Source organism: Diceros bicornis, chromosome 18 (assembly GCF_020826845.1).
Source record: "Diceros bicornis minor isolate mBicDic1 chromosome 18, mDicBic1.mat.cur, whole genome shotgun sequence".
NCBI lineage: Eukaryota > Metazoa > Chordata > Mammalia > Perissodactyla > Rhinocerotidae > Diceros > Diceros bicornis.
Genome location: NC_080757.1, coordinates 64,450,660 through 64,522,748, shown reverse-complemented (window position 1 = coordinate 64,522,748; position 72,089 = coordinate 64,450,660).

Sequence of the window (72,089 nt, the reverse complement as noted above, 5' to 3'; positions counted from 1 at the left end):
CAACGTGCTATATGTTCTGAATGCCCGAATTGGGAATCTGTGTCAAAACTTTGTTAGGAATTATGCGATCCTTACTAGCTGGAAGTAAGGGAGATGGGGCATGAAGTTATTTCTAGGAGTTGGACACATACCAAGTTTAGCTCAGTTCTGGGCATCTTTGAAATACCTATACAAACTTGTTCCTACATCGTAACTTGCAACTTTGAATGAAAATGTGCTTGCCTACAACAACGTGCTATATGTTCTGAATGCCCGAATTGGGAATCTGTGTCAAAACTTTGTTAGGAATTATGCGATCCTTACTAGCTGGAAGTAAGGGAGATGGGGCAAGAAGTTATTTCTAGGAGTTGGACACATACCAAGTTTAGCTCAGTTCTGGGCATCTTTGAAATACCTATACAAACTTGTTCCTACATAGTAACTTGCATCTTTGAATGAGAATGTGCTTGCTTACAGCAACGTGCTATATGTTCTGAATGCCCGAATTGGGAATCTGTGTCAAAACTTTGTTAGGAATTATGCGATCCTTACTAGCTGGAAGTAAGGGAGATGGGGCATGAAGTTATTTCTAGGAGTTGGACACATACCAAGTTTAGCTCAGTTCTGGGCATCTTTGAAATACCTATACAAACTTGTTCCTACATAGTAACTTGCAACTTTGAATGAGAATGTGCTTGCTTACAGCAACGTGCTATATGTTCTGAATGCCCGAATTGGGAATCTGTGTCAAAACTTTGTTAGGAATTATGCGATCCTTACTAGCTGGAAGTAAGGGAGATGGGGCATGAAGTTATTTCTAGGAGTTGGACACATACCAAGTTTAGCTCAGTTCTGGGCATCTTTGAAATACCTATACAAACTTGTTCCTACATAGTAACTTGCAACTATGAATGAGAATGTGCTTGCTTACAGCAACGTGCTATATGTTCTGAATGCCCGAATTGGGAATCTGTGTCAAAACTTTTTTAGGAATTATGCGATCCTTACTAGCTGGAAGTAAGGGAGATGGGGCATGAAGTTATTTCTAGGAGTTGGACACATACCAAGTTTAGCTCAGTTCTGGGCATCTTGAAATACCTATACAAACTTGTTCCTACATAGTAACTTGCATCTTTGAATGAGAATCTGCTTGCTTACAGCAACGTGCTATATGTTCTGAATGCCCGAATTGGGAATCTGTGTCAAAACTTTGTTAGGAATTATGTGATCCTTACTATCTGGAAGTAAGGGAGATGGGGCATGAAGTTATTTCTAGGAGTTGGACACATACCAAGTTTAGCTCAGTTCTGGGCATCTTTGAAATACCTATACAAACTTGTTCCTACATAGTAACTTGCAACTTTGAATGAGAATGTGCTTGCTTACAGCAACGTGCTATATGTTCTGAATGCCCGAATTGGGAATCTGTGTCAAAACTTTGTTAGGAATTATGCGATCCTTACTAGCTGGAAGTAAGGGAGATGGGGCATGAAGTTATTTCTAGGAGTTGGACACATACCAAGTTTAGCTCAGTTCTGGGCATCTTTGAAATACCTATACAAACTTGTTCCTACATAGTAACTTGCATCTTTGAATGAGAATCTGCTTGCTTACAGCAACGTGCTATATGTTCTGAATGCCCGAATTGGGAATCTGTGTCAAAACTTTGTTAGGAATTATGCGATCCTTACTAGCTGGAAGTAAGGGAGATGGGGCATGAAGTTATTTCTAGGAGTTGGACACATACCAAGTTTAGCTCAGTTCTGGGCATCTTTGAAATACCTATACAAACTTGTTCCTACATAGTAACTTGCATCTTTAATGAGAATGTGCTTGCTTACAGCAACGTGCTATATGTTCTGAATGCCCGAATAGGGAATCTGTGTCAAAACTTTGTTAGGAATTATGTGATCCTTACTAGCTGGAAGTAAGGGAGATGGGGCATGAAGTTATTTCTAGGAGTTGGACACATACCAAGTTTAGCTCAGTTCTGGGCATCTTTGAAATACCTATACAAACTTGTTCCTACATAGTAACTTGCATCTTTGAATGAGAAGGTGCTTGCTTACAGCAACGTGCTATATGTTCTGAATGCCCGAATTGGCAATCTGTGTCAAAACTTTGTTAGGAATTATGCGATCCTTACTAGCTGGAAGTAAGGGAGATGGGGCATGAAGTTATTTCTAGGAGTTGGACACATACCAAGTTTAGCTCAGTTCTGGGCATCTTTGAAATACCTATACAAACTTGTTCCTACATAGTAACTTGCATCTTTGAATGAGAAGGTGCTTGCTTACAGCAACGTGCTATATGTTCTGAATGCCCGAATTGGGAATCTGTGTCAAAACTTTGTTAGGAATTATGCGATCCTTACTAGCTGGAAGTAAGGGAGATGGGGCATGAATTTATTTCTAGGAGTTGGACACATACCAAGTTTAGCTCAGTTCTGGGCATCTTTGAAATACCTATACAAACTTGTTCCTACATAGTAACTTGCAACTTTGAATGAGAATGTGCTTGCTTACAGCAACGTGCTATAGTTTCTGTATGCCCGAATTGGGAATCTGTGTCAAAACTTTGTTAGGAATTATGCGATCCTTACTAGCTGGAAGTAAGGGAGATGGGGCATGAAGTTATTTCTAGGAGTTGGACACATACCAAGTTTAGCTCAGTTCTGGGCATCTTTGAAATACCTATACAAACTTGTTCCTACATAGTAACTTGCAACTTTGAATGAGAATGTGCTTGCTTACAGCAACGTGCTATGTGTTCTGAATGCCCGAATTGGGAATCTGTGTCAAAACTTTGTTAGGAATTATGCGATCCTTACTAGCTGGAAGTAAGGGAGATGGGGCATGAAGTTATTTCTAGGAGTTGGACACATACCAAGTTTAGCTCAGTTCTGGGCATCTTTGAAATACCTATACAAACTTGTTCCTACATAGTAACTTGCATCTTTAATGAGAATGTGCTTGCTTACAGCAACGTGCTATATGTTCTGAATGCCCGAATTGGGAATCTGTGTCAAAACTTTGTTAGGAATTATGTGATCCTTACTAGCTGGAAGTAAGGGAGATGGGGCATGAAGTTATTTCTAGGAGTTGGACACATACCAAGTTTAGCTCAGTTCTGGGCATCTTTGAAATACCTATACAAACTTGTTCCTACATAGTAACTTGCATCTTTGAATGAGAAGGTGCTTGCTTACAGCAACGTGCTATATGTTCTGAATGCCCGAATTGGCAATCTGTGTCAAAACTTTGTTAGGAATTATGCGATCCTTACTAGCTGGAAGTAAGGGAGATGGGGCATGAAGTTATTTCTAGGAGTTGGACACATACCAAGTTTAGCTCAGTTCTGGGCATCTTTGAAATACCTATACAAACTTGTTCCTACATAGTAACTTGCATCTTTGAATGAGAAGGTGCTTGCTTACAGCAACGTGCTATATGTTCTGAATGCCCGAATTGGGAATCTGTGTCAAAACTTTGTTAGGAATTATGCGATCCTTACTAGCTGGAAGTAAGGGAGATGGGGCATGAATTTATTTCTAGGAGTTGGACACATACCAAGTTTGGCTCAGTTCTGGGCATCTTTGAAATACCTATACAAACTTGTTCCTACATAGTCACTTGCAACTTTGAATGAGAATGTGCTTGCTTACAGCAACGTGCTATAGTTTCTGTATGCCCGAATTGGGAATCTGTGTCAAAACTTTGTTAGGAATTATGCGATCCTTACTAGCTGGAAGTAAGGGAGATGGGGCATGAAGTTATTTCTAGGAGTTGGACACATACCAAGTTTAGCTCAGTTCTGGGCATCTTTGAAATACCTATACAAACTTGTTCCTACATAGTAACTTGCAACTTTGAATGAGAATGTGCTTGCTTACAGCAACGTGCTATGTGTTCTGAATGCCCGAATTGGGAATCTGTGTCAAAACTTTGTTAGGAATTATGCGATCCTTACTAGCTGGAAGTAAGGGAGATGGGGCATGAAGTTATTTCTAGGAGTTGGACACATACCAAGTTTAGCTCAGTTCTGGGCATCTTTGAAATACCTATACAAACTTGTTCCTACATAGTAACTTGCAACTTTGAATGAGAATGTGCTTGCTTACAGCAACGTGCTATGTGTTCTGAATGCCCGAATTGGGAATCTGTGTCAAAACTTTGTTAGGAATTATGCGATCCTTACTAGCTGGAAGTAAGGGAGATGGGGCATGAAGTTATTTCTAGGAGTTGAACACATACCAAGTTTAGCTCAGTTCTGGGCATCCTTGAAATACCTATACAAACTTGTTCCTACATAGTAACTTGCATCTTTGAATGAGAATGTGCTTGCTTACAGCAACGTGCTATATGTTCTGAATGCCCGAATTGGGAATCTGTGTCAAAACTTTGTTAGGAATTATGTGATCCTTACTAGCTGGAAGTAAGGGAGATGGGGCATGAAGTTATTTCTAGGAGTTGGACACATACCAAGTTTAGCTCAGTTCTGGGCATCTTTGAAATACCTATACAAACTTGTTCCTACATAGTACCTTGCAACTTTGAAAGAAAATGTGCTTGCTTACAGCAACGTGCTATATGTTCTGAATGCCCGAATTGGGAATCTGTGTCAAAACTTTGTTAGGAATTATGCGATCCTTACTACCTGGAAGTAAGGGAGATGGGGCATGAAGTTATTTCTAGGAGTTGGACACATACCAAGTTTAGCTCAGTTCTGGGCATCTTTGAAATACCTATACAAACTTGTTCCTACATAGTAACTTGCATCTTTGAATGAGAATCTGCTTGCTTTCAGCAACGTGCTATATGTTCTGAATGCCCGAATTGGGAATCTGTGTCAAAACTTTGTTAGGAATTATGTGATCCTAACTAGCTGGAAGTAAGGGAGATGGGGCATGAAGTTATTTCTAGGAGTTGGACACATACCAAGTTTAGCTCAGTTCTGGGCATCTTTGAAATACCTATACAAACTTGTTCCTACATAGTAACTTGCAACTTTGAATGAGAATGTGCTTGCTTACAGCAACGTGCTATAGGTTCTGAATGCCCGAATTGGGAATCTGTGTCAAAACTTTGTTAGGAATTATGTGATCCTCACTAGCTGGAAGTAAGGGAGATGGGGCATGAAGTTATTTCTAGGAGTTGGACACATACCAAGTTTAGCTCAGTTCTGGGCATCTTTGAAATACCTATACAAACTTGTTCCTAAATAGTAACTTGCATCTTTGAATGAGAATGTGCTTGCTTACAGCAACGTGCTATATGTTCTGAATGCCCGAATTGGCAATCTGTGTCAAAACTTTGTTAGGAATTATGTGATCCTCACTAGCTGGAAGTAAGGGAGATGGGGCATGAAGTTATTTCTAGGAGTTGGACACATACCAAGTTTAGCTCAGTTCTGGGCATCTTTGAAATACCTATACAAACTTGTTCCTACATAGTAACTTGCAACTTTGAATGAGAATGTGCTTGCTTACAGCAACGTGCTATATGTTCTGAATGCCCGAATTGGCAATCTGTGTCAAAACTTTGTTAGGAATTATGCGATCCTCACTAGCTGGAAGTAAGGGAGATGGGGCATGAAGTTATTTCTAGGAGTTGGACACATACCAAGTTTAGCTCAGTTCTGGGCATCTTTGAAATACCTATACAAACTTGTTCCTACATAGTAACTTGCAACTTTGAATGAGAATGTGCTTGCTGACAGCAACGTGCTATATGTTCTGAATGCCCGAATTGGGAATCTGTGTCAAAACTTTGTTAGGAATTATGCGATCCTCACTAGCTGGAAGTAAGGGAGATGGGGCATGAAGTTATTTCTAGGAGTTGGACACATACCAAGTTTAGCTCAGTTCTGGGCATCTTTGAAATACCTATACAAACTTGTTCCTACATAGTAACTTGCAACTTTGAATGAGAATGTGCTTGCTTACAGCAACGTGCTATAGGTTCTGAATGCCCGAATTGGGAATCTGTGTCAAAACTTTGTTAGGAATTATGCGATCCTCACTAGCTGGAAGTAAGGGAGATGGGGCATGAAGTTATTTCTAGGAGTTGGACACATACCAAGTGTGGCTCAGTTCTGGGCATCTTTGAAATACCTATACAAACTTGTTCCTACATAGTAACTTGCAACTTTGAATGAGAATGTGCTTGCTTACAGCAACGTGCTATAGGTTCTGAATGCCCGAATTGGGAATCTGTGTCAAAACTTTGTTAGGAATTATGCGATCCTCACTAGCTGGAAGTAAGGGAGATGGGGCATGAAGTTATTTCTAGGAGTTGGACACATACCAAGTTTAGCTCAGTTCTGGGCATCTTTGAAATACCTATACAAACTTGTTCCTACATAGTAACTTGCAACTTTGAATGAGAATGTGCTTGCTTACAGCAACGTGCTATATGTTCTGAATGCCCGAATTGGGAATCTGTGTCAAAACTTTGTTAGGAATTATGTGATCCTTACTAGCTGGAAGTAAGGGAGATGGGGCATGAAGTTATTTCTAGGAGTTGGACACATACCAAGTTTAGCTCAGTTCTGGGCATCTTTGAAATACCTATACAAACTTGTTCCTACATAGTAACTTGCAACTTTGAATGAGAATGTGCTTGCTTACAGCAACGTGCTATAGGTTCTGAATGCCCGAATTGGGAATCTGTGTCAAAACTTTGTTAGGAATTATGTGATCCTTACTAGCTGGAAGTAAGGGAGATGGGGCATGAAGTTATTTCTAGGAGTTGGACACATACCAAGTTTAGCTCAGTTCTGGGCATCTTTGAAATACCTATACAAACTTGTTCCTACATAGTAACTTGCAACTTTGAATGAGAATGTGCTTGCTTACAGCAACGTGCTCTATGTTCTGAATGCCCGAATTGGGAATCTGTGTCAAAACTTTGTTAGGAATTATGTGATCCTTACTAGCTGGAAGTAAGGGAGATGGGGCATGAAGTTATTTCTAGGAGTTGGACACATACCAAGTTTAGCTCAGTTCTGGGCATCTTTGAAATACCTATACAAACTTGTTCCTACATAGTAACTTGCATCTTTGAATGAGAATGTGCTTGCTTACAGCAACGTGCTATATGTTCTGAATGCCCGAATTGGGAATCTGTGTCAAAACTTTGTTAGGAATTATGTGATCCTTACTAGCTGGAAGTAAGGGAGATGGGGCATGAAGTTATTTCTAGGAGTTGGACACATACCAAGATTAGCTCAGTTCTGGGCATCTTTGAAATACCTATACAAACTTGTTCCTACATAGTAACTTGCATCTTTGAATGAGAATCTGCTTGCTTACAGCAACGTGCTATATGTTCTGAATGCCCGAATTGGGAATCTGTGTCAAAACTTTGTTAGGAATTATGCGATCCTTACTAGCTGGAAGTAAGGGAGATGGGGCATGAAGTTATTTCTAGGAGTTGGACACATACCAAGTTTAGCTCAGTTCTGGGCATCTTTGAAATACCTATACAAACTTGTTCCTACATAGTAACTTGCATCTTTGAATGAGAATCTGCTTGCTTACAGCAACGTGCTATATGTTCTGAATGCCCGAATTGGGAATCTGTGTCAAAACTTTGTTAGGAATTATGCGATCCTTACTAGCTGGAAGTAAGGGAGATGGGGCATGAAGTTATTTCTAGGAGTTGGACACATACCAAGTTTAGCTCAGTTCTGGGCATCTTTGAAATACCTATACAAACTTGTTCCTACATCGTAACTTGCAACTTTGAATGAAAATGTGCTTGCCTACAACAACGTGCTATATGTTCTGAATGCCCGAATTGGGAATCTGTGTCAAAACTTTGTTAGGAATTATGCGATCCTTACTAGCTGGAAGTAAGGGAGATGGGGCAAGAAGTTATTTCTAGGAGTTGGACACATACCAAGTTTAGCTCAGTTCTGGGCATCTTTGAAATACCTATACAAACTTGTTCCTACATAGTAACTTGCATCTTTGAATGAGAATGTGCTTGCTTACAGCAACGTGCTATATGTTCTGAATGCCCGAATTGGGAATCTGTGTCAAAACTTTGTTAGGAATTATGCGATCCTTACTAGCTGGAAGTAAGGGAGATGGGGCATGAAGTTATTTCTAGGAGTTGGACACATACCAAGTTTAGCTCAGTTCTGGGCATCTTTGAAATACCTATACAAACTTGTTCCTACATAGTAACTTGCAACTTTGAATGAGAATGTGCTTGCTTACAGCAACGTGCTATATGTTCTGAATGCCCGAATTGGCAATCTGTGTCAAAACTTTGTTAGGAATTATGCGATCCTTACTAGCTGGAAGTAAGGGAGATGGGGCATGAAGTTATTTCTAGGAGTTGGACACATACCAAGTTTAGCTCAGTTCTGGGCATCTTTGAAATACCTATACAAACTTGTTCCTACATAGTAACTTGCAACTTTGAATGAGAATGTGCTTGCTTACAGCAACGTGCTATATGTTCTGAATGCCCGAATTGGCAATCTGTGTCAAAACTTTGTTAGGAATTATGCGATCCTTACTAGCTGGAAGTAAGGGAGATGGGGCATGAAGTTATTTCTAGGAGTTGGACACATACCAAGTTTAGCTCAGTTCTGGGCATCTTTGAAATACCTATACAAACTTGTTCCTACATAGTAACTTGCATCTTTGAATGAGAATCTGCTTGCTTACAGCAACGTGCTATATGTTCTGAATGCCCGAATTGGGAATCTGTGTCAAAACTTTGTTAGAAATTATGCGATCCTTACTAGCTGGAAGTAAGGGAGATGGGGCATGAAGTTATTTCTAGGAGTTGGACACATACCAAGTTTAGCTCAGTTCTGGGCATCTTTGAAATACCTATACAAACTTGTTCCTACATAGTAACTTGCAACTTTGAATGAGAATGTGCTTGCTTACAGCAACGTGCTATATGTTCTGAATGCCCGAATTGGGAATCTGTGTCAAAACTTTGTTAGGAATTATGCGATCCTTACTAGCTGGAAGTAAGGGAGATGGGGCATGAAGTTATTTCTAGGAGTTGGACACATACCAAGTTTAGCTCAGTTCTGGGCATCTTTGAAATACCTATACAAACTTGTTCCTACATAGTAACTTGCATCTTTGAATGAGAATGTGCTTGCTTACAGCAACGTGCTATATGTTCTGAATGCCCGAATTGGCAATCTGTGTCAAAACTTTGTTAGGAATTATGTGATCCTTACTAGCTGGAAGTAAGGGAGATGGGGCATGAAGTTATTTCTAGGAGTTGGACACATACCAAGTTTAGCTCAGTTCTGGGCATCTTTGAAATACCTATACAAACTTGTTCCTACATAGTAACTTGCAACTTTGAATGAGAATGTGCTTGCTTGCAGCAACGTGCTATATGTTCTGAATGCCCGAATTGGGAATCTGTGTCAAAACTTTGTTAGGAATTATGTGATCCTTACTAGCTGGAAGTAAGGGAGATGGGGCATGAAGTTATTTCTAGGAGTTGGACACATACCAAGTTTAGCTCAGTTCTGGGCATCTTTGAAATACCTATACAAACTTGTTCCTACATAGTAACTTGCATCTTTGAATGAGAATGTGCTTGCTTACAGCAACGTGCTATATGTTCTGAATGCCCGAATTGGCAATCTGTGTCAAAACTTTGTTAGGAATTATGTGATCCTTACTAGCTGGAAGTAAGGGAGATGGGGCATGAAGTTATTTCTTGGAGTTGGAGACATACCAAGTTTAGCTCAGTTCTGGGCATCTTTGAAATACCTATACAAACTTGTTCCTACATAGTAACTTGCAACTTTGAATGAGAATGTGCTTGCTTGCAGCAACGTGCTATATGTTCTGAATGCCCGATTTGGCAATCTGTGTCAAAACATTGTTAGGAATTATGTGATCCTTACTAGCTGGAAGTAAGGGAGGTGGGGCATGAAGTTATTTCTTGGAGTTGGACACATATCAAGTTTAGCTCAGTTCTGGGCATTTTTGAAATACCTATACAAACTTGTTCCTACATAGTAACTTTTATCTTTGAATGAGAATGTGCTTGCTTACAGCAACGTGCTATATGTTCTGAATGCCCGAATTGGCAATCTGTGTCAAAACTTTGTTAGGAATTATGTGATCCTTACTAGCTGGAAGTAAGGGAGATGGGGCATGAAGTTATTTCTAGGAGTTGGACACCTACCAAGTTTAGCTCAGTTCTGGGCATCTTTGAAATACCTATACAAACTTGTTCCTACATAGTAACTTGCATCTTTGAATGAGAATGTGCTTGCTTGCAGCAACGTGCTATATGTTCTGAATGCCCGAATTGGCAATCTGTGTCAAAACTTTGTTAGGAATTATGTGATCCTTACTAGCTGGAAGTAAGGGAGATGGGGCATGAAGTTATTTGTAGGAGTTGGACACCTACCAAGTTTAGCTCAGTTCTGGGCATCTTTGAAATACCTATACAAACTTGTTGCTACATAGTAACTTGCATCTTTGAATGAGAATGTGCTTGCTTACAGCAACGTGCTATATGTTCTGAATGCCCGAATTGGGAATCTGTGTCAAAACTTTGTTAGGAATTATGTGATCCTTACTAGCTGGAAGTAAGGGAGATGGGGCATGAAGTTATTTCTAGGAGTTGGACACATACCAAGTTTAGCTCAGTTCTGGGCATCTTTGAAATACCTATACAAACTTGTTCCTACATAGTAACTTGCAACTTTGAATGAGAATGTGCTTGCTTACAGCAACGTGCTATATGTTCTGAATGCCCGAATTGGGAATCTGTGTCAAAACTTTGTTAGGAATTATGTGATCCTTACTAGCTGGAAGTAAGGGAGATGGGGCATGAAGTTATTTCTAGGAGTTGGACACATACCAAGTTTAGCTCAGTTCTGGGCATCTTTGAAATACCTATACAAACTTGTTCCTACATAGTAACTTGCAACTTTGAATGAGAATGTGCTTGCTTACAGCAACGTGCTTTATGTTCTGAATGCCCGAATTGGGAATCTGTGTCAAAATTTGTTAGGAATTATGTGATCCTTACTAGCTGGAAGTAAGGGAGATGGGGCATGAAGTTATTTCTAGGAGTTGGACACATACCAAGTTTAGCTCAGTTCTGGGCATCTTTGAAATACCTATACAAACTTGTTCCTACATAGTAACTTGCATCTTTGAATGAGAATGTGCTTGCTTACAGCAACGTGCTATATGTTCTGAATGCCCGAATTGGCAATCTGTGTCAAAACTTTGTTAGGAATTATGTGATCCTTACTAGCTGGAAGTAAGGGAGATGGGGCATGAAGTTATTTCTTGGAGTTGGAGACATACCAAGTTTAGCTCAGTTCTGGGCATCTTTGAAATACCTATACAAACTTGTTCCTACATAGTAACTTGCAACTTTGAATGAGAATGTGCTTGCTTGCAGCAACGTGCTATATGTTCTGAATGCCCGAATAGGGAATCTGTGTCAAAACTTTGTTAGGAATTATGTGATCCTTGCTAGCTGGAAGTAAGGGAGATGGAGCATGAAGTTATTTCTAGGAGTTGGACACATACCAAGTTTAGCTCAGTTCTGGGCATCTTTGAAATACCTATACAAACTTGTTCCTACCTAGTAACTTGCATCTTTGAATGAGAATGTGCTTGCTTACAGCAACGTGCTATATGTTCTGAATGCCCGAATAGGGAATCTGTGTCAAAACTTTGTTAGGAATTATGTGATCCTTACTAGCTGGAAGTAAGTGAGATGGGGCATGAAGTTATTTCTAGGAGTTGGACACATACCAAGTTTAGCTCAGTTCTGGGCATCTTTGAAATACCTATACAAACTTGTTCCTACCTAGTAACTTGCATCTTTGAATGAGAATCTGCTTGCTTACAGCAACGAGCTATATGTTCTGAATGCCCGAATTGGGAATCTGTGTCAAAACTTTGTTAGGAATTATGTGATCCTTACTAGCTGGAAGTAAGGGAGATGGGGCATGAAGTTATTTCTAGGAGTTGGACACATATCAAGTTTAGCTCAGTTCTGGGCATCTTTGAAATACCTATACAAACTTGTTCCTACATAGTAACTTGCATCTTTGAATGAGAATGTGCTTGCTTGTAGCAACGTGCTATATGTTCTGAATGCCCGAATTGGGAATCTGTGTCAAAACTTTGTTAGGAATTATGTGATCCTTACTAGCTGGAAGTAAGGGAGATGGGGCATGAAGTTATTTCTAGGAGTTGGACACATACCAAGTTTAGCTCAGTTCTGGGCATCTTTGAAATACCTATACAAACTTGTTCCTACATAGTAACTTGCAACTTTGAATGAAAATGTGCTTGCTTACAGCAACGTGCTATATGTTCTGAATGCCCGAATTGGGAATCTGTGTCAAAACTTTGTTAGGAATTATGTGATCCTTACTAGCTGGAAGTAAGGGAGATGGGGCATGAAGTTATTTCTTGGAGTTGGACACATACCAAGTTTAGCTCAGTTCTGGGCATCTTTGAAATACCTATACAAACTTGTTCCTACATAGTAACTTGCATCTTTGAATGAGAATGTGCTTGCTTACAGCAACGTGCTTTATGTTCTGAATGCCCGAATTGGGAATCTGTGTCAAAATTTGTTAGGAATTATGTGATCCTTACTAGCTGGAAGTAAGGGAGATGGGGCTTGAAGTTATTTCTAGGAGTTGGACACATACCAAGTTTAGCTCAGTTCTGGGCATCTTTGAAATACCTATACAAACTTGTTCCTACATAGTAACTTGCATCTTTGAATGAGAATGTGCTTGCTTACAGCAACGTGCTATATGTTCTGAATGCCCGAATTGGCAATCTGTGTCAAAACTTTGTTAGGAATTATGTGATCCTTACTAGCTGGAAGTAAGGGAGATGGGGCATGAAGTTATTTCTTGGAGTTGGAGACATACCAAGTTTAGCTCAGTTCTGGGCATCTTTGAAATACCTATACAAACTTGTTCCTACATAGTAACTTGCAACTTTGAATGAGAATGTGCTTGCTTGCAGCAACGTGCTATATGTTCTGAATGCCCGAATAGGGAATCTGTGTCAAAACTTTGTTAGGAATTATGTGATCCTTACTAGCTGGATGTAAGGGAGATGGGGCATGAAGTTATTTCTAGGAGTTGGACACATACCAAGTTTAGCTCAGTTCTGGGCATCTTTGAAATACCTATACAGACTTGTTCCTACATAGTAACTTGCAACTTTGAATGAGAATGTGCTTGCTTACAGCAACGTGCTATATGTTGTGAATGCCCGAATTGGGAATCTGTGTCAAAACTTTGTTAGGAATTATGTGATCCTTACTAGCTGGAAGTAAGGGAGTTGGGTCATGAAGTTATTTCTAGGAGTTGGACACATACCACGTTTAGCTCAGTTCTGGGCATCTTTGAAATACCTATACAAACTTGTTCCTACATAGTAACTTGCAACTTTGAATGAGTTGTGCTTGCTTACAGCAACTTGCTATATGTTCTGAATGCCCGAATTGGGAATCTGTGTCAAAACTTTTTTAGGAATTATGCGATCCTTACTAGCTGGAAGTAAGGGAGATGGGGCATGAAGTTATTTCTAGGAGTTGGACACATACCAAGTTTAGGTCAGTTCTGGGCATCTTTGAAATACCTATACAGACTTGTTCCTACATAGTAACTTGCATCTTTGAATGAGAATGTGCTTGCTTACAGCAACGTGCTATATGTTCTGAATGCCCGAATTGGGAATCTGTGTCAAAACTTTGTTAGGAATTATGCGATCCTTACTAGCTGGAAGTAAGGGAGATGGGGCATGAAGTTATTTCTAGGAGTTGGACACATACCAAGTTTAGCTCAGTTCTGGGCATCTTTGAAATACCTATACAAACTTGTTCCTACATAGTAACTTGCAACTTTGAATGAGAATGTGCTTGCTTACAGCAACGTGCTATAGGTTCTGAATGTCCGAATTGGGAATCTGTGTCAAAACTTTGTTAGGAATTATGCGATCCTTACTAGCTGGAAGTAAGGGAGATGGGGCATGAAGTTATTTCTAGGAGTTGGACACATACCAAGTTTAGCTCAGTTCTGGGCATCTTTGAAATACCTATACAAACTTGTTCCTACATAGTAACTTGCAACTTTGAATGAGAATGTGCTTGCTTACAGCAACGTGCTATATGTTCTGAATGCCCGAATTGGGAATCTGTGTCAAAACTTTGTTAGGAATTATGCGATCCTTACTAGCTGGAAGTAAGGGAGATGGGGCATGAAGTTATTTCTAGGAGTTGGACACATACCAAGTTTAGCTCAGTTCTGGGCATCTTTGAAATACCTATACAAACTTGTTCCTACATAGTAACTTGCAACTTCGAATGAGAATGTGCTTGCTTGCAGCAACGTGCTATATGTTCTGAATGCCCGAATTGGGAATCTGTGTCAAAACTTTGTTAGGAATTATGCGATCCTTACTAGCTGGAAGTAAGGGAGATGGGGCATGAAGTTATTTCTAGGAGTTGGACACATACCAAGTTTAGCTCAGTTCTGGGCATCTTTGAAATACCTATACAAACTTGTTCCTACATAGTAACTTGCAACTTTGAATGAGTTGTGCTTGCTTACAGCAACTTGCTATATGTTCTGAATGCCCGAATTGGGAATCTGTGTCAAAACTTTGTTAGGAATTATGTGATCCTTACTAGCTGGAAGTAAGGGAGATGGGGCATGAAGTTATTTCTAGGAGTTGGACACATACCAAGTTTAGCTCAGTTCTGGGCATCTTTGAAATACCTATACAGACTTGTTCCTACATAGTAACTTGCAACTTTGAATGAGAATGTGCTTGCTTACAGCAACGTGCTATATGTTCTGAATGCCCGAATTGGGAATCTGTGTCAAAACTTTGTTAGGAATTATGTGATCCTTACTAGCTGGAAGTAAGGGAGATGGGGCATGAAGTTATTTCTAGGAGTTGGACACATACCAAGTTTAGCTCAGTTCTGGGCATCTTTGAAATACCTATACAGACTTGTTCCTACATAGTAACTTGCATCTTTGAATGAGAATGTGCTTGCTTACAGCAACGTGCTATATGTTCTGAATGTCCGAATTGGGAATCTGTGTCAAAACTTTGTTAGGAATTATGCGATCCTTACTAGGTGGAAGTAAGGGAGATGGGGCATGAAGTTATTTCTAGGAGTTGGACACATACCAAGTTTAGCTCAGTTCTGGGCATCTTTGAAATACCTATACAAACTTGTTCCTACATAGTATCTTGCAACTTTGAATGAGAATGTGCTTGCTTGCAGCAACGTGCTATATGTTCTGAATGCCCGATTTGGCAATCTGTGTCAAAACTTTGCTAGGAATTATGTGATCCTTACTAGCTGGAAGTAAGGGAGGTGGAGCGTGAAGTTATTTCTTGGAGTTGGACACATACCAAGTTTAGCTCAGTTCTGGGCATCTTTGAAATACCTATACAAACTTGTTCCTACATAGTAACTTGCATCTTTGAATGAGAATGTGCTTGCTTACAGCAACGTGCTATATGTTCTGAATGCCCGAATTGGCAATCTGTGTCAAAACTTTGTTAGGAATTACGTGATCCTTACTAGCTGGAAGTAAGGGAGATGGGGCGTGAAGTTATTTCTAGGAGTTGGACACATACCAAGTTTAGCTCAGTTCTGGGCATCTTTGAAATACCTATACAAACTTGTTCCTACATAGTAACTTGCAACTTTGAATGAGAATGTGCTTGCTTACAGCAACGTGCTATATGTTCTGAATGCCCGAATTGGGAATCTGTGTCAAAACTTTGTTAGGAATTATGTGATCCTTACTAGCTGGAAGTAAGGGAGATGGGGCATGAAGTTATTTCTAGGAGTTGGACACATACCAAGTTTAGCTCAGTTCTGGGCATCTTTGAAATACGTATACAAACTTGTTGCTACATAGTAACTTGCATCATTAATGAGAATCTGCTTGCTTACAGCAACGTGCTATATGTTCTGAATGCCCGAATTGGGAATCTGTGTCAAAACTTTGTTAGGAATTATGTGATCCTTAATGGCTGGAAGTAAGGGAGATGGGGCATGAAGTTATTTCTAGGAGTTGGACACATACCAAGTTTAGCTCAGTTCTGGGCATCTTTGAAATACCTATACAAACTTGTTCCTACATAGTAACTTGCAACTTTGAATGAGAATGTGCTTGCTTACAGCAACGTGCTATATGTTCTGAATGCCCGAATTGGGAATCTGTGTCAAAACTTTGTTAGGAATTATGTGATCCTTACTAGCTGGAAGTAAGGGAGATGGGGCATGAAGTTATTTCTAGGAGTTGGACACATACCAAGTTTAGCTCAGTTCTGGGCATCTTTGAAATACCTATACAAACTTGTTCCTACATAGTAACTTGCATCTTTGAATGAGAATCTGCTTGCTTACAGCAACGTGCTATATGTTCTGAATGCCCGAATTGGCAATCTGTGTCAAAACTTTGTTAGGAATTATGTGATCCTTACTAGCTGGAAGTAAGGGAGATGGGGCATGAAGTTATTTCTAGGAGTTGGACACATACCAAGTTTAGCTCAGTTCTGGGCATCTTTGAAATACCTATACAAACTTGTTCCTACATAGTAACTTGCATCTTTGAATGAGAATGTGCTTGCTTACAGCAACGTGCTATATGTTCTGTATGCCCGAATTGGGAATCTGTGTCAAAACTTTGTTAGGAATTATGTGATCCTTACTAGCTGGAAGTAAGGGAGATGGGGCATGAAGTTATTTCTAGGAGTTGGACACATACCAAGTTTAGCTCAGTTCTGGGCATCTTTGAAATACCTATACAAACTTGTTCCTACATAGTAACTTGCATCTTTGAATGAGAATGTGCTTGCTTACAGCAACGTGCTATATGTTCTGTATGCCCGAATTGGGAATCTGTGTCAAAACTTTGTTAGGAATTATGTGATCCTTACTAGCTGGAAGTAAGGGAGATGGGGCATGAAGTTATTTCTAGGAGTTGGACACATACCAAGCTTAGCTCAGTTCTGGGCATCTTTGAAATACCTATACAAACTTGTTCCTACATAGTAACTTGCATCTTTGAATGAGAATGTGCTTGCTTACAGCAACGTGCTATATGTTCTGAATGCCCGAATTGGCAATCTGTGTCAAAACTTTGTTAGGAATTATGTGATCCTTACTAGCTGGAAGTAAGGGAGATGGGGCATGAAGTTATTTCTAGGAGTTGGACACATACCAAGTTTAGCTCAGTTCTGGGCATCTTTGAAATACCTATACAAACTTGTTCCTACATAGTAACTTGCATCATTAATGAGAATCTGCTTGCTTACAGCAACGTGCTATATGTTCTGAATGCCCGAATTGGCAATCTGTGTCAAAACTTTGTTAGGAATTATGTGATCCTTACTAGCTGGAAGTAAGGGAGATGGGGCATGAAGTTATTTCTAGGAGTTGGACACATACCAAGTTTAGCTCAGTTCTGGGCATCTTTGAAATACCTATACAAACTTGTTGCTACATAGTAACTTGCAACTTTGAATGAGAATGTGCTTGCTTACAGCAACGTGCTATATGTTCTGAATGCCCGAATTGCGAATCTGTGTCAAAACTTTGTTAGGAATTATGTGATCCTTACTAGCTGGAAGTAAGGGAGATGGGGCATGAAGTTATTTCTAGGACTTGGACACATACCAAGTTTAGCTCAGTTCTGGGCATCTTTGAAATACCTATACAAACTTGTTCCTACATAGTAACTTGCATCTTTGAATGAGAATGTGCTTGCTTACAGCAACGTGCTATATGTTCTGAATGCCCGAATTGGCAATCTGTGTCAAAACTTTGTTAGGAATTATGTGATCCTTACTAGCTGGAAGTAAGGGAGATGGGGCATGAAGTTATTTCTAGGAGTTGGACACATACCAAGTTTAGCTCAGTTCTGGGCATCTTTGAAATGCCTATACAAACTTGTTCCTACATAGTAACTTGCATCTTTGAATGAGAATGTGCTTGCTTACAGCAACGTGCTATATGTTCTGAATGCCCGAATTGGGAATCTGTGTCAAAACTTTGTTAGGAATTATGTGATCCTTACTAGCTGGAAGTAAGGGAGATGGGGCATGAAGTTATTTCTAGGAGTTGGTCACATACCAAGTTTAGCTCAGTTCTGGGCATCTTTGAAATACCTATACAAACTTGTTGCTACATAGTAACTTGCATCTTTAATGAGAATCTGCTTGCTTACAGCAACGTGCTATATGTTCTGAATGCCCGAATTGGCAATCTGTGTCAAAACTTTGTTAGGAATTATGTGATCCTTACTAGCTGGAAGTAAGGGAGATGGGGCATGAAGTTATTTCTAGGAGTTGGACACATACCAAGTTTAGCTCAGTTCTGGGCATCTTTGAAATACCTATACAAACTTGTTCCTACATAGTAACTTGCAACTTTGAATGAAAATGTGCTTGCTTACAGCAACGTGCTATATGTTCTGAATGCCCGAATTGGGAATCTGTGTCAAAACTTTGTTAGGAATTATGTGATCCTTACTAGCTGGAAGTAAGGGAGATGGGGCATGAAGTTATTTCTAGGAGTTGGACACATACCAAGTTTAGCTCAGTTCTGGGCATCTTTGAAATACCTATACAAACTTCTTCCTACATAGTAACTTGCAACTTTGAATGAAAATGTGCTTGCTTACAGCAACGTGCTATATGTTCTTAATGCCCGAATTGGGAATCTGTGTCAAAACTTTGTTAGGAATTATGTGATCCTTACTAGCTGGAAGTAAGGGAGATGGGGCATGAAGTTATTTCTAGGAGTTGGACACATACCAAGTTTAGCTCAGTTCTGGGCATCTTTGAAATACCTATACAAACTTGTTCCTAGATAGTAACTTGCATCTTTGAATGAGAATGTGCTTGCTTGCAGCAACGTGCTATATGTTCTAAATGCCCGAATTGGGAATCTGTGTCAAAACTTTGTTAGGAATTATGTGATCCTTACTAGCTGGAAGTAAGGGAGATGGGGCATGAAGTTATTTCTAGGAGTTGGACACATACCAAGTTTAGCTCAGTTCTGGGCATCTTTGAAATACCTATACAAACTTGTTCCTAAATAGTAACTTGCAACTTTGTATGAGAATGTGCTTGCATGCAGCAACGTGCTATATGTTCTGAATGCCCGAATAGGGAATCTGTGTCAAAACTTTGTTAGGAATTATGTGATCCTTACTAGCTGGAAGTAAGGGAGATGGGGCATGAAGTTATTTCTAGGAGTTGGACACATACCAAGTTTAGCTCAGTTCTGGGCATCTTTGAAATACCTATACAAACTTGTTCCTACACAGTAACTTGCAACTTTGAATGAAAATGTGCTTGCTTACAGCAACGTGCTATATGTTCTGAATGCCCGAATTGGGAATCTGTGTCAAAACTTTGTTAGGAATTATGTGATCCTTACTAGCTAGAAGTAAGGGAGATGGGGCATGAAGTTATTTCTAGGAGTTGGACACATACCAAGTTTAGCTCAGTTCTGGGCATCTTTGAAATACCTATACAAACTTGTTCCTACATAGTAACTTGCATCTTTGAATGAGAATCTGCTTGCTTACAGCAACGTGCTATATGTTCTTAATGCCCGAATTGGGAATCTGTGTCAAAACTTTGTTAGGAATTATGTGATCCTTACTAGCTGGAAGTAAGGGAGATGGGGCATGAAGTTATTTCTAGGAGTTGGACACATACCAAGTTTAGCTCAGTTCTGGGCATCTTGGAAATACCTATACAAACTTGTTCCTACATAGTAACTTGCATCTTTGAATGAGAATGTGCTTGCTTGCAGCAACGTGCTATATGTTCTGAATGCCCGAATTGGGAATCTGTGTCAAAACTTTGTTAGGAATTATGTGATCCTTACTAGCTGGAAGTAAGGGAGATGGGGCATGAAGTTATTTCTAGGAGTTGGACACATACCAAGTTTAGCTCAGTTCTGGGCATCTTTGAAATACGTATACAAACTTGTTGCTACATAGTAACTTGCATCATTAATGAGAATCTGCTTGCTTACAGCAACGTGCTATATGTTCTGAATGCCCGAATTGGGAATCTGTGTCAAAACTTTGTTAGGAATTATGTGATCCTTAATGGCTGGAAGTAATGGAGATGGGGCATGAAGTTATTTCTAGGAGTTGGACACATACCAAGTTTAGCTCAGTTCTGGGCATCTTTGAAATACCTATACAAACTTGTTCCTACATAGTAACTTGCAACTTTGAATGAGAATGTGCTTGCTTACAGCAACGTGCTATATGTTCTGAATGCCCGAATTGCGAATCTGTGTCAAAACTTTGTTAGGAATTATGTGATCCTTACTAGCTGGAAGTAAGGGAGATGGGGCATGAAGTTATTTCTAGGACTTGGACACATACCAAGTTTAGCTCAGTTCTGGGCATCTTTGAAATACCTATACAAACTTGTTCCTACATAGTAACTTGCATCTTTGAATGAGAATGTGCTTGCTTACAGCAACGTTCTATATGTTCTGAATGCCCGAATTGGCAATCTGTGTCAAAACTTTGTTAGGAATTACGTGATCCTTACTAGCTGGAAGTAAGGGAGATGGGGCGTGAAGTTATTTCTAGGAGTTGGACACATACCAAGTTTAGCTCAGTTCTGGGCATCTTTGAAATACCTATACAAACTTGTTCCTACATAGTAACTTGCAACTTTGAATGAGAATGTGCTTGCTTACAGCAACGTGCTATATGTTCTGAATGCCCGAATTGGGAATCTGTGTCAAAACTTTGTTAGGAATTATATGATCCTTACTAGCTGGAAGTAAGGGAGATGGGGCATGAAGTTATTTCTAGGAGTTGGACACATACCAAGTTTAGCTCAGTTCTGGGCATCTTTGAAATACGTATACAAACTTGTTGCTACATAGTAACTTGCATCATTAATGAGAATCTGCTTGCTTACAGCAACGTGCTATATGTTCTGAATGCCCGAATTGGGAATCTGTGTCAAAACTTTGTTAGGAATTATGTGATCCTTAATGGCTGGAAGTAAGGGAGATGGGGCATGAAGTTATTTCTAGGAGTTGGACACATACCAAGTTTAGCTCAGTTCTGGGCATCTTTGAAATACCTATACAAACTTGTTCCTACATAGTAACTTGCAACTTTGAATGAGAATGTGCTTGCTTACAGCAACGTGCTATATGTTCTGAATGCCCGAATTGGGAATCTGTGTCAAAACTTTGTTAGGAATTATGTGATCCTTACTAGCTGGAAGTAAGGGAGATGGGGCATGAAGTTATTTCTAGGAGTTGGACACATACCAAGTTTAGCTCAGTTCTGGGCATCTTTGAAATACCTATACAAACTTGTTCCTACATAGTAACTTCCATCTTTGAATGAGAATCTGCTTGCTTACAGCAACGTGCTATATGTTCTGAATGCCCGAATTGGCAATCTGTGTCAAAACTTTGTTAGGAATTATGTGATCCTTACTAGCTGGAAGTAAGGGAGATGGGGCATGAAGTTATTTCTAGGAGTTGGACACATACCAAGTTTAGCTCAGTTCTGGGCATCTTTGAAATACCTATACAAACTTGTTCCTACATAGTAACTTGCATCTTTGAATGAGAATCTGCTTGCTTACAGCAACGTGCTATATGTTCTGTATGCCCGAATTGGGAATCTGTGTCAAAACTTTGTTAGGAATTATGTGATCCTTACTAGCTGGAAGTAAGGGAGATGGGGCATGAAGTTATTTCTAGGAGTTGGACACATACCAAGTTTAGCTCAGTTCTGGGCATCTTTGAAATAACTATACAAACTTGTTCCTACATAGTAACTTGCATCTTTGAATGAGAATGTGCTTGCTTACAGCAACGTGCTATATGTTCTGTATGCCCGAATTGGGAATCTGTGTCAAAACTTTGTTAGGAATTATGTGATCCTTACTAGCTGGAAGTAAGGGAGATGGGGCATGAAGTTATTTCTAGGAGTTGGACACATACCAAGCTTAGCTCAGTTCTGGGCATCTTTGAAATACCTATACAAACTTGTTCCTACATAGTAACTTGCATCTTTGAATGAGAATGTGCTTGCTTACAGCAACGTGCTATATGTTCTGAATGCCCGAATTGGCAATCTGTGTCAAAACTTTGTTAGGAATTATGTGATCCTTACTAGCTGGAAGTAAGGGAGATGGGGCATGAAGTTATTTCTAGGAGTTGGACACATACCAAGTTTAGCTCAGTTCTGGGCATCATTGAAATACCTATACAAACTTGTTCCTACATAGTAACTTGCATCATTAATGAGAATCTGCTTGCTTACAGCAACGTGCTATATGTTCTGAATGCCCGAATTGGCAATCTGTGTCAAAACTTTGTTAGGAATTATGTGATCCTTACTAGCTGGAAGTAAGGGAGATGGGGCATGAAGTTATTTCTAGGAGTTGGACACATACCAAGTTTAGCTCAGTTCTGGGCATCTTTGAAATACCTATACAAACTTGTTGCTACATAGTAACTTGCAACTTTGAATGAGAATGTGCTTGCTTACAGCAACGTGCTATATGTTCTGAATGCCCGAATTGCGAATCTGTGTCAAAACTTTGTTAGGAATTATGTGATCCTTACTAGCTGGAAGTAAGGGAGATGGGGCATGAAGTTATTTCTAGGACTTGGACACATACCAAGTTTAGCTCAGTTCTGGGCATCTTTGAAATACCTATACAAACTTGTTCCTACATAGTAACTTGCATCTTTGAATGAGAATGTGCTTGCTTACAGCAACGTGCTATATGTTCTGAATGCCCGAATTGGGAATCTGTGTCAAAACTTTGTTAGGAATTATGTGATCCTTACTAGCTGGAAGTAAGGGAGATGGGGCATGAAGTTATTTCTAGGAGTTGGACACATACCAAGTTTAGCTCAGTTCTGGGCATCTTTGAAATACCTATACAAACTTGTTCCTACATAGTAACTTGCATCTTTGAATGAGAATGTGCTTGCTTACAGCAACGTGCTATATGTTCTGAATGCCCGAATTGGGAATCTGTGTCAAAACTTTGTTAGGAATTATGTGATCCTTACTAGCTGGAAGTAAGGGAGATGGGGCATGAAGTTATTTCTAGGAGTTGGACACATACCAAGTTTAGCTCAGTTCTGGGCATCTTTGAAATACCTATACAAACTTGTTGCTACATAGTAACTTGCATCTTTAATGAGAATCTGCTTGCTTACAGCAACGTGCTATATGTTCTGAATGCCCGAATTGGCAATCTGTGTCAAAACTTTGTTAGGAATTATGTGATCCTTACTAGCTGGAAGTAAGGGAGATGGGGCATGAAGTTATTTCTAGGAGTTGGACACATACCAAGTTTAGCTCAGTTCTGGGCATCTTTGAAATACCTATACAAACTTGTTCCTACATAGTAACTTGCAACTTTGAATGAGAATGTGCTTGCTTACAGCAACGTGCTATATGTTCTGAATGCCCGAATTGGGAATCTGTGTCAAAACTTTGTTAGGAATTATGTGATCCTTACTAGCTGGAAGTAAGGGAGATGGGGCATGAAGTTATTTCTAGGAGTTGGACACATACAAAGATTAGCTCAGTTCTGGGCATCTTTGAAATACCTATACAAACTTGTTCCTACATAGTAACTTGCAACTTTGAATGAGAATGTGCTTGCTTACAGGAACGTGCTATATGTTCTGAATGCCCGAATTGGGAATCTGTGTCAAAACTTTGTTAGGAATTATGTGATCCTTACTAGCTGGAAGTAAGTGAGATGGGGCATGAAGTTATTTCTAGGAGTTGGACACATACCAAGTTTAGCTCAGTTCTGGGCATCTTTGAAATACCTATACAAACTTGTTCCTACATAGTAACTTGCATCTTTGAATGAGAATCTGCTTGCTTACAGCAACGTGCTATATGTTCTGAATGCCCGAATTGGGAATCTGTGTCAAAACTTTGCTAGGAATTATGTGATCCTTACTAGCTGGAAGTAAGGGAGATGGGGCATGAAGTTATTTCTAGGAGTTGGACACATACCAAGTTTAGCTCAGTTCTGGGCATCTTTGAAATACCTATACAAACTTCTTCCTACATAGTAACTTGCAACTTTGAATGAAAATGTGCTTGCTTACAGCAACGTGCTATATGTTCTTAATGCCCGAATTGGGAATCTGTGTCAAAACTTTGTTAGGAATTATGTGATCCTTACTAGCTGGAAGTAAGGGAGATGGGGCATGAAGTTATTTCTAGGAGTTGGACACATACCAAGTTTAGCTCAGTTCTGGGCATCTTTGAAATACCTATACAAACTTGTTCCTAGATAGTAACTTGCATCTTTGAATGAGAATGTGCTTGCTTGCAGCAACGTGCTATATGTTCTAAATGCCCGAATTGGGAATCTGTGTCAAAACTTTGTTAGGAATTATGTGATCCTTACTAGCTGGAAGTAAGGGAGATGGGGCATGAAGTTATTTCTAGGAGTTGGACACATACCAAGTTTAGCTCAGTTCTGGGCATCTTTGAAATACCTATACAAACTTGTTCCTAAATAGTAACTTGCAACTTTGTATGAGAATGTGCTTGCTTGCAGCAACGTGCTGTATATTCTGAATGCCCGAATAGGGAATCTGTGTCAAAACTTTGTTAGGAATTATGTGATCCTTACTAGCTGGAAGTAAGGGAGATGGGGCATGAAGTTATTTCTAGGAGTTGGACACATACCAAGTTTAGCTCAGTTCTGGGCATCTTTGAAATACCTATACAAACTTGTTCCTACACAGTAACTTGCAACTTTGAATGAAAATGTGCTTGCTTACAGCAACGTGCTATATGTTCTGAATGCCCGAATTGGGAATCTGTGTCAAAACTTTGTTAGGAATTATGTGATCCTTACTAGCTAGAAGTAAGGGAGATGGGGCATGAAGTTATTTCTAGGAGTTGGACACATACCAAGTTTAGCTCAGTTCTGGGCATCTTTGAAATACCTATACAAACTTGTTCCTACATAGTAACTTGCATCTTTGAATGAGAATCTGCTTGCTTACAGCAACGTGCTATATGTTCTTAATGCCCGAATTGGGAATCTGTGTCAAAACTTTGTTAGGAATTATGTGATCCTTACTAGCTGGAAGTAAGGGAGATGGGGCATGAAGTTATTTCTAGGAGTTGGACACATACCAAGTTTAGCTCAGTTCTGGGCATCTTGGAAATACCTATACAAACTTGTTCCTACATAGTAACTTGCATCTTTGAATGAGAATGTGCTTGCTTGCAGCAACTTGCTATATGTTCTGAATGCCCGAATTGGGAATCTGTGTCAAAACTTTGTTAGGAATTATGTGATCCTTACTAGCTGGAAGTAAGGGAGATGGGGCATGAAATTATTTCTAGGAGTTGGACACATACCAAGTTTAGCTCAGTTCTGGGCATCTTTGAAATACGTATACAAACTTGTTGCTACATAGTAACTTGCATCATTAATGAGAATCTGCTTGCTTACAGCAACGTGCTATATGTTCTGAATGCCCGAATTGGGAATCTGTGTCAAAACTTTGTTAGGAATTATGTGATCCTTAATGGCTGGAAGTAAGGGAGATGGGGCATGAAGTTATTTCTAGGAGTTGGACACATACCAAGTTTAGCTCAGTTCTGGGCATCTTTGAAATACCTATACAAACTTGTTCCTACATAGTAACTTGCAACTTTGAATGAGAATGTGCTTGCTTACAGCAACGTGCTATATGTTCTGAATGCCCGAATTGCGAATCTGTGTCAAAACTTTGTTAGGAATTATGTGATCCTTACTAGCTGGAAGTAAGGGAGATGGGGCATGAAGTTATTTCTAGGACTTGGACACATACCAAGTTTAGCTCAGTTCTGGGCATCTTTGAAATACCTATACAAACTTGTTCCTACATAGTCACTTGCAACTTTGAATGAGAATGTGCTTGCTTACAGCAACGTGCTATATGTTCTAAATGCCCGAATAGGGAATCTGTGTCAAAACTTTGTTAGGAATTATGTGATCCTTACTAGCTAGAAGTAAGGGAGATGGGGCATGAAGTTATTTCTAGGAGTTGGACACATACCAAGTTTAGCTCAGTTCTGGGCATCTTTGAAATACCTATACAAACTTGTTCCTACATAGTAACTTGCAACTTTGAATGAGAATGTGCTTGCTTACAGCAACGTGCTATATGTTCTGAATGCCCGAATTGCGAATCTGTGTCAAAACTTTGTTAGGAATTATGTGATCCTTACTAGCTGGAAGTAAGGGAGATGGGGCATGAAGTTATTTCTAGGAGTTGGACACATACCAAGTTTAGCTCAGTTCTGGGCATCTTTGAAATACCTATACAAACTTGTTCCTACATAGTAACTTGCAACTTTGAATGAGAATGTGCTTGCTTACAGCAACGTGCTATATGTTCTGAATGCCCGAATTGGGAATCTGTGTCAAAACTTTGTTAGGAATTATGTGATCCTTACTAGCTGGAAGTAAGGGAGATGGGGCATGAAGTTATTTCTAGGAGTTGGACACATACCAAGTTTAGCTCAGTTCTGGGCATCTTTGAAATACCTATACAAACTTGTTCCTAAATAGTAACTTGCAACTTTGAATGAGAATGTGCTTGCTTGCAGCAACGTGCTATATGTTCTGAATGCCCGAATAGGGAATCTGTGTCAAAACATTGTTAGGAATTATGTGATCCTTACTAGCTGGAAGTAAGGGAGATGGGGCATGATGTTATTTCTAGGAGTTGGACACATACCAAGTTTAGCTCAGTTCTGGGCATCTTTGAAATACCTATACAAACTTGTTCCTACATAGTAACTTGCAACTTTGAATGAGAATGTGCTTGCTTGCAGCAACGTGCTATATGTTCTGAATGCCCGAATTGGCAATCTGTGTCAAAACTTTGTTAGGAATTATGTGATCCTTACTAGCTGGAAGTAAGGGAGATGGAGCTTGAAGTTATTTCTAGGAGTTGGACACATACCAAGTTTAGCTCAGTTCTGGGCATCTTTGAAATACCTATACAAACTTGTTCCTACATAGTAACTTGCATCTTTGAATGAGAATCTGCTTGCTTACAGCAACGTGCTATATGTTCTGAATGCCCGAATTGGGAATCTGTGTCAAAACTTTGTTAGGAATTATGTGATCCTTACTAGCTGGAAGTAAGGGAGATGGGGCATGAAGTTATTTCTAGGAGTTGGACACATACCAAGTTTAGCTCAGTTCTGGGCATCTTTGAAATACCTATACAAACTTGTTCCTACATAGTAACTTGCAACTTTGAATGAAAATGTGCTTGCTTACAGCAACGTGCTATATGTTCTGAATGCCCGAATTGGGAATCTGTGTCAAAACTTTGTTAGGAATTATGTGATCCTTACTAGCTGGAAGTAAGGGAGATGGGGCATGAAGTTATTTCTAGGAGTTGGACACATACCAAGTTTAGCTCAGTTCTGGGCATCTTTGAAATACCTATACAAACTTGTTCCTACATAGTAACTTGCATCTTTGAATGAGAATGTGCTTGCTTGCAGCAACGTGCTATATGTTCTGAATGCCCGAATAGGGAATCTGTGTCAAAACTTTGTTAGGATTTATGTGATCCTTACTAGCTGGAAGTAAGGGAGATGGGGCATGAAGTTATTTCTAGGAGTTGGACACATACCAAGTTTAGCTCAGTTCTGGGCATCTTTGAAATACCTATACAAACTTGTTCCTAAATAGTAACTTGCAACTTTGAATGAGAATGTGCTTGCTTGCAGCAACGTGCTATATGTTCTGAATGCCCGAATAGGGAATCTGTGTCAAAACATTGTTAGGAATTATGTGATCCTTACTAGCTGGAAGTAAGGGAGATGGGGCATGAAGTTATTTCTAGGAGTTGGACACATACCAAGTTTAGCTCAGTTCTGGGCATCTTTGAAATACCTATACAAACTTGTTCCTACATAGTAACTTGCAACTTTGAATGAGAATTTGCTTGCTTGCAGCAACGTGCTATATGTTCTGAATGCCCGAATTGGCAATCTGTGTCAAAACTTTGTTAGGAATTATGTGATCCTTACTAGCTGGAAGTAAGGGAGATGGAGCTTGAAGTTATTTCTAGGAGTTGGACACATACCAAGTTTAGCTCAGTTCTGGGCATCTTTGAAATACCTATACAAACTTGTTCCTACATAGTAACTTGCATCTTTGAATGAGAATCTGCTTGCTTACAGCAACGTGCTATATGTTCTGAATGCCCGAATTGGGAATCTGTGTCAAAACTTTGTTAGGAATTATGTGATCCTTACTAGCTGGAAGTAAGGGAGATGGGGCATGAAGTTATTTCTAGGAGTTGGACACATACCAAGTTTAGCTCAGTTCTGGGCATCTTTGAAATACCTATACAAACTTGTTCCTACATAGTAACTTGCAACTTTGAATGAAAATGTGCTTGCTTACAGCAACGTGCTATATGTTCTGAATGCCCGAATTGGGAATCTGTGTCAAAACTTTGTTAGGAATTATGTGATCCTTACTAGCTGGAAGTAAGGGAGATGGGGCATGAAGTTATTTCTAGGAGTTGGACACATACCAAGTTTAGCTCAGTTCTGGGCATCTTTGAAATACCTATACAAACTTGTTGCTACATAGTAACTTGCATCATTAATGAGAATCTGCTTGCTTACAGCAACGTGCTATATGTTCTGAATGCCCGAATTGGGAATCTGTGTCAAAACTTTGTTAGGAATTATGTGATCCTTACTAGCTGGAAGTAAGGGAGATGGGGCATGAAGTTATTTCTAGGAGTTGGACACATACCAAGTTTAGCTCAGTTCTGGGCATCTTTGAAATAGCTATACAAACTTGCTCCTACATAGTAACTTGCAACTTTGAATGAGAATGTGCTTGCTTACAGCAACGTGCTATATGTTCTGAATGCCCGAATTGGGAATCTGTGTCAAAACTTTGTTAGGAATTATGTGATCCTTTCTAGCTGGAAGTAAGGGAGATGGGGCATGAAGTTATTTCTAGGAGTTGGACACATACCAAGTTTAGCTCAGTTCTGGGCATCTTTGAAATACCTATACAAACTTGTTCCTACATAGTAACTTGCAACTTTGAATTAAAATGTGCTTGCTTACAGCAACGTGCTATATGTTCTTAATGCCCGAATTGGGAATCTGTGTCAAAACTTTGTTAGGAATTATGTGATCCTTACTAGCTGGAAGTAAGGGAGATGGGGCATGAAGTTATTTCTAGGACTTGGACACATACCAAGTTTAGCTCAGTTCTGGGCATCTTTGAAATACCTATACAAACTTGTTCCTACATAGTCACTTGCAACTTTGAATGAGAATGTGCTTGCTTACAGCAACGTGCTATATGTTCTAAATGCCCGAATTGGGAATCTGTGTCAAAACTTTGTTAGGAATTATGTGATCCTTACTAGCTGGAAGTAAGGGAGATGGGGCATGAAGTTATTTCTAGGAGTTGGACACATACCAAGTTTAGCTCAGTTCTGGGCATCTTTGAAATACCTATACAAACTTGTTCCTACATAGTAACTTGCAACTTTGAATGAGAATGTGCTTGCTTACAGCAACGTGCTATATGTTCTGAATGCCCGAATTGCGAATCTGTGTCAAAACTTTGTTAGGAATTATGTGATCCTTACTAGCTGGAAGTAAGGGAGATGGGGCATGAAGTTATTTCTAGGAGTTGGACACATACCAAGTTTAGCTCAGTTCTGGGCATCTTTGAAATACCTATACAAACTTGTTCCTACATAGTAACTTGCAACTTTGAATGAGAATGTGCTTGCTTACAGCAACGTGCTATATGTTCTGAATGCCCGAATTGGGAATCTGTGTCAAAACTTTGTTAGGAATTATGTGATCCTTACTAGCTGGAAGTAAGGGAGATGGGGCATGAAGTTATTTCTAGGAGTTGGACACATACCAAGTTTAGCTCAGTTCTGGGCATCTTTGAAATACCTATACAAACTTGTTCCTAAATAGTAACTTGCAACTTTGAATGAGAATGTGCTTGCTTGCAGCAACGTGCTATATGTTCTGAATGCCCGAATAGGGAATCTGTGTCAAAACATTGTTAGGAATTATGTGATCCTTACTAGCTGGAAGTAAGGGAGATGGGGCATGATGTTATTTCTAGGAGTTGGACACATACCAAGTTTAGCTCAGTTCTGGGCATCTTTGAAATACCTATACAAACTTGTTCCTACATAGTAACTTGCAACTTTGAATGAGAATGTGCTTGCTTGCAGCAACGTGCTATATGTTCTGAATGCCCGAATTGGCAATCTGTGTCAAAACTTTGTTAGGAATTATGTGATCCTTACTAGCTGGAAGTAAGGGAGATGGAGCTTGAAGTTATTTCTAGGAGTTGGACACATACCAAGTTTAGCTCAGTTCTGGGCATCTTTGAAATACCTATACAAACTTGTTCCTACATAGTAACTTGCATCTTTGAATGAGAATCTGCTTGGTTACAGCAACGTGCTATATGTTCTGAATGCCCGAATTGGGAATCTGTGTCAAAACTTTGTTAGGAATTATGTGATCCTTACTAGCTGGAAGTAAGGGAGATGGGGCATGAAGTTATTTCTAGGAGTTGGACACATACCAAGTTTAGCTCAGTTCTGGGCATCTTTGAAATACCTATACAAACTTGTTCCTACATAGTAACTTGCAACTTTGAATGAAAATGTGCTTGCTTACAGCAACGTGCTATATGTTCTGAATGCCCGAATTGGGAATCTGTGTCAAAACTTTGTTAGGAATTATGTGATCCTTACTAGCTGGAAGTAAGGGAGATGGGGCATGAAGTTATTTCTAGGAGTTGGACACATACCAAGTTTAGCTCAGTTCTGGGCATCTTTGAAATACCTATACAAACTTGTTCCTACATAGTAACTTGCATCTTTGAATGAGAATGTGCTTGCTTGCAGCAACGTGCTATATGTTCTGAATGCCCGAATAGGGAATCTGTGTCAAAACTTTGTTAGGATGTATGTGATCCTTACTAGCTGGAAGTAAGGGAGATGGGGCATGAAGTTATTTCTAGGAGTTGGACACATACCAAGTTTAGCTCAGTTCTGGGCATCTTTGAAATACCTATACAAACTTGTTCCTAAATAGTAACTTGCAACTTTGAATGAGAATGTGCTTGCTTGCAGCAACGTGCTATATGTTCTGAATGCCCGAATAGGGAATCTGTGTCAAAACATTGTTAGGAATTATGTGATCCTTACTAGCTGGAAGTAAGGGAGATGGGGCATGAAGTTATTTCTAGGAGTTGGACACATACCAAGTTTAGCTCAGTTCTGGGCATCTTTGAAATACCTATACAAACTTGTTCCTACATAGTAACTTGCAACTTTGAATGAGAATTTGCTTGCTTGCAGCAACGTGCTATATGTTCTGAATGCCCGAATTGGCAATCTGTGTCAAAACTTTGTTAGGAATTATGTGATCCTTACTAGCTGGAAGTAAGGGAGATGGAGCTTGAAGTTATTTCTAGGAGTTGGACACATACCAAGTTTAGCTCAGTTCTGGGCATCTTTGAAATACCTATACAAACTTGTTCCTACATAGTAACTTGCATCTTTGAATGAGAATCTGCTTGCTTACAGCAACGTGCTATATGTTCTGAATGCCCGAATTGGGAATCTGTGTCAAAACTTTGTTAGGAATTATGTGATCCTTACTAGCTGGAAGTAAGGGAGATGGGGCATGAAGTTATTTCTAGGAGTTGGACACATACCAAGTTTAGCTCAGTTCTGGGCATCTTTGAAATACCTATACAAACTTGTTCCTACATAGTAACTTGCAACTTTGAATGAAAATGTGCTTGCTTACAGCAACGTGCTATATGTTCTGAATGCCCGAATTGGGAATCTGTGTCAAAACTTTGTTAGGAATTATGTGATCCTTACTAGCTGGAAGTAAGGGAGATGGGGCATGAAGTTATTTCTAGGAGTTGGACACATACCAAGTTTAGCTCAGTTCTGGGCATCTTTGAAATACCTATACAAACTTGTTCCTACATAGTAACTTGCATCTTTGAATGAGAATGTGCTTGCTTGCAGCAACGTGCTATATGTTCTGAATGCCCGAATAGGGAATCTGTGTCAAAACTTTGTTAGGATTTATGTGATCCTTACTAGCTGGAAGTAAGGGAGATGGGGCATGAAGTTATTTCTAGGAGTTGGACACATACCAAGTTTAGCTCAGTTCTGGGCATCTTTGAAATACCTATACAAACTTGTTCCTAAATAGTAACTTGCAACTTTGAATGAGAATGTGCTTGCTTGCAGCAACGTGCTATATGTTCTGAATGCCCGAATAGGGAATCTGTGTCAAAACATTGTTAGGAATTATGTGATCCTTACTAGCTGGAAGTAAGGGAGATGGGGCATGAAGTTATTTCTAGGAGTTGGACACATACCAAGTTTAGCTCAGTTCTGGGCATCTTTGAAATACCTATACAAACTTGTTCCTACATAGTAACTTGCAACTTTGAATGAGAATTTGCTTGCTTGCAGCAACGTGCTATATGTTCTGAATGCCCGAATTGGCAATCTGTGTCAAAACTTTGTTAGGAATTATGTGATCCTTACTAGCTGGAAGTAAGGGAGATGGAGCTTGAAGTTATTTCTAGGAGTTGGACACATACCAAGTTTAGCTCAGTTCTGGGCATCTTTGAAATACCTATACAAACTTGTTCCTACATAGTAACTTGCATCTTTGAATGAGAATCTGCTTGCTTACAGCAACGTGCTATATGTTCTGAATGCCCGAATTGGGAATCTGTGTCAAAACTTTGTTAGGAATTATGTGATCCTTACTAGCTGGAAGTAAGGGAGATGGGGCATGAAGTTATTTCTAGGAGTTGGACACATACCAAGTTTAGCTCAGTTCTGGGCATCTTTGAAATACCTATACAAACTTGTTCCTACATAGTAACTTGCAACTTTGAATGAAAATGTGCTTGCTTACAGCAACGTGCTATATGTTCTGAATGCCCGAATTGGGAATCTGTGTCAAAACTTTGTTAGGAATTATGTGATCCTTACTAGCTGGAAGTAAGGGAGATGGGGCATGAAGTTATTTCTAGGAGTTGGACACATACCAAGTTTAGCTCAGTTCTGGGCATCTTTGAAATACCTATACAAACTTGTTGCTACATAGTAACTTGCATCATTAATGAGAATCTGCTTGCTTACAGCAACGTGCTATATGTTCTGAATGCCCGAATTGGGAATCTGTGTCAAAACTTTGTTAGGAATTATGTGATCCTTACTAGCTGGAAGTAAGGGAGATGGGGCATGAAGTTATTTCTAGGAGTTGGACACATACCAAGTTTAGCTCAGTTCTGGGCATCTTTGAAATAGCTATACAAACTTGCTCCTACATAGTAACTTGCAACTTTGAATGAGAATGTGCTTGCTTACAGCAACGTGCTATATGTTCTGAATGCCCGAATTGGGAATCTGTGTCAAAACTTTGTTAGGAATTATGTGATCCTTTCTAGCTGGAAGTAAGGGAGATGGGGCATGAAGTTATTTCTAGGAGTTGGACACATACCAAGTTTAGCTCAGTTCTGGGCATCTTTGAAATACCTATACAAACTTGTTCCTACATAGTAACTTGCAACTTTGAATTAAAATGTGCTTGCTTACAGCAACGTGCTATATGTTCTTAATGCCCGAATTGGGAATCTGTGTCAAAACTTTGTTAGGAATTATGTGATCCTTACTAGCTGGAAGTAAGGGAGATGGGGCATGAAGTTATTTCTAGGACTTGGACACATACCAAGTTTAGCTCAGTTCTGGGCATCTTTGAAATACCTATACAAACTTGTTCCTACATAGTCACTTGCAACTTTGAATGAGAATGTGCTTGCTTACAGCAACGTGCTATATGTTCTAAATGCCCGAATTGGGAATCTGTGTCAAAACTTTGTTAGGAATTATGTGATCCTTACTAGCTGGAAGTAAGGGAGATGGGGCATGAAGTTATTTCTAGGAGTTGGACACATACCAAGTTTAGCTCAGTTCTGGGCATCTTTGAAATACCTATACAAACTTGTTCCTACATAGTAACTTGCAACTTTGAATGAGAATGTGCTTGCTTACTGCAACGTGCTATATGTTCTGAATGCCCGAATTGCGAATCTGTGTCAAAACTTTGTTAGGAATTATGTGATCCTTACTAGCTGGAAGTAAGGGAGATGGGGCATGAAGTTATTTCTAGGAGTTGGACACATACCAAGTTTAGCTCAGTTCTGGGCATCTTTGAAATACCTATACAAACTTGTTCCTACATAGTAACTTGCAACTTTGAATGAGAATGTGCTTGCTTACAGCAACGTGCTATATGTTCTGAATGCCCGAATTGGGAATCTGTGTCAAAACTTTGTTAGGAATTATGTGATCCTTACTAGCTGGAAGTAAGGGAGATGGGGCATGAAGTTATTTCTAGGAGTTGGACACATACCAAGTTTAGCTCAGTTCTGGGCATCTTTGAAATACCTATACAAACTTGTTCCTAAATAGTAACTTGCAACTTTGAATGAGAATGTGCTTGCTTGCAGCAACGTGCTATATGTTCTGAATGCCCGAATAGGGAATCTGTGTCAAAACATTGTTAGGAATTATGTGATCCTTACTAGCTGGAAGTAAGGGAGATGGGGCATGATGTTATTTCTAGGAGTTGGACACATACCAAGTTTAGCTCAGTTCTGGGCATCTTTGAAATACCTATACAAACTTGTTCCTACATAGTAACTTGCAACTTTGAATGAGAATGTGCTTGCTTGCAGCAACGTGCTATATGTTCTGAATGCCCGAATTGGCAATCTGTGTCAAAACTTTGTTAGGAATTATGTGATCCTTACTAGCTGGAAGTAAGGGAGATGGAGCTTGAAGTTATTTCTAGGAGTTGGACACATACCAAGTTTAGCTCAGTTCTGGGCATCTTTGAAATACCTATACAAACTTGTTCCTACATAGTAACTTGCATCTTTGAATGAGAATCTGCTTGGTTACAGCAACGTGCTATATGTTCTGAATGCCCGAATTGGGAATCTGTGTCAAAACTTTGTTAGGAATTATGTGATCCTTACTAGCTGGAAGTAAGGGAGATGGGGCATGAAGTTATTTCTAGGAGTTGGACACATACCAAGTTTAGCTCAGTTCTGGGCATCTTTGAAATACCTATACAAACTTGTTCCTACATAGTAACTTGCAACTTTGAATGAAAATGTGCTTGCTTACAGCAACGTGCTATATGTTCTGAATGCCCGAATTGGGAATCTGTGTCAAAACTTTGTTAGGAATTATGTGATCCTTACTAGCTGGAAGTAAGGGAGATGGGGCATGAAGTTATTTCTAGGAGTTGGACACATACCAAGTTTAGCTCAGTTCTGGGCATCTTTGAAATACCTATACAAACTTGTTCCTACATAGTAACTTGCATCTTTGAATGAGAATGTGCTTGCTTGCAGCAACGTGCTATATGTTCTGAATGCCCGAATAGGGAATCTGTGTCAAAACTTTGTTAGGATGTATGTGATCCTTACTAGCTGGAAGTAAGGGAGATGGGGCATGAAGTTATTTCTAGGAGTTGGACACATACCAAGTTTAGCTCAGTTCTGGGCCTCTTTGAAATACCTATACAAACTTGTTCCTAAATAGTAACTTGCAACTTTGAATGAGAATGTGCTTGCTTGCAGCAACGTGCTATATGTTCTGAATGCCCGAATAGGGAATCTGTGTCAAAACATTGTTAGGAATTATGTGATCCTTACTAGCTGGAAGTAAGGGAGATGGGGCATGAAGTTATTTCTAGGAGTTGGACACATACCAAGTTTAGCTCAGTTCTGGGCATCTTTGAAATACCTATACAAACTTGTTCCTACATAGTAACTTGCATCTTTGAATGAGAATGTGCTTGCTTGCAGCAACGTGCTATATGTTCTGAATGCCGGAATAGGGAATCTGTGTCAAAACTTTGTTAGGAATTATGTGATCCTTACTAGCTGGAAGTAAGGGAGATGGGGCATGAAGTTATTTCTAGGAGTTGGACACATACCAAGTTTAGCTCAGTTCTGGGCATCTTTGAAATACCTATACAAACTTGTTCCTAAATAGTAACTTGCATCTTTGAATGAGAATGTGCTTGCTTGCAGCAACGTGCTATATCTTCTGAATGCCCGAATAGGGAATCTGTGTCAAAACTTTGTTAGGAATTATGTGATCCTTACTAGCTGGAAGTAAGGGAGATGGGGCATGAAGTTATTTCTAGGAGTTGGACACATACCAAGTTTAGCTCAGTTCTGGGCATCTTTGAAATACCTATACAAACTTGTTCCTACATAGTAACTTGCAATTTTGAATGAGAATGTGCTTGCTTACAGCAACGTGCTATATGTTCTGAATGCCCGAATTGGGAATCTGTGTCAAAACTTTGTTAGGAATTATGTGATCCTTACTAGCTGGAAGTAAGGGAGATGGGGCATGAAGTTATTTCTAGGAGTTGGACACATACCAAGTTTAGCTCAGTTCTGGGCATCTTTGAAATACCTATACAAACTTGTTCCTACATAGTAACTTGCATCTTTGAATGAGAATGTGCTTGCTTACAGCAACGTGCTATATGTTCTGAATGCCCGAATTGGGAATCTGTGTCAAAACTTTGTTAGGAATTATGTGATCCTTACTAGCTGGAAGTAAGGGAGATGGGGCATGAAGTTATTTCTAGGAGTTGGACACATACCAAGTTTAGCTCAGTTCTGGGCATCTTTGAAATACCTATACAAACTTGTTCCTACATAGTAACTTGCAACTTTGAATGAGAATGTGCTTGCTTACAGCAACGTGCTATATGTTCTGAATGCCCGAATTGGGAATCTGTGTCAAAACTTTGTTAGGAATTATGTGATCCTTACTAGCTGGAAGTAAGGGAGATGGGGCATGAAGTTATTTCTAGGAGTTGGACACATACCAAGTTTAGCTCAGTTCTGGGCATCTTTGAAATACCTATACAAACTTGTTGCTACATAGTAACTTGCAACTTTGAATGAGAATGTGCTTGCTTGCAGCAACGTGCTATATGTTCTGAATGCCCGAATAGGGAATCTGTGTCAAAACTTTGTTAGGAATTATGTGATCCTTACTAGCTGGAAGTAAGGGAGATGGGGCATGAAGTTATTTCTAGGAGTTGGACACATACCAAATTTAGCTCTGTTCTGGGCATCTTTGAAATACCTATAAAAACTTGTTCCTACATAGTAACTTGCAACTTTGAATGAAAATGTGCTTGCTTACAGCAACGTGCTATATGTTCTGAATGCCCGAATTGGGAATCTGTGTCAAAACTTTGTTAGGAATTATGTGATCCTTACTAGCTGGAAGTAAGGGAGATGGGGCATGAAGTTATTTCTAGGAGTTGGACACATACCAAGTTTAGCTCTGTTCTGGGCATCTTTGAAATACCTATACAAACTTGTTCCTACATAGTAACTTGCATCTTTGAATGAGAATGTGCTTGCTTACAGCAACGTGCTATATGTTCTGAATGCCCGAATTGGGAATCTGTGTCAAAACGTTGTTAGGAATTATGTGATCCTTACTAGCTGGAAGTAAGGGAGATGGGGCATGAAGTTATTTCTAGGAGTTGGACACATACCAAGTTTAGCTCAGTTCTGGGCATCTTTGAAATACCTATACAAACTTGTTCCTACATAGTAACTTGCATCTTTGAATGAGAATGTGCTTGCTTACAGCAACGTGCTATATGTTCTGAATGCCCGATTGGGAATCTGTGTCAAAACTTTGTTAGGAATTATGTGATCCTTACTAGCTGGACGTAAGGGAGATGGGGCATGAAGTTATTTCTAGGAGTTGGACACATACCAAGTTTAGCTCAGTTCTGGGCATCTTTGAAATACCTATACAAACTTGTTCCTACATAGTAACTTGCAACTTTGAATGAAAATGTGCTTGCTTACAGCAACGTGCTATATGTTCTGAATGCCCGAATTGGGAATCTGTGTCAAAACTTTGTTAGGAATTATGTGATCCTTACTAGCTGGACGTAAGGGAGATGGGGCATGAAGTTATTTCTAGGAGTTGGACACATACCAAGTTTAGCTCAGTTCTGGGCATCTTTGAAATACCTATACAAACTTGTTCCTACATAGTAACTTGCAACTTTGAATGAGAATGTGCTTGCTTACAGCAACGTGCTATATGTTCTGAATGCCCGAATATGGAATCTGTGTCAAAACTTTGTTAGGAATTATGTGATCCTTACTAGCTGGAAGTAAGGGAGATGGGGCATGAAGTGTTTCTAGGAGTTGGACACATACCAAGTTTAGCTCAGTTCTGGGCATCTTTGAAATACCTATACAAACTTGTTCCTACATAGTAACTTGCATCTTTGAATGAGAATGTGCTTGCTTACAGCAACGTGCTATATGTTCTGAATGCCCGAATTGGGAATCTGTGTCAAAACTTTGTTAGGAATTATGTGATCCTTACTAGCTGGAAGTAAGGGAGATGGGGCATGAAGTTATTTCTAGGAGTTGGACACATACCAAGTTTAGCTCAGTTCTGGGCATCTTTGAAATACCTATACAAACTTGTTCCTACATAGTAACTTGCAACTTTGAATGAGAATGTGCTTGCTTACAGCAACGTGCTATATGTTCTGAATGCCCGAATTGGGAATCTGTGTCAAAACTTTGTTAGGAATTATGTGATCCTTACTAGCTGGAAGTAAGGGAGATGGGGCATGAAGTTATTTCTAGGAGTTGGACACATACCAAGTTTAGCTCAGTTCTGGGCATCTTTGAATTACCTATACAAACTTGTTCCTAAATAGTAACTTGCAAATTTGAATGAGAATGTGCTTGCTTGCAGCAACGTGCTATATGTTCTGAATGCCCGAATTGGGAATCTGTGTCAAAACTTTGTTAGGAATTATGTGATCCTTACTAGCTGGAAGTAAGGGAGATGGGGCATGAAGTTATTTCTAGGAGTTGGACACATACCAAGTTTAGCTCTGTTCTGGGCATCTTTGAAATACCTATACAAACTTGTTCCTACATAGTAACTTGCATCTTTGAATGAGAATGTGCTTGCTTACAGCAACGTGCTATATGTTCTGAATGCCCGAATTGGGAATCTGTGTCAAAACTTTGTTAGGAATTATGTGATCCTTACTAGCTGGAAGTAAGGGAGATGGGGCATGAAGTTATTTCTAGGAGTTGGACACATACCAAGTTTAGCTCAGTTCTGGGCATCTTTGAAATACCTATACAAACTTGTTCCTACATAGTAACTTGCATCTTTGAATGAGAATGTGCTTGCTTACAGCAACGTGCTATATGTTCTGAATGCCCGATTGGGAATCTGTGTCAAAACTTTGTTAGGAATTATGTGATCCTTACTAGCTGGACGTAAGGGAGATGGGGCATGAAGTTATTTCTAGGAGTTGGACACATACCAAGTTTAGCTCAGTTCTGGGCATCTTTGAAATACCTATACAAACTTCTTCCTACATAGTAACTTGCAACTTTGAATGAAAATGTGCTTGCTTACAGCAACGTGCTATATGTTCTGAATGCCCGAATTGGGAATCTGTGTCAAAACTTTGTTAGGAATTATGTGATCCTTACTAGCTGGACGTAAGGGAGATGGGGCATGAAGTTATTTCTAGGAGTTGGACACATACCAAGTTTAGCTCAGTTCTGGGCATCTTTGAAATACCTATACAAACTTGTTCCTACATAGTAACTTGCAACTTTGAATGAGAATGTGCTTGCTTACAGCAACGTGCTATATGTTCTGAATGCCCGAATATGGAATCTGTGTCAAAACTTTGTTAGGAATTATGTGATCCTTACTAGCTGGAAGTAAGGGAGATGGGGCATGAAGTGTTTCTAGGAGTTGGACACATACCAAGTTTAGCTCAGTTCTGGGCATCTTTGAAATACCTATACAAACTTGTTCCTACATAGTAACTTGCATCTTTGAATGAGAATGTGCTTGCTTACAGCAACGTGCTATATGTTCTGAATGCCCGAATTGGGAATCTGTGTCAAAACTTTGTTAGGAATTATGTGATCCTTACTAGCTGGAAGTAAGGGAGATGGGGCATGAAGTTATTTCTAGGAGTTGGACACATACCAAGTTTAGCTCAGTTCTGGGCATCTTTGAAATACCTATACAAACTTGTTCCTACATAGTAACTTGCAACTTTGAATGAGAATGTGCTTGCTTACAGCAACGTGCTATATGTTCTGAATGCCCGAATTGGGAATCTGTGTCAAAACTTTGTTAGGAATTATGTGATCCTTACTAGCTGGAAGTAAGGGAGATGGGGCATGAAGTTATTTCTAGGAGTTGGACACATACCAAGTTTAGCTCAGTTCTGGGCATCTTTGAAATACCTATACAAACTTGTTCCTAAATAGTAACTTGCAAATTTGAATGAGAATGTGCTTGCTTGCAGCAACGTGCTATATGTTCTGAATGCCCGAATAGGGAATCTGTGTCAAAACTTTGTTAGGAATTATGTGATCCTTACTAGCTGGAAGTAAGGGAGATGGGGTATGAAGTTATTTCTAGGAGTTGGACACATACCAAATTTAGCTCTGTTCTGGGCATCTTTGAAATACCTATACAAACTTGTTCCTACATAGTAACTTGCAACTTTGAATGAAAATGTGCTTGCTTACAGCAACGTGCTATATGTTCTGAATGCCCGAATTGGGAATCTGTGTCAAAACTTTGTTAGGAATTATGTGATCCTTACTAGCTGGAAGTAAGGGAGATGGGGCATGAAGTTATTTCTAGGAGTTGGACACATACCAAGTTTAGCTCAGTTCTGGGCATCTTTGAAATACCTATACAAACTTGTTCCTACATAGTAACTTGCATCTTTGAATGAGAATGTGCTTGCTTACAGCAACGTGCTATATGTTCTGAATGCCCGATTGGGAATCTGTGTCAAAACTTTGTTAGGAATTATGTGATCCTTACTAGCTGGAAGTAAGGGAGATGGGGCATGAAGTTATTTCTAGGAGTTGGACACATACCAAGTTTAGCTCAGTTCTGGGCATCTTTGAAATACCTATACAAACTTGTTCCTACATAGTAACTTGCAACTTTGAATGAAAATGTGCTTGCTTACAGCAACGTGCTATATGTTCTGAATGCCCGAATTGGGAATCTGTGTCAAAACTTTGTTAGGAATTATGTGATCCTTACTAGCTGGAAGTAAGGGAGATGGGGCATGAAGTTATTTCTAGGAGTTGGACACATACCAAGCTTAGCTCAGTTCTGGGCATCTTTGAAATACCTATACAAACTTGTTCCTACATAGTAACTTGCATCTTTGAATGAGAATGTGCTTGCTTACAGCAACGTGCTATATGTTCTGAATGCCCGAATTGGCAATCTGTGTCAAAACTTTGTTAGGAATTATGTGATCCTTACTAGCTGGAAGTAAGGGAGATGGGGCATGAAGTTATTTCTAGGAGTTGGACACATACCAAGTTTAGCTCAGTTCTGGCCATCTTTGCAATACCTATACAAACTTGTTCCTTCATAGTAACTTGCATCTTTGAATGAGAATCTGCTTGCTTACAGCAACGTGCTATATGTTCTGAATGCCCGAATTGGGAATCTGTGTCAAAACTTTGTTAGGAATTATGTGATCCTTACTAGCTGGAAGTAAGGGAGATGGGGCATGAAGTTATTTCTAGGAGTTGGACACATACCAAGTTTAGCTCAGTTCTGGGCATCTTTGAAATACCTATACAAACTTGTTCCTACATAGTAACTTGCAACTTTGAATGAGAATGTGCTTGCTTACAGCAACGTGCTATATGTTCTGAATGCCCGAATTGCGAATCTGTGTCAAAACTTTGTTAGGAATTATGTGATCCTTACTAGCTGGAAGTAAGGGAGATGGGGCATGAAGTTATTTCTAGGAGTTGGACACATACCAAGTTTAGCTCAGTTCTGGGCATCTTTGAAATACCTATACAAACTTGTTCCTACATAGTAACTTGCATCTTTGAATGAGAATCTGCTTGCTTACAGCAACGTGCTATATGTTCTGAATGCCCGAATTGGGAATCTGTGTCAAAACTTTGTTAGGAATTATGTGATCCTTACTAGCTGGAAGTAAGGGAGATGGGGCATGAAGTTATTTCTAGGAGTTGGACACATACCAAGTTTAGCTCAGTTCTGGGCATCTTTGAAATACCTATACAAACTTGTTCCTACATAGTAACTTGCATCTTTGAATGAGAATGTGCTTGCTTACAGCAACGTGCTATATGTTCTGAATGCCCGAATTGGGAATCTGTGTCAAAACTTTGTTAGGAATTATGTGATCCTTACTAGCTGGAAGTAAGGGAGATGGGGCATGAAGTTATTTCTAGGAGTTGGACACATACCAAGTTTAGCTCAGTTCTGGGCATCTTTGAAATACCTATACAAACTTGTTCCTAAATAGTAACTTGCAACTTTGAATGAGAATGTGCTTGCTTGCAGCAACGTGCTATATGTTCTGAATGCCCGAATAGGGAATCTGTGTCAAAACTTTGTTAGGAATTATGTGATCCTTACTAGCTGGAAATAAGGGAGATGGGGCATGAAGTTATTTCTAGGAGTTGGACACATACCAAATTTAGCTCAGTTCTGGGCATCTTTGAAATACCTATACAAACTTGTTCCTAAATAGTAACTTGCATCTTTGAATGAGAATGTGCTTGCTTGCAGCAACGTGCTATATGTTCTGAATGCCCGAATAGGGAATCTGTGTCAAAACTTTGTTAGGAATTATGTGATCCTTACTAGCTGGAAATAAGGGAGATGGGGCATGAAGTTATTTCTAGGAGTTGGACACATACCAAGTTTAGCTCAGTTCTGGGCATCTTTGAAATACCTATACAAACTTGTTCCTACATAGTAACTTGCATCTTTGAAGGAGAATGTGCTTGCTTACAGCAACGTGCTATATGTTCTGAATGCCCGATTGGGAATCTGTGTGAAAACTTTGTTAGGAATTATGTGATCCTTACTAGCTGGAAGTAAGGGAGATGGGGTATGAAGTTATTTCTAGGAGTTGGACACATACCAAGTTTAGCTCAGTTCTGGGCATCTTTGAAATACCTATACAAACTTGTTCCTACATAGTAACTTGCAACTTTGAATGAAAATGTGCTTGCTTACAGCAACGTGCTATGTTCTGAATGCCCGAATTGGGAATCTGTGTCAAAACTTTGTTAGGAATTATGTGATCCTTACTAGCTGGACGTAAGGGAGATGGGGCATGAAGTTATTTCTAGGAGTTGGACACATACCAAGTTTAGCTCAGTTCTGGGCATCTTTGAAATACCTATACAAACTTGTTCCTACATAGTAACTTGCATCTTTGAATGAGAATGTGCTTGCTTGCAGCAACGTGCTATATGTTCTAAATGCCCGAATTGGGAATCTGTGTCAAAACTTTGTTAGGAATTATGTGATCCTTACTAGCTGGAAGTAAGGGAGATGGGGCATGAAGTTATTTCTAGGAGTTGGACACATACCAAGTTTAGCTCAGTTCTGGGCATCTTTGAAATACCTATACAAACTTGTTCCTAAATAGTAACTTGCAACTTTGTATGAGAATGTGCTTGCTTGCAGCAACGTGCTATATGTTCTGAATGCCCGAATAGGGAATCTGTGTCAAAACTTTGTTAGGAATTATGTGATCCTTACTAGCTGGAAGTAAGGGAGATGGGGCATGAAGTTATTTCTAGGAGTTGGACACATACCAAGTTTAGCTCAGTTCTGGGCATCTTTGAAATACCTATACAAACTTGTTCCTACATAGTAACTTGCATCTTTGAATGAGAATGTGCTTGCTTACAGCAAAGTGTTATATGTTCTGAATGCCCGAATTGGCAATCTGTGTCAAAACTTTGTTAGGAATTATGTGATCCTTACTAGCTGGAAGTAAGGGAGATGGGGCATGAAGTTATTTCTAGGAGTTGGACACATACCAAGTTTAGCTCAGTTCTGGGCATCTTTGAAATACCTATACAAACTTGTTCCTACATAGTAACTTGCATCTTTGAATGAGAATGTGCTTGCTTACAGCAACGTGCTATATGTTCTGAATGCCCGAATTGGGAATCTGTGTCAAAACTTTGCTAGGAATTATGTGATCCTTACTAGCTGGAAGTAAGGGAGATGGGGCATGAAGTTATTTCTAGGAGTTGGACACATACCAAGCTTAGCTCAGTTCTGGGCATCTTTGAAATACCTATACAAACTTGTTCCTACATAGTAACTTGCATCTTTAAATGAGAATGTGCTTGCTTACAGCAACGTGCTATATGTTCTGAATGCCCGAATTGGCAATCTGTGTCAAAACTTTGGTAGGAATTATGTGATCCTTACTAGCTGGAAGTAAGGGAGATGGGGCATGAAGTTATTTCTAGGAGTTGGACACATACCAAGTTTAGCTCAGTTCTGGGCATCTTTGAAATACCTATACAAACTTGTTGCTACATAGTAACTTGCATCATTAATGAGAATCTGCTTGCTTACAGCAACGTGCTATATGTTCTGAATGCCCGAATTGAGAATCTGTGTCAAAATTTGTTAGGAATTATGTGATCCTTACTAGCTGGAAGTAAGGGAGATGGGGCATGAAGTTATTTCTAGGAGTTGGACACATACCAAGTTTAGCTCAGTTCTGGGCATCTTTGAAATACCTATACAAACTTGTTCCTACAAAGTAACTTGCAACTTTGAATGAGAATGTGCTTGCTTACAGCAACGTGCTATATGTTCTGAATGCCCGAATTGCGAATCTGTGTCAAAACTTTGTTAGGAATTATGTGATCCTTACTAGCTGGAAGTAAGGGAGATGGGGCATGAAGTTATTTCTAGGACTTGGACACATACCAAGTTTAGCTCAGTTCTGGGCATCTTTGAAATACCTATACAAACTTGTTCCTACATAGTCACTTGCAACTTTGAATGAGAATGTGCTTGCTTACAGCAACGTGCTATATGTTCTAAATGCCCGAATTGTTAATCTGTGTCAAAACTTTGTTAGGAATTATGTGATCCTTACTAGCTGGAAGTAGGGGAGATGGGGCATGAAGTTATTTCTAGGAGGTGGACACATACCAAGTTTAGCTCAGTTCTGGGCATCTTTGAAATACCTATACAAACTTGTTCCTACATAGTAACTTGCAACTTTGAATGAGAATGTGCTTGCTTGCAGCAACGTGCTATATGTTCTGAATGCCCGAATAGGGAATCTGTGTCAAAACATTGTTAGGAATTATGTGATCCTTAATGCCTGGAAGTAAGGGAGATGGGGCATGAAGTTATTTCTAGGAGTTGGACACATACCAAGTTTAGCTCAGTTCAGGGCATCTTTGAAATACCTATACAAACTTGTTCCTACATAGTAACTTGCAACTTTGAATGAGAATGTGCTTGCTTGCAGCAACGTGCTATATGTTCTGAATGCCCGAATTGGCAATCTGTGTCAAAACTTTGTTAGGAATTATGTGATCCTTACTAGCTGGAAGTAAGGGAGATGGAGCTTGAAGTTATTTCTAGGATTTGGACACATACCAAGTTTAGCTCAGTTCTGGGCATCTTTGAAATACCTATACAAACTTGTTCCTACATAGTAACTTGCATCTTTGAATGAGAATCTGCTTGCTTACAGCAACGTGCTATATGTTCTGAATGCCCGAATTGGGAATCTGTGTCAAAACTTTGTTAGGAATTATGTGATCCTTACTAGCTGGAAGTAAGGGAGATGGGGCATGAAGTTATTTCTAGGAGTTGGACACATACCAAGTTTAGCTCAGTTCTGGGCATCTTTGAAATACCTATACAAACTTGTTCCTACATAGTAACTTGCAACTTTGAATGAGAATGTGCTTGCTTACAGCAACGTGCTATATGTTCTGAATGCCCGAATTGGGAATCTGTGTCAAAACTTTGTTAGGAATTATGTGATCCTTACTAGCTGGAAGTAAGGGAGATGGGGCATGAAGTTATTTCTAGGAGTTGGACACATACCAAGTTTAGCTCAGTTCTGGGCATCTTTGAAATACCTATACAAACTTGTTCCTACATAGTAACTTGCATCTTTGAATGAGAATGTGCTTGCTTACAGCAACGTGTTATATGTTCTGAATGCCCGAATTGGCAATCTGTGTGAAAACTTTGTTAGGAATTATGTGATCCTTACTAGCTGGAAGTAAGGGAGATGGGGCATGAAGTTATTTCTAGGAGTTGGACACATACCAAGTTTAGCTCAGTTCTGGGCATCGTTGAAATACCTATACAAACTTGTTCCTACATAGTAACTTGCATCTTTGAATGAGAATGTGCTTGCTTACAGCAACGTGCTATATGTTCTGAATGCCCGAATTGGGAATCTGTGTCAAAACTTTGTTAGGAATTATGTGATCCTTACTAGCTGGAAGTAAGGGAGATGGGGCATGAAGTTATTTCTAGGAGTTGGACACATACCAAGCTTAGCTCAGTTCTGGGCATCTTTGAAATACCTATACAAACTTGTTCCTACATAGTAACTTGCATCTTTGAATGAGAATGTGCTTGCTTACAGCAACGTGCTATATGTTCTGAATGCCCGAATTGGCAATCTGTGTCAAAACTTTGTTAGGAATTATGTGATCCTTACTAGCTGGAAGTAAGGGAGATGGGGCATGAAGTTATTTCTAGGAGTTGGACACATACCAAGTTTAGCTCAGTTCTGGGCATCTTTGAAATACCTATACAAACTTGTTGCTACATAGTAACTTGCATCATTAATGAGAATCTGCTTGCTTACAGCAACGTGCTATATGTTCTGAATGCCCGAATTGGGAATCTGTGTCAAAACTTTGTTAGGAATTATGTGATCCTTACTAGCTGGAAGTAAGGGAGATGGGGCATGAAGTTATTTCTAGGAGGTGGACACATACCAAGTTTAGCTCAGTTCTGGGCATCTTTGAAATACCTATACACACTTGTTCCTACATAGTAACTTGCAACTTTGAATGAGAATGTGCTTGCTTACAGCAACGTGCTATATGTTCTGAATGCCCGAATTGCGAATCTGTGTCAAAACTTTGTTAGGAATTATGTGATCCTTACTAGCTGGAAGTAAGGGAGATGGGGCATGAAGTTATTTCTAGGACTTGGACACATACCAAGTTTAGCTCAGTTCTGGGCATCTTTGAAATACCTATACAAACTTGTTCCTACATAGTAACTTGCATCTTTGAATGAGAATCTGCTTGCTTACAGCAACGTGCTATATGTTCTGAATGCCCGAATTGGGAATCTGTGTCAAAACTTTGTTAGGAATTATGTGATCCTTACTAGCTGGAAGTAAGGGAGATGGGGCATGAAGTTATATCTAGGAGTTGGACACATACCAAGTTTTGCTCAGTTCTGGGCATCTTTGAAATACCTATACAAACTTGTTCCTACATAGTAACTTGCAACTTTGAATGAAAATGTGCTTGCTTACAGCAACGTGCTATATGTTCTGAATGCCCGAATTGGGAATCTGTGTCAAAACTTTGTTAGGAATTATGTGATCCTTACTAGCTGGAAGTAAGGGAGATGGGGCATGAAGTTATTTCTAGGAGTTGGACACATACCAAGTTTAGCTCAGTTCTGGGCATCTTTGAAATACGTATACAAACTTGTTGCTACATAGTAACTTGCATCATTAATGAGAATCTGCTTGCTTACAGCAACGTGCTATATGTTCTGAATGCCCGAATTGGGAATCTGTGTCAAAACTTTGTTAGGAATTATGTGATCCTTAATGGCTGGAAGTAAGGGAGATGGGGCATGAAGTTATTTCTAGGAGTTGGACACATACCAAGTTTAGCTCAGTTCTGGGCATCTTTGAAATACCTATACAAACTTGTTCCTACATAGTAACTTGCAACTTTGAATGAGAATGTGCTTGCTTACAGCAACGTGCTATATGTTCTGAATGCCCGAATTGGGAATCTGTGTCAAAACTTTGTTAGGAATTATGTGATCCTTACTAGCTGGAAGTAAGGGAGATGGGGCATGAAGTTATTTCTAGGAGTTGGACACATACCAAGTTTAGCTCAGTTCTGGGCATCTTTGAAATACCTATACAAACTTGTTCCTACATAGTAACTTGCATCTTTGAATGAGAATGTGCTTGCTTACAGCAACGTGTTATATGTTCTGAATGCCCAAATTGGCAATCTGTGTCAAAACTTTGTTAGGAATTATGTGATCCTTACTAGCTGGAACTAAGGGAGATGGGGCATGAAGTTTTTTCTAGGAGTTGGACACATACCAAGTTTAGCTCAGTTCTGGGCATCTTTGAAATACCTATACAAACTTGTTCCTACATAGTAACTTGCATCTTTGAATGAGAATGTGCTTGCTTACAGCAACGTGCTATATGTTCTGAATGCCCGAATTGGGAATCTGTGTCAAAACTTTGTTAGGAATTATGTGATCCTTACTAGCTGGAAGTAAGGGAGATGGGGCATGAAGTTATTTCTAGGAGTTGGACACATACCAAGCTTAGCTCAGTTCTGGGCATCTTTGAAATACCTATACAAACTTGTTCCTACATAGTAACTTGCATCTTTGAATGAGAATGTGCTTGCTCACAGCAACGTGCTATATGTTCTGAATGCCCGAATTGGCAATCTGTGTCAAAACTTTGTTAGGAATTATGTGATCCTTACTAGCTGGAAGTAAGGGAGATGGGGCATGAAGTGTTTCTAGGAGTTGGACACATACCAAGTTTAGCTCAGTTCTGGGCATCTTTGAAATACCTATACAAACTTGTTCCTAAATAGTAACTTGCATCTTTGAATGAGAATGTGCTTGCTTACAGCAACGTGCTATATGTTCTGAATGCCCGAATTGGGAATCTGTGTCAAAACTTTGTTAGGAATTATGTGATCCTTACTAGCTGGAAGTAAGGGAGATGGGGCATGAAGTTATTTCTAGGAGTTGGACACATACCAAGCTTAGCTCAGTTCTGGGCATCTTTGAAATACCTATACAAACTTGTTCCTACATAGTAACTTGCATCTTTGAATGAGAATGTGCTTGCTTACAGCAACGTGCTATATGTTCTGAATGCCCGAATTGGCAATCTGTGTCAAAACTTTGTTAGGAATTATGTGATCCTTACTAGCTGGAAGTAAGGGAGATGGGGCATGAAGTTATTTCTAGGAGTTGGACACATACCAAGTTTAGCTCAGTTCTGGCCATCTTTGCAATACCTATACAAACTTGTTCCTTCATAGTAACTTGCATCTTTGAATGAGAATCTGCTTGCTTACAGCAACGTGCTATATGTTCTGAATGCCCGAATTGGGAATCTGTGTCAAAACTTTGTTAGGAATTATGTGATCCTTACTAGCTGGAAGTAAGGGAGATGGGGCATGAAGTTATTTCTAGGAGTTGGACACATACCAAGTTTAGCTCAGTTCTGGGCATCTTTGAAATACCTATACAAACTTGTTCCTACATAGTAACTTGCAACTTTGAATGAGAATGTGCTTGCTTACAGCAACGTGCTATATGTTCTGAATGCCCGAATTGCGAATCTGTGTCAAAACTTTGTTAGGAATTATGTGATCCTTACTAGCTGGAAGTAAGGGAGATGGGGCATGAAGTTATTTCTAGGAGTTGGACACATACCAAGTTTAGCTCAGTTCTGGGCATCTTTGAAATACCTATACAAACTTGTTCCTACATAGTAACTTGCATCTTTGAATGAGAATCTGCTTGCTTACAGCAACGTGCTATATGTTCTGAATGCCCGAATTGGGAATCTGTGTCAAAACTTTGTTAGGAATTATGTGATCCTTACTAGCTGGAAGTAAGGGAGATGGGGCATGAAGTTATTTCTAGGAGTTGGACACATACCAAGTTTAGCTCAGTTCTGGGCATCTTTGAAATACCTATACAAACTTGTTCCTACATAGTAACTTGCAACTTTGAATGAGAATGTGCTTGCTTACAGCAACGTGCTATATGTTCTGAATGCCCGAATTGGGAATCTGTGTCAAAACTTTGTTAGGAATTATGTGATCCTTACTAGCTGGAAGTAAGGGAGATGGGGCATGAAGTTATTTCTAGGAGTTGGACACATACCAAGTTTAGCTCAGTTCTGGGCATCTTTGAAATACCTATACAAACTTGTTCCTAAATAGTAACTTGCAACTTTGAATGAGAATGTGCTTGCTTGCAGCAACGTGCTATATGTTCTGAATGCCCGAATAGGGAATCTGTGTCAAAACTTTGTTAGGAATTATGTGATCCTTACTAGCTGGAAATAAGGGAGATGGGGCATGAAGTTATTTCTAGGAGTTGGACACATACCAAATTTAGCTCAGTTCTGGGCATCTTTGAAATACCTATACAAACTTGTTCCTAAATAGTAACTTGCATCTTTGAATGAGAATGTGCTTGCTTGCAGCAACGTGCTATATGTTCTGAATGCCCGAATAGGGAATCTGTGTCAAAACTTTGTTAGGAATTATGTGATCCTTACTAGCTGGAAATAAGGGAGATGGGGCATGAAGTTATTTCTAGGAGTTGGACACATACCAAGTTTAGCTCAGTTCTGGGCATCTTTGAAATACCTATACAAACTTGTTCCTACATAGTAACTTGCATCTTTGAATGAGAATGTGCTTGCTTACAGCAACGTGCTATATGTTCTGAATGCCCGATTGGGAATCTGTGTGAAAACTTTGTTAGGAATTATGTGATCCTTACTAGCTGGAAGTAAGGGAGATGGGGTATGAAGTTATTTCTAGGAGTTGGACACATACCAAGTTTAGCTCAGTTCTGGGCATCTTTGAAATACCTATACAAACTTGTTCCTACATAGTAACTTGCAACTTTGAATGAAAATGTGCTTGCTTACAGCAACGTGCTATGTTCTGAATGCCCGAATTGGGAATCTGTGTCAAAACTTTGTTAGGAATTATGTGATCCTTACTAGCTGGACGTAAGGGAGATGGGGCATGAAGTTATTTCTAGGAGTTGGACACATACCAAGTTTAGCTCAGTTCTGGGCATCTTTGAAATACCTATACAAACTTGTTCCTACATAGTAACTTGCATCTTTGAATGAGAATGTGCTTGCTTGCAGCAACGTGCTATATGTTCTAAATGCCCGAATTGGGAATCTGTGTCAAAACTTTGTTAGGAATTATGTGATCCTTACTAGCTGGAAGTAAGGGAGATGGGGCATGAAGTTATTTCTAGGAGTTGGACACATACCAAGTTTAGCTCAGTTCTGGGCATCTTTGAAATACCTATACAAACTTGTTCCTAAATAGTAACTTGCAACTTTGTATGAGAATGTGCTTGCTTGCAGCAACGTGCTATATGTTCTGAATGCCCGAATAGGGAATCTGTTTCAAAACTTTGTTAGGAATTATGTGATCCTTACTAGCTGGAAGTAAGGGAGATGGGGCATGAAGTTATTTCTAGGAGTTGGACACATACCAAGTTTAGCTCAGTTCTGGGCATCTTTGAAATACCTATACAAACTTGTTCCTACATAGTAACTTGCATCTTTGAATGAGAATGTGCTTGCTTACAGCAAAGTGTTATATGTTCTGAATGCCCGAATTGGCAATCTGTGTCAAAACTTTGTTAGGAATTATGTGATCCTTACTAGCTGGAAGTAAGGGAGATGGGGCATGAAGTTATTTCTAGGAGTTGGACACATACCAAGTTTAGCTCAGTTCTGGGCATCTTTGAAATACCTATACAAACTTGTTCCTACATAGTAACTTGCATCTTTGAATGAGAATGTGCTTGCTTACAGCAACGTGCTATATGTTCTGAATGCCCGAATTATGAATCTGTGTCAAAACTTAGTTAGGAATTATGTGATCCTTACTAGCTGGAAGTAAGGGAGATGGGGCATGAAGTTATTTCTAGGAGTTGGACACATACCAAGCTTAGCTCAGTTCTGGGCATCTTTGAAATACCTATACAAACTTGTTCCTACATAGTAACTTGCATCTTTAAATGAGAATGTGCTTGCTTACAGCAACGTGCTATATGTTCTGAATGCCCGAATTGGCAATCTGTGTCAAAACTTTGGTAGGAATTATGTGATCCTTACTAGCTGGAAGTAAGGGAGATGGGGCATGAAGTTATTTCTAGGAGTTGGACACATACCAAGTTTAGCTCAGTTCTGGGCATCTTTGAAATACCTATACAAACTTGTTGCTACATAGTAACTTGCATCATTAATGAGAATCTGCTTGCTTACAGCAACGTGCTATATGTTCTGAATGCCCGAATTGAGAATCTGTGTCAAAATTTGTTAGGAATTATGTGATCCTTACTAGCTGGAAGTAAGGGAGATGGGGCATGAAGTTATTTCTAGGAGTTGGACACATACCAAGTTTAGCTCAGTTCTGGGCATCTTTGAAATACCTATACAAACTTGTTCCTACAAAGTAACTTGCAACTTTGAATGAGAATGTGCTTGCTTACAGCAACGTGCTATATGTTCTGAATGCCCGAATTGCGAATCTGTGTCAAAACTTTGTTAGGAATTATGTGATCCTTACTAGCTGGAAGTAAGGGAGATGGGGCATGAAGTTATTTCTAGGACTTGGACACATACCAAGTTTAGCTCAGTTCTGGGCATCTTTGAAATACCTATACAAACTTGTTCCTACATAGTCACTTGCAACTTTGAATGAGAATGTGCTTGCTTACAGCAACGTGCTATATGTTCTAAATGCCCGAATTGTTAATCTGTGTCAAAACTTTGTTAGGAATTATGTGATCCTTACTAGCTGGAAGTAAGGGAGATGGGGCATGAAGTTATTTCTAGGAGTTGGACACATACCAAGTTTAGCTCAGTTCTGGGCATCTTTGAAATACCTATACAAACTTGTTCCTACATAGTAACTTGCAACTTTGAATGAGAATGTGCTTGCTTGCAGCAACGTGCTATATGTTCTGAATGCCCGAATAGGGAATCTGTGTCAAAACATTGTTAGGAATTATGTGATCCTTAATGCCTGGAAGTAAGGGAGATGGGGCATGAAGTTATTTCTAGGAGTTGGACACATACCAAGTTTAGCTCAGTTCTGGGCATCTTTGAAATACCTATACAAACTTGTTCCTACATAGTAACTTGCAACTTTGAATGAGAATGTGCTTGCTTGCAGCAACGTGCTATATGTTCTGAATGCCCGAATTGGCAATCTGTGTCAAAACTTTGTTAGGAATTATGTGATCCTTACTAGCTGGAAGTAAGGGAGATGGAGCTTGAAGTTATTTCTAGGAGTTGGACACATACCAAGTTTAGCTCAGTTCTGGGCATCTTTGAAATACCTATACAAACTTGTTCCTACATAGTAACTTGCATCTTTGAATGAGAATCTGCTTGCTTACAGCAAGGTGCTATATGTTCTGAATGCCCGAATTGGGAATCTGTGTCAAAACTTTGTTAGGAATTATGTGATCCTTACTAGCTGGAAGTAAGGGAGATGGGGCAGGAAGTTATTTCTAGGAGTTGGACACATACCAAGTTTAGCTCAGTTCTGGGCATCTTTGAAATACCTATACAAACTTGTTCCTACATAGTAACTTGCATCTTTGAATGAGAATGTGCTTGCTTACAGCAACGTGTTATATGTTCTGAATGCCCGAATTGGCAATCTGTGTGAAAACTTTGTTAGGAATTATGTGATCCTTACTAGCTGGAAGTAAGGGAGATGGGGCATGAAGTTATTTCTAGGAGTTGGACACATACCAAGTTTAGCTCAGTTCTGGGCATCGTTGAAATACCTATACAAACTTGTTCCTACATAGTAACTTGCATCTTTGAATGAGAATGTGCTTGCTTACAGCAACGTGCTATATGTTCTGAATGCCCGAATTGGGAATCTGTGTCAAAACTTTGTTAGGAATTATGTGATCCTTACTAGCTGGAAGTAAGGGAGATGGGGCATGAAGTTATTTCTAGGAGTTGGACACATACCAAGCTTAGCTCAGTTCTGGGCATCTTTGAAATACCTATACAAACTTGTTCCTACATAGTAACTTGCATCTTTGAATGAGAATGTGCTTGCTTACAGCAACGTGCTATATGTTCTGAATGCCCGAATTGGCAATCTGTGTCAAAACTTTGTTAGGAATTATGTGATCCTTACTAGCTGGAAGTAAGGGAGATGGGGCATGAAGTTATTTCTAGGAGTTGGACACATACCAAGTTTAGCTCAGTTCTGGGCATCTTTGAAATACCTATACAAACTTGTTGCTACATAGTAACTTGCATCATTAATGAGAATCTGCTTGCTTACAGCAACGTGCTATATGTTCTGAATGCCCGAATTGGGAATCTGTGTCAAAACTTTGTTAGGAAATATGTGATCCTTACTAGCTGGAAGTAAGGGAGATGGGGCATGAAGTTATTTCTAGGAGTTGGACACATACCAAGTTTAGCTCAGTTCTGGGCATCTTTGAAATACCTATACACACTTGTTCCTACATAGTAACTTGCAACTTTGAATGAGAATGTGCTTGCTTACAGCAACGTGCTATATGTTCTGAATGCCCGAATTGGGAATCTGTGTCAAAACTTTGTTAGGAATTATGTGATCCTTACTAGCTGGAAGTAAGGGAGATGGGGCATGAAGTTATTTCTAGGAGTTGGACACATACCAAGTTTAGCTCAGTTCTGGGCATCTTTGAAATACCTATACAAACTTGTTCCTACATAGTAACTTGCATCTTTGAATGAGAATGTGCTTGCTTACAGCAACGTGTTATATGTTCTGAATGCCCAAATTGGCAATCTGTGTCAAAACTTTGTTAGGAATTATGTGATCCTTACTAGCTGGAAGTAAGGGAGATGGGGCATGAAGTTATTTCTAGGAGTTGGACACATACCAAGTTTAGCTCAGTTCTGGGCATCTTTGAAATACCTATACAAACTTGTTCCTACATAGTAACTTGCATCTTTGAATGAGAATGTGCTTGCTTACAGCAACGTGCTATATGTTCTGAATGCCCGAATTGGGAATCTGTGTCAAAACTTTGTTAGGAATTATGTGATCCTTACTAGCTGGAAGTAAGGGAGATGGGGCATGAAGTTATTTCTAGGAGTTGGACACATACCAAGCTTAGCTCAGTTCTGGGCATCTTTGAAATACCTATACAAACTTGTTCCTACATAGTAACTTGCATCTTTGAATGAGAATGTGCTTGCTCACAGCAACGTGCTATATGTTCTGAATGCCCGAATTGGCAATCTGTGTCAAAACTTTGTTAGGAATTATGTGATCCTTACTAGCTGGAAGTAAGGGAGATGGGGCATGAAGTTATTTCTAGGAGTTGGACACATACCAAGTTTAGCTCAGTTCTGGGCATCTTTGAAATACCTATACAAACTTGTTGCTACATAGTAACTTGCAACTTTGAATGAAAATGTGCTTGCTTACATCAACGTGCTATATGTTCTGAATGCCCGAATTGGGAATCTGTGTCAAAACTTTGTTAGGAATTATGTGATCCTTACTAGCTGGAAGTAAGGGAGATGGGGCATGAAGTTATTTCTAGGAGTTGGACACATACCAAGTTTAGCTCAGTTCTGGGCATCTTTGAAATACCTATACAAACTTGTTCCTACATAGTAACTTGCAACTTTGAATGAGAATGTGCTTGCTTACAGCAACGTGCTATATGTTCTGAATGCCCGAATTGCGAATCTGTGTCAAAACTTTGTTAGGAATTATGTGATCCTTACTAGCTGGAAGTAAGGGTGATGGGGCATGAAGTTATTTCTAGGACTTGGACACATACCAAGTTTAGCTCAGTTCTGGGCATCTTTGAAATACCTATACAAACTTGTTCCTACATAGTAACTTGCATCTTTGAATGAGAATGTGCTTGCTTACAGCAACGTGCTATATGTTCTGAATGCCCGAATTGGGAATCTGTGTCAAAACTTTGTTAGGAATTATGTGATCCTTACTAGCTGGAAGTAAGGGAGATGGGGCATGAAGTTATTTCTAGGAGTTGGACACATACCAAGTTTAGCTCAGTTCTGGGCATCTTTGAAATACCTATACAAACTTGTTCCTACATAGTAACTTGCATCTTTGAATGAGAATGTGCTTGCTTACAGCAACGTGCTATATGTTCTGAATGCCCGAATTGGGAATCTGTGTCAAAACTTTGTTAGGAATTATGTGATCCTTACTAGCTGGAAGTAAGGGAGATGGGGCATGAAGTTATTTCTAGGAGTTGGACACATACCAAGTTTAGCTCAGTTCTGGGCATCTTTGAAATACCTATACAAACTTGTTCCTACATAGTAACTTGCATCTTTAATGAGAATCTGCTTGCTTACAGCAACGTGCTATATGTTCTGAATGCCCGAATTGGGAATCTGTGTCAAAACTTTGTTAGGAATTATGTGATCCTTACTAGCTGGAAGTAAGGGAGATGGGGCATGAAGTTATTTCTAGGAGTTGGACACATACCAAGTTTAGCTCAGTTCTGGGCATCTTTGAAATACCTATACAAACTTGTTCCTACATAGTAACTTGCAACTTTGAATGAGAATGTGCTTGCTTACAGCAACGTGCTATATGTTCTGAATGCCCGAATTGGGAATCTGTGTCAAAACTTTGTTAGGAATTATGTGATCCTTACTATCTGGAAGTAAGGGAGATGGGGCATGAAGTTATTTCTAGGAGTTGGACACATACCAAGATTAGCTCAGTTCTGGGCATCTTTGAAATACCTATACAAACTTGTTCCTACATAGTAACTTGCAACTTTGAATGAGAATCTGCTTGCTTACAGCAACGTGCTATATGTTCTGAATGCCCGAATTGGGAATCTGTGTCAAAACTTTGTTAGGAATTATGTGATCCTTACTAGCTGGAAGTAAGGGAGATGGGGCATGAAGTTATTTCTAGGAGTTGGACACATACCAAGTTTAGCTCAGTTCTGGGCATCTTTGAAATACCTATACAAACTTGTTCCTACATAGTAACTTGCAACTTTGAATGAGAATCTGCTTGCTTACAGCAACGTGCTATATGTTCTGAATGCCCGAATTGGGAATCTGTGTCAAAACTTTGTTAGGAATTATGTGATCCTTACTAGCTGGAAGTAAGGGAGATGGGGCATGAAGTTATTTCTAGGAGTTGGACACATACCAAGTTTAGCTCAGTTCTGGGCATCTTTGAAATACGTATACAAACTTGTTCCTACATAGTAACTTGCAAATTTGAATGAAAATGTGCTTGCTTACAGCAACGTGCTATATGTTCTTAATGCCCGAATTGGGAATCTGTGTCAAAACTTTGTTAGGAATTATGTGATCCTTACTAGCTGGAAGTAAGGGAGATGGGGCATGAAGTTATTTCTAGGAGTTGAACACATACCAAGTTTAGCTCAGTTCTGGGCATCTTTGAAATACCTATACAAACTTGTTCCTACATAGTAACTTGCATCTTTGAATGAGAATGTGCTTGCTTGCAGCAACGTGCTATATGTTCTAAATGCCCGAATTGGGAATCTGTGTCAAAACTTTGTTAGGAATTATGTGATCCTTACTAGCTGGAAGTAAGGGAGATGGGGCATGAAGTTATTTCTAGGAGTTGGACACATACCAAGTTTAGCTCAGTTCTGGGCATCTTTGAAATACCTATACAAACTTGTTCCTAAATAGTAACTTGCAACTTTGTATGAGAATGTGCTTGCTTACAGCAACGTGCTATATGTTCTGAATGCCCGAATAGGGAATCTGTGTCAAAACTTTGTTAGGAATTATGTGATCCTTACTAGCTGGAAGTAAGGGAGATGGGGCATGAAGTTATTTCTAGGAGTTGGACACATACCAAGTTTAGCTCAGTTCTGGGCATCTTTGAAATACCTATACAAACTTGTTCCTACACAGTAACTTGCAACTTTGAATGAAAATGTGCTTGCTTACAGCAACGTGCTATATGTTCTGAATGCCCGAATTGGGAATCTGTGTCAAAACTTTGTTAGGAATTATGTGATCCTTACTAGCTAGAAGTAAGGGAGATGGGGCATGAAGTTATTTCTAGGAGTTGGACACATACCAAGTTTAGCTCAGTTCTGGGCATCTTTGAAATACCTATACAAACTTGTTCCTACATAGTAACTTGCATCTTTGAATGAGAATCTGCTTGCTTACAGCAACGTGCTATATGTTCTGAATGCCCGAATTGGGAATCTGTGTCAAAACTTTGTTAGGAATTATGTGATCCTTACTAGCTGGAAGTAAGGGAGATGGGGCATGAAGTTATTTCTAGGAGTTGGACACATACCAAGTTTAGCTCAGTTCTGGGCATCTTGGAAATACCTATACAAACTTGTTCCTACATAGTAACTTGCATCTTTGAATGAGAATGTGCTTGCTTGCAGCAACGTGCTATATGTTCTGAATGCCGGAATAGGGAATCTGTGTCAAAACTTTGTTAGGAATTATGTGATCCTTACTAGCTGGAAGTAAGGGAGATGGGGCATGAAGTTATTTCTAGGAGTTGGACACATACCAAGTTTAGCTCAGTTCTGGGCATCTTTGAAATACCTATACAAACTTGTTCCTACATAGTAACTTGCATCTTTGAATGAGAATGTGCTTGCTTGCAGCAACGTGCTATATGTTCTGAATGCCCGAATTGGGAATCTGTGTCAAAACTTTGTTAGGAATTATGTGATCCTTACTAGCTGGAAGTAAGGGAGATGGGGCATGAAGTTATTTCTAGGAGTTGGACACATACCAAGTTTAGCTCAGTTCTGGGCATCTTTGAAATACCTATACAAACTTGTTCCTACATAGTAACTTGCAATTTTGAATGAGAATGTGCTTGCTTACAGCAACGTGCTATATGTTCTGAATGCCCGAATTGGGAATCTGTGTCAAAACTTTGTTAGGAATTATGTGATCCTTACTAGCTGGAAGTAAGGGAGATGGGGCATGAAGTTATTTCTAGGAGTTGGACACATACCAAGTTTAGCTCAGTTCTGGGCATCTTTGAAATACCTATACAAACTTGTTCCTACATAGTAACTTGCAACTTTGAATGAGAATGTGCTTGCTTACAGCAACGTGCTATATGTTCTGAATGCCCGAATTGGGAATCTGTGTCAAAACTTTGTTAGGAATTATGTGATCCTTACTAGCTGGAAGTAAGGGAGATGGGGCATGAAGTTATTTCTAGGAGTTGGACACATACCAAGTTTAGCTCAGTTCTGGGCATCTTTGAAATACCTATACAAACTTGTTCCTACATAGTAACTTGCAACTTTGAATGAGAATGTGCTTGCTTGCAGCAACGTGCTATATGTTCTGAATGCCCGAATAGGGAATCTGTGTCAAAACTTTGTTAGGAATTATGTGATCCTTACTAGCTGGAAGTAAGGGAGATGGGGCATGAAGTTATTTCTAGGAGTTGGACACATACCAAATTTAGCTCAGTTCTGGGCATCTTTGAAATACCTATACAAACTTGTTCCTACATAGTAACTTGCAACTTTGAATGAAAATGTGCTTGCTTACAGCAACGTGCTATATGTTCTGAATGCCCGAATTGGGAATCTGTGTCAAAACTTTGTTAGGAATTATGTGATCCTTACTAGCTGGAAGTAAGGGAGATGGGGCAGGAAGTTATTTCTAGGAGTTGGACACATACCAAGTTTAGCTCAGTTCTGGGCATCTTTGAAATACCTATACAAACTTGTTCCTACATAGTAACTTGCATCTTTGAATGAGAATGTGCTTGCTTACAGCAACGTGCTATATGTTCTGAATGCCCGATTGGGAATCTGTGTCAAAACTTTGTTAGGAATTATGTGATCCTTACTAGCTGGAAGTAAGGGAGATGGGGCATGAAGTTATTTCTAGGAGTTGGACACATACCAAGTTTAGTTCAGTTCTGGGCATCTTTGAAATACCTATACAAACTTGTTCCTACATAGTAACTTGCAACTTTGAATGAAAATGTGCTTGCTTACAGCAACGTGCTATATGTTCTGAATGCCCGAATTGGGAATCTGTGTCAAAACTTTGTTAGGAATAATGTGATCCTTACTAGCTGGACGTAAGGGAGATGGGGCATGAAGTTATTTCTAGGAGTTGGACACATACCAAGTTTAGCTCAGTTCTGGGCATCTTTGAAATACCTATACAAACTTGTTCCTACATAGTAACTTGCAACTTTGAATGAAAATGTGCTTGCTTACAGCAACGTGCTATATGTTCTGAGTGCCCGAATATGGAATCTGTGTCAAAACTTTGTTAGGAATTATGTGATCCTTACTAGCTGGAAGTAAGGGAGATGGGGCATGAAGTTATTTCTAGGAGTTGGACACATACCAAGTTTAGCTCAGTTCTGGGCATCTTTGAAATACCTATACAAACTTGTTCCTAAATAGTAACTTGCATCTTTGAATGAGAATCTGCTTGCTTACAGCAACGTTCTATATGTTCTGAATGCCCGAATTGGGAATCTGTGTCAAAACTTTGTTAGGAATTATGTGATCCTTACTAGCTGGAAGTAAGGGAGATGGGGCATGAAGTTATTTCTAGGAGTTGGACACATACCAAGTTTAGCTCAGTTCTGGGCATCTTTGAAATACCTATACAAACTTGTTCCTACATAGTAACTTGCATCTTTGAATGAGAATGTGCTTGCTTACAGCAACGTGCTATATGTTCTGAATGCCCGAATTGGGAATCTGTGTCAAAACTTTGTTAGGAATTATGTGATCCTTACTAGCTGGAAGTAAGGGAGATGGGGCATGAAGTTATTTCTAGGAGTTGGACACATACCAAGTTTAGCTCAGTTCTGGGCATCTTTGAAATACCTATACAAACTTGTTCCTAAATAGTAACTTGCAACTTTGAATGAGAATGTGCTTGCTTGCAGCAACGTGCTATATGTTCTGAATGCCCGAATAGGGAATCTGTGTCAAAACTTTGTTAGGAATTATGTGATCCTTACTAGCTGGAAGTAAGGGAGATGGGGCATGAAGTTATTTCTAGGAGTTGGACACATACCAAATTTAGCTCAGTTCTGGGCATCTTTGAAATACCTATACAAACTTGTTCCTAAATAGTAACTTGCATCTTTGAATGAGAATGTGCTTGCTTGCAGCAACGTGCTATATGTTCTGAATGCCCGAATAGGGAATCTGTGTCAAAACTTTGTTAGGAATTATGTGATCCTTACTAGCTGGAAGTAAGGGAGATGGGGCATGAAGTTATTTCTTGGAGTTGGACACATACCAAGTTTAGCTCAGTTCTGGGCATCTTTGAAATACCTATACAAACTTGTTCCTACATAGTAACTTGCATCTTTGAATGAGAATGTGCTTGCTTACAGCAACGTGCTATATGTTCTGAATGCCCGATTGGGAATCTGTGTCAAAACTTTGTTAGGAATTATGTGATCCTTACTAGCTGGAAGTAAGGGAGATGGGGCATGAAGTTATTTCTAGGAGTTGGACACATACCAAGTTTAGCTCAGTTCTGGGCATCTTTGAAATACCTATAAAACCTTGTTCCTACATAGTATCTTGCAACTTTGAATGAAAATGTGCTTGCTTACAGCAACGTGCTATATGTTCTGAATGCCCGAATTGGGAATCTGTGTCAAAACTTTGTTAGGAATTATGTGATCCTTACTAGCTGGACGTAAGGGAGATGGGGCATGAAGTTATTTCTAGGAGTTGGACACATACCAAGTTTAGCTCAGTTCTGGGCATCTTTGAAATACCTATACAAACTTGTTCCTACATAGTAACTTGCAACTTTGAATGAAAATGTGCTTGCTTACAGCAACGTGCTATATGTTCTGAATGCCCGAATTGGGAATCTGTGTCAAAACTTTGTTAGGAATTATGTGATCCTTACTAGCTGGAAGTAAGGGAGATGGGGCATGAAGTTATTTCTAGGAGTTGGACACATACCAAGTTTAGCTCAGTTCTGGGCATCTTTGAAATACCTATACAAACTTGTTCCTACATAGTAACTTGCATCTTTGAATGAGAATCTGCTTGCTTACAGCAACGTTCCATAGGTTCTGAATGCCCGAATTGGGAATCTGTGTCAAAACTTTGTTAGGAATTATGTGATCCTTACTAGCTGGAAGTAAGGGAGATGGGGCATGAAGTTATTTCTAGGAGTTGGACACATACCAAGTTTAGCTCAGTTCTGGGCATCTTTGAAATACCTATACAAACTTGTTCCTAGATAGTAACTTGCAACTTTGAATGAAAATGTGCTTGCTTACAGCAACGTGCTATATGTTCTGAATGCCCGAATTGGGAATCTGTGTCAAAACTTTGTTAGGAATTATGTGATCCTTACTAGCTGGAAGTAAGGGAGATGGGGCATGAAGTTATTTCTAGGAGTTGGACACATACCAAGTTTAGCTCAGTTCTGGGCATCTTTGAAATACCTATACAAACTTGTTCCTACATAGTAACTTGCATCTTTGAATGAGAATGTGCTTGCTTGCAGCAACGTGCTATATGTTCTGAATGCCCGAATAGGGAATCTGTGTCAAAACTTTGTTAGGAATTATGTGATCCTTACTAGCTGGAAGTAAGGGAGATGGGGCATGAAGTTATTTCTAGGAGTTGGACACATACCAAGTTTAGCTCAGTTCTGGGCATCTTTGAAATACCTATACAAACTTGTTCCTACATAGTAACTTGCATCTTTGAATGAGAATGTGCTTGCTTACAGCAACGTACTGTATGTTCTGAATGCCCGAATTGGCAATCTGTGTCAAAACTTTGTTAGGAATTATGTGATCCTTACTAGCTGGAAGTAAGGGAGATGGGGCATGAAGTTATTTCTAGGAGTTGGACACATACCAAGTTTAGCTCAGTTCTGGGCATCTTTGAAATACCTATACAAACTTGTTCCTACATAGTAACTTGCAACTTTGAATGAAAATGTGCTTGCTTACAGCAACGTGCTATATGTTCTGAATGCCCGAATTGGGAATCTGTGTCAAAACTTTGTTAGGAATTATGTGATCCTTACTAGCTGGAAGTAAGGGAGATGGGGCATGAAGTTATTTCTAGGAGTTGGACACATACCAAGTTTAGCTCAGTTCTGGGCATCTTTGAAATACCTATACAAACTTGTTCCTACATAGTAACTTGCAACTTTGAATGAAAATGTGCTTGCTTACAGCAACGTGCTATATGTTCTGAATGCCCGAATTGGGAATCTGTGTCAAAACTTTGTTAGGAATTATGTGATCCTTACTAGCTGGAAGTAAGGGAGATGGGGCATGAAGTTATTTCTAGGAGTTGGACACATACCAAGTTTAGCTCAGTTCTGGGCATCTTTGAAATACCTATACAAACTTGTTCCTACATAGTAACTTGCATCTTTGAATGAGAATGTGCTTGCTTACAGCAACGTGCTATATGTTCTGAATGCCCGAATTGGGAATCTGTGTCAAAACTTTGTTAGGAATTATGTGATCCTTACTAGCTGGAAGTAAGGGAGATGGGGCATGAAGTTATTTCTAGGAGTTGGACACATACCAAGTTTAGCTCAGTTCTGGGCATCTTTGAAATACCTATACAAACTTGTTCCTAAATAGTAACTTGCAACTTTGAATGAGAATGTGCTTGCTTGCAGCAACGTGCTATATGTTCTGAATGCCCGAATAGGGAATCTGTGTCAAAACTTTGTTAGGAATTATGTGATCCTTACTAGCTGGAAGTAAGGGAGATGGGGCATGAAGTTATTTCTAGGAGTTGGACACATACCAAATTTAGCTCAGTTCTGGGCATCTTTGAAATACCTATACAAACTTGTTCCTAAATAGTAACTTGCATCTTTGAATGAGAATGTGCTTGCTTGCAGCAACGTGCTATATGTTCTGAATGCCCGAATAGGGAATCTGTGTCAAAACTTTGTTAGGAATTATGTGATCCTTACTAGCTGGAAGTAAGGGAGATGGGGCATGAAGTTATTTCTAGGAGTTGGACACATACCAAGTTTAGCTCAGTTCTGGGCATCTTTGAAATACCTATACAAACTTGTTCCTACATAGTAACTTGCATCTTTGAATGAGAATGTGCTTGCTTACAGCAACGTGCTATATGTTCTGAATGCCCGATTGGGAATCTGTGTCAAAACTTTGTTAGGAATTATGTGATCCTTACTAGCTGGAAGTAAGGGAGATGGGGCATGAAGTTATTTCTAGGAGTTGGACACATACCAAGTTTAGCTCAGTTCTGGGCATCTTTGAAATACCTATAAAACCTTGTCCTACATAGTAACTTGCAACTTTGAATGAAAATGTGCTTGCTTACAGCAACGTGCTATATGTTCTGAATGCCCGAATTGGGAATCTGTGTCAAAACTTTGTTAGGAATTATGTGATCCTTACTAGCTGGACGTAAGGGAGATGGGGCATGAAGTTATTTCTAGGAGTTGGACACATACCAAGTTTAGCTCAGTTCTGGGCATCTTTGAAATACCTATACAAACTTGTTCCTACATAGTAACTTGCAACTTTGAATGAAAATGTGCTTGCTTACAGCAACGTGCTATATGTTCTGAATGCCCGAATTGGGAATCTGTGTCAAAACTTTGTTAGGAATTATGTGATCCTTACTAGCTGGAAGTAAGGGAGATGGGGCATGAAGTTATTTCTAGGAGTTGGACACATACCAAGTTTAGCTCAGTTCTGGGCATCTTTGAAATACCTATACAAACTTGTTCCTACATAGTAACTTGCATCTTTGAATGAGAATCTGCTTGCTTACAGCAACGTTCTATAGGTTCTGAAGGCCCGAATTGGGAATCTGTGTCAAAACTTTGTTAGGAATTATGTGATCCTTACTAGCTGGAAGTAAGGGAGATGGGGCATGAAGTTATTTCTAGGAGTTGGACACATACCAAGTTTAGCTCAGTTCTGGGCATCTTTGAAATACCTATACAAACTTGTTCCTAGATAGTAACTTGCAACTTTGAATGAAAATGTGCTTGCTTACAGCAACGTGCTATATGTTCTGAATGCCCGAATTGGGAATCTGTGTCAAAACTTTGTTAGGAATTATGTGATCCTTACTAGCTGGAAGTAAGGGAGATGGGGCATGAAGTTATTTCTAGGAGTTGGACACATACCAAGTTTAGCTCAGTTCTGGGCATCTTTGAAATACCTATACAAACTTGTTCCTACATAGTAACTTGCATCTTTGAATGAGAATGTGCTTGCTTGCAGCAACGTGCTATATGTTCTGAATGCCCGAATAGGGAATCTGTGTCAAAACTTTGTTAGGAATTATGTGATCCTTACTAGCTGGAAGTAAGGGAGATGGGGCATGAAGTTATTTCTAGGAGTTGGACACATACCAAGTTTAGCTCAGTTCTGGGCATCTTTGAAATACCTATACAAACTTGTTCCTACATAGTAACTTGCATCTTTGAATGAGAATGTGCTTGCTTACAGCAACGTACTGTATGTTCTGAATGCCCGAATTGGCAATCTGTGTCAAAACTTTGTTAGGAATTATGTGATCCTTACTAGCTGGAAGTAAGGGAGATGGGGCATGAAGTTATTTCTAGGAGTTGGACACATACCAAGTTTAGCTCAGTTCTGGGCATCTTTGAAATACCTATACAAACTTGTTCCTACATAGTAACTTGCAACTTTGAATGAAAATGTGCTTGCTTACAGCAACGTGCTATATGTTCTGAATGCCCGAATTGGGAATCTGTGTCAAAACTTTGTTAGGAATTATGTGATCCTTACTAGCTGGAAGTAAGGGAGATGGGGCATGATGTTATTTCTAGGAGTTGGACACATACCAAGTTTAGCTCAGTTCTGGGCATCTTTGAAATACCTATACAAACTTGTTCCTAAATAGTAACTTGCAACTTTGAATGAAAATGTGCTTGCTTACAGCAACGTGCTATATGTTCTGAATGCCCGAATTGGGAATCTGTGTCAAAACTTTGTTAGGAATTATGTGATCCTTACTAGCTGGAAGTAAGGGAGATGGGGCATGAAGTTATTTCTAGGAGTTGGACACATACCAAGTTTAGCTCAGTTCTGGGCATCTTTGAAATACCTATACAGACTTGTTCCTACATAGTAACTTGCAACTTTGAATGAGAATGTGCTTGCTTACAGCAACGTGCTATATGTTCTGAATGCCCGAATTGGGAATCTGTGTCAAAACTTTGTTGGGAATTATGTGATCCTTACTAGCTGGAAGTAAGGGAGATGGGGCATGAAGTTATTTCTAGGAGTTGGACACATACAAAATTTAGCTCAGTTCTGGGCATCTTTGAAATACCTATACAAACTTGTTCCCACATAGTAACTTGCATCTTTGAATGAGAATGTGCTTGCTTACAGCAACGTGCTATATGTTCTGAATGCCCGAATTGGCAATCTGTGTCAAAACTTTGTTAGGAATTATGTGATCCTTACTAGCTGGAAGTAAGGGAGATGGGGCATGAAGTTATTTCTAGGAGTTGGACACATACCAAGTTTAGCTCAGTTCTGGGCATCTTTGAAATACCTATACGAACTTGTTCCTACATAGTAACTTGCATCTTTGAATGAGAATGTGCTTGCTTACAGCAACGTGCTATATGTTCTGAATGCCCGAATTGGCAATCTGTGTCAAAACTTTGTTAGGAATTATGTGATCCTTACTAGCTGGAAGTAAGGGAGATGGGGCATGAAGTTATTTCTAGGAGTTGGACACATACCAAGTTTAGCTCAGTTCTGGGCATCTTTGAAATACCTATACAAACTTGTTCCTACATAGTAACTTGCAACTATGAATGAGAATGTGCTTGCTTACAGCAACGTGCTATATGTTCTGAATGCCCGAATTGGGAATCTGTGTCAAAACTTTGTTAGGAATTATGTGATCCTTACTAGCTGGAAGTAAGGGAGATGGGGCATGAAGTTATTTCTAGGAGTTGGACACATACCAAGTTTAGCTCAGTTCTGGGCATCTTTGAAATACCTATACAAACTTGTTCCTACATAGTAACTTGCATCTTTGAATGAGAATGTGCTTGCTTACAGCAACGTGCTATATGTTCTGAATGCCCGAATTGGGAATCTGTGTCAAAACTTTGTTAGGAATTATGTGATCCTTCTAGCTGGAAGTAAGGGAGATGGGGCATGAAGTTATTTCTAGGAGTTGGACACATACCAAGTTTAGCTCAGTTCTGGGCATCTTTGAAATACCTATACAAACTTGTTCCTACATAGTAACTTGCATCTTTGAATGAGAATGTGCTTGCTTACAGCAACGTGCTATATGTTCTGAATGCCCGAATTGGGAATCTCTGTCAAAACTTTGTTAGGAATTATGTGATCCTTACTAGCTGGAAGTAAGGGAGATGGGGCATGAAGTTATTTCTAGGAGTTGGACACATATCAAGTTTAGCTCAGTTCTGGGCATCTTTGAAATACCTATACAAACTTGTTCCTACATAGTAACTTGCATCTTTAATGAGAATCTGCTTGCTTACAGCAACGTGCTATATGTTCTGAATGCCCGAATTGGGAATCTGTGTCAAAACTTTGTTAGGAATTATGTGATCCTTACTAGCTGGAAGTAAGGGAGATGGGGCATGAAGTTCTTTCTAGGAGTTGGACACATACCAAGTTTAGCTCAGTTCTGGGCATCTTTGAAATACCTATACAAACTTGTTCCTACATAGTAACTTGCAACTTTGAATGAAAATGTGCTTGCTTACAGCAACGTGCTATATGTTCTGAATGCCCGAATTGGGAATCTGTGTCAAAACTTTGTTAGAAATTATGTGATCCTTACTAGCTGGAAGTAAGGGAGATGGGGCATGAAGTTATTTCTAGGAGTTGGACACATACCAAGTTTAGCTCAGTTCTGGGCATCTTTGAAATACCTATACAAACTTGTTCCTACATAGTAACTTGCAACTTTGAATGAAAATGTGCTTGCTTACAGCAACGTGCTATATGTTCTGAATGCCCGAATTGGGAATCTGTGTCAAAACTTTGTCAGGAATTATGTGATCCTTACTAGCTGGAAGTAAGGGAGATGGGGCATGAAGTTATTTCTAGGAGTTGGACACATACCAAGTTTAGCTCAGTTCTGGGCCTCTTTGAAATACCTATACAAACTTGTTCCTACATAGTAACTTGCAACTTTGAATGAAAATGTGCTTGCTTACAGCAACGTGCTATATGTTCCTAATGCCCGAATTGGGAATCTGGGTCAAAACTTTGTCAGGAATTATGTGATCCTTACTAGCTGGAAGTAAGGGAGATGGGGCATGAAGTTATTTCTAGGAGTTGGACACATACCAAGTTTAGCTCAGTTCTGGGCATCTTTGAAATACCTATACAAACTTGTTCCTACATAGTAACTTGCAACTTTGAATGAGAATGTGCTTGCTTACAGCAACGTGCTATATGTTCTGAATGCCCGAATAGGGAATCTGTGTCAAAACTTTGTTAGGAATTATGTGATCCTTACTAGCTGGAAGTAATGGAGATGGGGCATGAAGTTATTTCTGGGATTTGGACACATACCAAGTTTAGCTCAGTTCTGGGCATCTTTGAAATACCTATACGAACTTGTTCCTACATAGTAACTTGCATCTTTGAATGAGAATGTGCTTGCTTGCAGCAACGTGGTATATGTTCTGAATGCCCGAATAGGGAATCTGTGTCAAAACTTTGTTAGGAATTATGTGATCCTTACTAGCTGGAAGTAAGGGAGATGGGGCATGATGTTATTTCTAGGAGTTGGACACATACCAAGTTTAGCTCAGTTCTGGGCATCTTTGAAATACCTATACGAACTTGTTCCTACATAGTAACTTGCATCTTTGAATGAGAATGTGCTTGCTTACAGCAACGTGTTATATGTTCTGAATGCCCGAATTGGCAATCTGTGTCAAAACTTTGTTAGGAATTATGTGATCCTTACTAGCTGGAAGTAAGGGAGATGGGGCATGAAGTTATTTCTAGGAGTTGGACACATACCAAGTTTAGCTCAGTTCTGGGCATCTTTGAAATACCTATACAAACTTGTTCCTACATAGTAACTTGCAACTTTGAATGAAAATGTGCTTGCTTACAGCAACGTGCTATATGTTCTTAATGCCCGAATTGGGAATCTGTGTCAAAACTTTGTTAGGAATTATGTGATCCTTACTAGCTGGAAGTAAGGGAGATGGGGCATGAAGTTATTTCTAGGAGTTGGACACATACCAAGTTTAGCTCAGTTCTGGGCATCTTTGAAATACCTATACAAACTTGTTCCTACATAGTAACTTGCATCTTTGAATGAGAATGTGCTTACTTGCAGCAACGTGCTATATGTTCTAAATGCCCGAATTGGGAATCTGTGTCAAAACTTTGTTAGGAATTATGTGATCCTTACTAGCTGGAAGTAAGGGAGATGGGGCATGAAGTTATTTCTAGGAGTTGGACACATACCAAGTTTAGCTCAGTTCTGGGCATCTTTGAAATACCTATACAAACTTGTTCCTAAATAGTAACTTGCAACTTTGTATGAGAATGTGCTTGCTTGCAGCAATGTGCTATATGTTCTGAGTGCCCGAATAGGGAATCTGTGTCAAAACTTTGTTAGGAATTATGTGATCCTTACTAGCTGGAAGTAAGGGAGATGGGGCATGAAGTTATTTCTAGGAGTTGGACACATACCAAGTTTAGCTCAGTTCTGGGCATCTTTGAAATACCTATACAAACTTGTTCCTACACAGTAACTTGCAACTTTGAATGAAAATGTGCTTGCTTACAGCAACGTGCTATATGTTCTGAATGCCCGAATTGGGAATCTGTGTCAAAACTTTGTTAGGAATTATGTGATCCTTACTAGCTAGAAGTAAGGGAGATGGGGCATGAAGTTATTTCTAGGAGTTGGACACATACCAAGTTTAGCTCAGTTCTGGGCATCTTTGAAATACCTATACAAACTTGTTCCTACATAGTAACTTGCATCTTTGAATGAGAATCTGCTTGCTTACAGCAACGTGCTATATGTTCTGAATGCCCGAATTGGGAATCTGTGTCAAAACTTTGTTAGGAATTATGTGATCCTTACTAGCTGGAAGTAAGGGAGATGGGGCATGAAGTTATTTCTAGGAGTTGGACACATACCAAGTTTAGCTCAGTTCTGGGCATCTTTGAAATACCTATACAAACTTGTTCCTACATAGTAACTTGCATCTTTGAATGAGAATGTGCTTGCTTGCAGCAACGTGCTATATGTTCTGAATGCCGGAATAGGGAATCTGTGTCAAAACTTTGTTAGGAATTATGTGATCCTTACTAGCTGGAAGTAAGGGAGATGGGGCATGAAGTTATTTCTAGGAGTTGGACACATACCAAGTTTAGCTCAGTTCTGGGCATCTTTGAAATACCTATACAAACTTGTTCCTAAATAGTAACTTGCATCTTTGAATGAGAATGTGCTTGCTTGCAGCAACGTGCTATATCTTCTGAATGCCCGAATAGGGAATCTGTGTCAAAACTTTGTTAGGAATTATGTGATCCTTACTAGCTGGAAGTAAGGGAGATGGGGCATGAAGTTATTTCTAGGAGTTGGACACATACCAAGTTTAGCTCAGTTCTGGGCATCTTTGAAATACCTATACAAACTTGTTCCTACATAGTAACTTGCAATTTTGAATGAGAATGTGCTTGCTTACAGCAACGTGCTATATGTTCTGAATGCCCGAATTGGGAATCTGTGTCAAAACTTTGTTAGGAATTATGTGATCCTTACTAGCTGGAAGTAAGGGAGATGGGGCATGAAGTTATTTCTAGGAGTTGGACACATACCAAGTTTAGCTCAGTTCTGGGCATCTTTGAAATACCTATACAAACTTGTTCCTACATTGTAACTTGCATCTTTGAATGAGAATGTGCTTGCTTACAGCAACGTGCTATATGTTCTGAATGCCCGAATTGGGAATCTGTGTCAAAACTTTGTTAGGAATTATGTGATCCTTACTAGCTGGAAGTAAGGGAGATGGGGCATGAAGTTATTTCTAGGAGTTGGACACATACCAAGTTTAGCTCAGTTCTGGGCATCTTTGAAATACCTATACAAACTTGTTCCTACATAGTAACTTGCAACTTTGAATGAGAATGTGCTTGCTTACAGCAACGTGCTATATGTTCTGAATGCCCGAATTGGGAATCTGTGTCAAAACTTTGTTAGGAATTATGTGATCCTTACTAGCTGGAAGTAAGGGAGATGGGGCATGAAGTTATTTCTAGGAGTTGGACACATACCAAGTTTAGCTCAGTTCTGGGCATCTTTGAAATACCTATACAAACTTGTTGCTACATAGTAACTTGCAACTTTGAATGAGAATGTGCTTGCTTGCAGCAACGTGCTATATGTTCTGAATGCCCGAATAGGGAATCTGTGTCAAAACTTTGTTAGGAATTATGTGATCCTTACTAGCTGGAAGTAAGGGAGATGGGGCATGAAGTTATTTCTAGGAGTTGGACACATACCAAATTTAGCTCTGTTCTGGGCATCTTTGAAATACCTATACAAACTTGTTCCTACATAGTAACTTGCAACTTTGAATGAAAATGTGCTTGCTTACAGCAACGTGCTATATGTTCTGAATGCCCGAATTGGGAATCTGTGTCAAAACTTTGTTAGGAATTATGTGATCCTTACTAGCTGGAAGTAAGGGAGATGGGGCATGAAGTTATTTCTAGGAGTTGGACACATACCAAGTTTAGCTCTGTTCTGGGCATCTTTGAAATACCTATACAAACTTGTTCCTACATAGTAACTTGCATCTTTGAATGAGAATGTGCTTGCTTACAGCAACGTGCTATATGTTCTGAATGCCCGAATTGGGAATCTGTGTCAAAACGTTGTTAGGAATTATGTGATCCTTACTAGCTGGAA